This window comes from Pongo pygmaeus, chromosome 16, assembly GCF_028885625.2.
Source record: "Pongo pygmaeus isolate AG05252 chromosome 16, NHGRI_mPonPyg2-v2.0_pri, whole genome shotgun sequence".
NCBI classification, from domain to species: Eukaryota; Metazoa; Chordata; class Mammalia; order Primates; family Hominidae; genus Pongo; species Pongo pygmaeus.
In genome coordinates this window covers 50,573,181-50,644,262 of record NC_072389.2, presented here as the reverse complement: position 1 = coordinate 50,644,262, position 71,082 = coordinate 50,573,181, and the positions used below count along the sequence as shown (strand labels likewise).

Here is a 71,082-nt window from a genome sequence, read left to right as displayed (position 1 = left end):
CCCAGGGAAGCCTATTTATTGTCACTGCAGTGGTAGACTGAATCACTGCCCTGGCCCAACTGACCTTGGTGTATTTCTTTCTTTTTTTTTTTTTTTGAGTTTCACTCTTGTTGCCCAAGCTGGGGTGCAGTGGCATGATCTCAGCTCACTGCAACTTCTGCCTCCCGGGTTCAAACAATTCTCCTGACTCAACCTCTGAGGAGCTGGGATTACAAGTGCATGCCACCACGCCCGGCTAATTTTTTGTATTTTTAATAGAGATGGGGTTTCATCATGTTGGCCAGGCTGATCTCGAACTCCTGACCTCAGGTGATCCACCCGCCTCAGCCTCCCAAAGTGCTGGGATTACAGGTGTGAGCCACCGTGCCCGGCTGGTGTATTTCCTACAATGTTCAGGAACTCCCAATTTTCTGTTTTAGGAAAAAAGTAAATTGAATGTTATATATGGGGTCGCTGTGGAGGAAAAGTTAAATATTAAATTTGAATTCAATTAAACATGGACAAAAACAATGATCACCAATTCCTGGAACAGGTTGTGTGAGCCCCTTGAGACGTTCATCCGGCACTGTTTCAGAGAAATCTCTATTTCAATCTATTCCTGTACGTTAGTTATTGAAAAACAATAGACAATCGCAAAACAAGTTCACCTTTTTGTGTTCCTTGAGCTCAGTCATGAAGGGCCCTCATGACTGGGCCTCATGCCAAAACACTAGTTACAAAAAAGCTAGAGTTTCAGACTGCGCCTAAGCTTCATGAGACCTCTCCTCGTCTGCACAGATGAGTGGCCGACTCTGGAGCCCAGGCTGTTGCTTCCCAGTCTGGTGGTGAATCCTCCATAGTCTGGTAAGTGTAAATATCTTTTCCCTTCTTCCCTTCCCATTGCAATTTGCTTATTATATCAATCTGCTTATTATCTGTTTATTATTATATCATTTGCTTATTATATCTGCATTGCCATTTACATGGGATAAAGGTTGTTTACCCTTAAAGGTATTGTGTGTGTGTCTTTTCTTCTCCCTTCACGCGTTTCCCACACAGAACAGTCAGGTACTCTATATGGTATTAAAAAATTATGCTAACCTCTGTTATTTCTGGAAGTGACACAGCAGGTAAATGTGGGCCAAATTTGTGTGTGTGGGGTGGGGGGAGGAGACATAATTCACATAAAATTCATCCTTTTAAATGGCACCACAAGAGAACTTTCTGGAGTGATAGAAACATTCCACAGCTAGTTTTACATGACTATTCCATCAAAATTCTTCCTTAAACTGAACAGCTGAGGCCTGTTCATTTTATTGTATCTAAACTACATCTCAATTTAAATAGTAATTTTTAATTATCAAATTAAAATGCTATTTTAACTCAAATTTTATTTAATGTAATTAAACATTATTATTTTTTAATTAAATAATTTTTAAATAATAATTTTAAAAGCAAATGGCACTACTTTTTAAAAAATCCGGCACGATTAAAATGTGGGAAACATACAGTGGTTGACTCAATGAAATAGTCTCCAAATTAATATGCAAACAATAAGTCACATTTGCCTTGTGGTATTAGTTCATTTCTCAAATCCATTTCTCATTTTTATTAAGGAGAATTCGGATAACCAAAGACATTATAAGTCAGGTTAACTTGCCTGCAGCAATAGAGCCTTAATATACACCAAGGAATAGTATCAACTTTGTGTTCACACACTTTAGAAAACATCATATATATTACTTGATGTAAATACAAAACAGTTGAGTTTTTTTTGTTTTTGTTTTTGAGACCAAGTCTCGCTCTGTTGCCCAGGCTGGAGTGCAGTGGCGCAATCTTGGCTCACTGCATCCTCCACCTTCTGGACTCAAGCAATTCTCCTGCCTCAGCCTCCTGAGTAGCTGGGATTACAGGCAGGCACCACCATGCCCGGCTAATTTTTGTATTTTCAGCAGGGACGGGGATTCACCATGTTGGCCAGGCTGGTCTGAAACTCCTGACCTCAGGTGATCCACCCGCCTCGGCCTCCCAAAGTGCTGGGATTACAGACGTGAGCCACCAAGACTGGCCTTATTTTTTTATTTTTTTGAGACAGATTCTTGCTGTTGTTGGCCCGGGCTGGAGCACAATGGCACGATCTCGGCTCACTGTAACCTCCGCCTCCCAGGTTCCAGCAATTCTCCTGCCTCAGCCTCCCAAGTAGCTGGGATTACAGGTGCATGCCACCACACTCGGCTAATTTTTGTATTTTTAGTAGAGACGGGATTTCACCATGTTGGCCAGGCTGGTCTCGAACTCCCTCCTGACCTCAGGTGATCTGCCAGCCTCGGCCTCCCAAAGTGCTGGGATTACAGGCATGATCCACCGTGCCCAGCCACTGGCCTTATTTTTAAAAATAGTATGCCCACTCTCCAAATAAGCAATAGCCTATTATACATGTAATATATGTAATATAATGTCTTACTATATATTCACCAAATGAATGAGCAAGTTGGTTTTAACATGTCTGCAAGAATTATAACATTTGGGATTTTCCTTAATTTTATTCTAATTTTCATCTTAAAGCTAAGTAGTGTACAAACAGGCAAATGATATAGTCAAACATGACTAAGACAAAAACAAAAAATAGCCTTAGTTTCTACAGAGAAATGAAGTAATTATCTGAGGCAATTTTCTAAGCATGGGAAAAAGACATTTTAAGGGACAATCATACTAGAAAAACTAATTCCATTCCGAGAAAGAAAACAAACTTTTATCTGAGGAATGCTTTAGTTATCGGGCCCAGAGAGGCATTGAAATGTGACAGAGTGTGACAGCAGTCACGTCCTTGAGCTAAGTGACTACCCCTTGAAGCCATTTGCTATGTGGGCTCTAGACTAACGCCAAGCAGCCATAAAATGCCATACACTGGACACCATTGTGCATACCCTATAGTTCAACAATATACAGTTAATCATTAATCAGTGTTGTTTCTATAAACCAATAAGCACTCCTGTCAAACAACTTTGTCAGACCACCTTTTGTTCCCTTTTGCCCTTAAAAACCTGCTTGCAGCAAACCCTGGCAGGAGCACTCTGCAGGACAACTGGGAAGTGTGTCCCAGGCTGTAGTTCTCAACCTTGGCCCCAATAAACTCTCTCTGTTAATTTTGCCTCAGTGTCCTTCTTTAGGTCGAAAATTCCTACCGCTATCTTAGGTATATGCACTCAACTTCATTTCCTTATTCAAACCACAGACCGTTACTTTTGAATGTGAGAATATATGTAATTACTAAAATATGCACATTTATTTATTTATTTTTTGAGACAATAGTCTCGCTTTCTCACCCAGGCTGGAGTGCAGCAGTGCAATCTTGGCTTACTGCAACCTCCACCTCCTGGGTTCAAGCAATTCTCAGCCTCCCAAGTAGCTGGGATTACAGGTATGCGCCAACACGCCCAGCTAGTTTTTTGTATTTTTAGTAGAGATGGGGTTTCCCTATGTTGGCCAGGCTGGTCTCAAACTCCTGGGCTCCAGTGATCTGCCCACTTTGGCCTCCCACAGTGCTGGGATTACTGATTGTGAGCCACCGTGCTGGGCCTTATTTCTAAGGAGATATGTATGTTTTTGTTATGTCTTTTCTGGTTGTGAGATCATCTATATTTGTTATATGTGCAGGGGTTTTTATTTTAAGCTAGGTATCTATGTAGGTGAGAGTGAATATGGGATGCACTTATCTACAGCTGTGTGTGCACTCTCTCTAAAAGGTTTGTAACTGGGGCGTTGTGAACCAAAGGTGGGCCAGGAGCCACTGGGTATGCATAGATTTCAAACAGAGCTGGGTATGCACGGATGTGAAACAGGCAATGCTCCCACTCATGGAATGTAATCCTAAACACATATGGCAGTTTTAATAGTGGTAATCTCCTTTTTTTCAGACAGGGTCTTGCTTAGTCACCCAAGCTGGAGTGCAGTGGTGCGATCTCAGCTCACTGCAACCTCCACCTATTGGGTTCAAGCAATCCTCTCACTTCGGCATCCCAAATAGCACCACAGGCATACGTCACCACACCCGGCTAATTTTTTTATTTTTTGTAGAGACGGGGTTTCACATGTTGCCCAGGCTGATCTCGAACTCCTAAGCTCAAGCAATCTGCCTGGCTCAGCCTCCCAAGTCGCTGTTATTACAGGGATAATTTTTTTTTTAATTTTTAGGAAGAAGGGAATACTTACTGAACAGCTAGTCCATGTTAAGCACCATTTTAGGTACTTTATAGCTATTATCTCCTGTAAGTAATCATTACTACTAACCTAAACAGGTATGAACTGGCCCAGTTTTTTTTTTTTTTTTTTTTTTGAGACAGATCTCACTTTGTTGCCCAGCCTAGAGTGCAGTGGTGCAATCTCAGCTCACTGCAACCTCTGTCTCCCAGGTTCAAGCAATTTTCCTGCCTCAGCCTCCTGAGTAGCTGGGATTACAGGCGCGCACCACCACACAGGGCTAATTTTTGTATTTTTAGTAGAGATGAGGTTTCACCAAGTTGATCACGCTGGTCTTAAACTCCTGATCTCAAGTGACCCAGCCTCAGCCTTCCAAAGTGCTGGGATTACAGGCGTGAGCCACTGCGCCTGGCCTGAACTGGCCCTTTTTTTTTTTTTTTTTTTGAGATGGAGTCTCGCTCTGTCGTTGGCTGGAGTGCAGTGGCGTGATCTTGGCTAACTACAACCTCCACCTCCCGGTTTCAAGCAATTCCCCTGCCTCAGCCTCCTGAGTAGCTGGGACTACAGGCGTGCACCACCACACCCGGCTAATTCTTTTTTGTAGTTGTTATTTTAGTAGAGACGGGGTTTCACCATGTTGGCCAGGATGGTCTCGATCTCCTGACCTCGTGATCCGCCCCCCTTGGCCTCCCAAAGTGCTGGGATTACAGGCGTGAGACACCGCGCCCGGCCCCACTGGCCCGGTTTTATAGTTGAGGAACCTGAGGCTTTTCCAAAGCAACGTAGTAAGTGGCAGAGCAGCCTGATTTCTGATCCTGTAATTTCATTCTCTACCACAAAGTCTCAACTAAAATGTAAAATAATTTCCTCAAGAAAATGAAAAATGATAAGCTCTCACTCCAGCTTCTAGTGATGCGGAATGTGATATTAACTTTTTTGCTCGGAAAGCATAATATTTGATTTGTATGTAAAAGAGAATTATGGATGTTTGCTTAAAGCTCAACACCATAAAACTGAAAGGACTCTGGGCTTTGGTTTCATTGCAAACAGCCGCAACCTCCTGACTGGGAAGAGCACTTCCTCCTCTCTGGGTTCCTCCACACCACATCTCTCCTCCTTCCCTATCGATCTCTCCTCAGTCCGCATCATAGACAGATCCTCTTTCTCTGCCTGACTCTTATAGTCTTCATTTCAGTCTTCATTTCACTCCAGAAGCCCTCCATAGGCTGCCTCGTCCATGCCCCTGGTTCTACCACTCTTTAACCTGTTTCCAGGCATAGCATCTAGATGGCTCTCTGGGCTCTCCAGCGAACAATTCCAAAGCCTAATTTATTTTCTTCTTTATCCACTCCTCCCCACATTCCACTTTTTTCTCCTGCCTCTTTAAGTTTTTAAATTTTATTTATTTTTATTTTTATTTTTTGAGATGGAGTCTCACTCTGTTTCCCAGGCTGGAGTGCAATGGTGTGATCTCGGCTCCTGCAACCTCCGCCTCCCGGGTTCAAGCGAATCTCCTGTCTCAGCCTCCCGAGTAGCTGGGATTACAGGCACGTACCACCAGGCCTGGTTAATTTTTGTAGTTTTAGTAGAGACGGGATTTCATCATGTTGGTCAGGCTGGTCTCCAACTCCTGACCTCGTGATCCACCCACCTCAGCCTCTCAAAGTGCTGGGATTACAGGCGTGAGCCACTGCGCCCGGCTCTCCTGCATTTCTGTGTTGGCACCACCACCCACCCAACCCTGCAGGTGAGAAATCTGGGAGTCATTGTGAACATCCCCAGCTGCATCCAGTGAGTCTTCATTTAATGAGGTTCTGCCATTTATTTCTCCCCAATTTCTTGCAAACACATCCTTTCTTTTATCCCCTGCACCACGGCTTTGGTTAGTCATGGCCCTCATCGTTGACCCCTGGACCATGGCAGCAACTGGTCTCCGGCCTCCAGCCTAAGTTCCTTTCAGCACGCATTGTCTGCGTCTGCTTCCAGTTGCTGTTGCCAACTCCCCATTGAGTAGACCAAGCTTGTCCAACCTGATTCCCTCAGGCTGCATGTGGCCCAGGGCAGCTTCGAATGTGGCCCAGCACAAATTTGTAAACTTTCTTAAAACATTGAGTTGTGTTTTTTGTGTGATTTTGTTAGTGTATTTTATGTGTGGCCCAAGAAAATTCTTCCAACGTGGCCCAGGGAAGTCAAAAGATTGGATACCCCTGGCAGTAGACTATTACCTCCTCCCTCAACTTAAAATCCTTTTCTGGTTCCTTTGCGCCTGCAAGATAATAGCACAAATGTCCTACACATTCCACCTACTTCTTTTTCTCCAATTATCTCTCTTAATATTAAAAATACTCTGTATTGGTCAAGTAGGATGGCTTATGCCTGTAATCTCAGCAATTTCAGAGGCGAAGGCAGGAGGATTGCTTGATGCGAGGAGTTTGAGGCCAGCCTGGCCAACATGCCGAAACTCAGTCTCTAGCCTGTAGTCCCAGCTACTTAGGAGGAGCTACTGAGGTGGGAGGATCGCTTGAGCTGGGGAGGTCGAGGCTGCAGTGAGCTGTAATTGCACCACTGCACTCCAGCCTGGGCAACGAAAGTGAGACCATGTCTCAAAAAATAAATAAATAAATAAATAAATAAATAATTCCTGTATTAATCTACTCCAAGTTTCCAAGAGACATCATGCTACTTTAGGTGGCTCCGTCTTGGTAAAAACGTGCCTCTTCTTCAATTGCCTTGCTGACTTGAAATGATGATGATTTTTTTTTTTCAAGAAATTAGCCCAAGCAGACTTTCAGGGATCCACCTTCTTTGGGAAGCTTTCCTTCATACCATGTGCCTACTCCTGTCCTTGCTTTATTGTCCTGGCATTGCTCTCATGCTGTTTACATCTGTGTCTCCCTTTCCTAAGCTGTCAGAGCCTCAAGGCCAGCACAGCGTCTAACACATAGTGAGTGCTCATCAATTGTACAACCTCTTATAAACTACATGAAAATACATCATTATTAGATTGGAAATAAAAAATTGTAAAGTCTGCATGTAAGAGAATGTTATCCGGATAATGTTCTCATTATCTGTAGAGATAGCCGTTCTATAAAAGCTGCTTTGGAGTCATTTTCATGACCACAAGTCAGTCAAGTACTCAATACAACTTAGACAAATGCAACAAGTAAACCTTGGATTAGATGATTCTGGATTTTAAAATACAGATATAAAGGATATTTTTGAGACAATTAGAGGAAAAAAAGGTGATATTTATGATATCACTATCATATTTATGATAGGTGATACTACTGAATGAATGTTAACTTTCTTAGGGATGATAATGGTATTCTAGTCACCTAGAATGTCCTTTATCTTAGGCAGTGAGTACATGCTTAAATTTTTAGGGAAAAAGGCCTTATGTCTGTAACTTGTTCTCAACACTTTTTTTTTTTTTTTTTTTTGAGACAGGGTCTCACTTGGTTTGCCCAGGCTGGAGTGCAGTGGTGCGAGATCAAGGCTCTCCGCAGCCTTGACCTCCCAGGGTCAGGTGATCCTCCCACATCAGCCTCCCAAGTAGCTGGGACCACAGATGTGTGCCACCATACCTGACTAATTTTTGCATTTTTAGTGGAGATGTTTCACTATGTTGTCCACACTGGTCTCAAACTCCTGAGCTCAAGCCATCTGCCCGCCTCAGCCTCCCAAAGTGTTGGGATTACAGGCATGAGCCACTGCGCCTGGCCTCAATGAGTTAATTTTTGAAAAGCATACATATACAGAGAGATACAGCAAATGTGGCAAAATGTTAATTGATAAGAATGTGAGTATCTTTCAACTTCTCTGCATATTTGAAAAATTTCAAAATAAAATGTTTGAGGGAAATGCTAAGAACACAACAACAAAACCCAAATCTTTTGAAATTTAAGCATCAACATTGCTTTTGGCCTCTCTCCCTCCTAAACCTGCAGAAGAGTACCTCCCATTGCCACGTTCACACCACATTTCAATCAGGTTTGTGTTTTAAAGTTGAAAGCCACAGTCATCCCTTGAAAAACACTCTATACTTTGCTCTCTTAGTTGACCAACTGTTAATTTTTATTTGTGCAAATGATATTACATTCGACTTTAGAAGCTTAAGCAAATAAAAATGTGCTTCCCAATTGCTACGTGTAATTCCTTGAGATAAACTATAAGAGACTTTCATCTGAGACGACTTGAGGTGATAAGGAAGCAACAGAAGTTGGCAGCAGTCTTGCTTTAATCCTCTCAGAGTTGCCAAGTTCCTGGCAAAACCTAGTTATTTTTTATTGCTGTGACGGTAACGCTGGAGCCCAAAAAATGATACCCCAAATGAAGGCCGCAGAAGCAAAATTTCTCTGCCCTCCTGTCTGTTGACCCTGATTCTTCCCCAGGTGAGCCATAGAAACTAGAATTCCTCTTCTCCAAGACCGCCATAGAAGCCAGAATCCCTTTTCCTGAAAGCCAGCCATAAAACCTAAATATATTGCTCTTAAATTTCCCCCACCTTTCTATGTAACAGCTGGCCATAAAGAAATTAAGACACTCATTCCAGAGGGATCCTACCCCCACACCCGGCAGGAGGAAATGCTGCAGACAGGCCTTGGTGAGCTTCCCCATGCAGTCTATTCTGATAGCATTAGGACCATATCCTTTTTGTCCATATTTCTACATGTCCAATCATATTTCTACACCGACTTTTCATTGAACATAAGCATAAAAATGAACAGCTTTCCCTATATCTTTGGGTCTTCATTCTGAAGGCTACCATGTCAAGTAAAACTACAAGTTTGTTATGCTTTTTCTAGTTAACCTGTCTTTTGTTATAGGGGTGTTAGCCATGATCCAATGGGGAGGAAAGGGATCACTCCTTTCCTCAAGTGATCAGGCAGTTGGATCACTTGAGGTCAGGAGTTCAAGACCAGCCTGGCCAACATGGCAAAACCCTGCCTCTACTAAAAATACAAAAATTAGCCAGGTGTGGTGGTGGTGCATGCCTGTAATCCCAGCTACTCAGGAGGCTGAGGCACGAGAATTGTTTGAGCCCAGGAGGCAGAGGTTGTGAGATGGTGCCACTGCACTCCAGCCTGTCTAGTCTGGGTGACACAGCAAGACCCCGTCTCAAAAAAAAAAAACAAACTTAGCTACCTACTTAGGAGAACTGAAAATATATGGCCACACAAAAATTTGTACACGGCTGTTAATAGCAGCATTATTCATAATAGCCAAAAAGTAGAAACAACCCAAATGTTCATCAACTTACCAATGAACAAAAATGGCATATCCTTACATTGGAAGAGTACTGTCAGAAAAAGTAATGAAATACTGATAATATAAACATGGTACAACATAGATGACTCTTAAAAACACTATACCAAGTTAAAGGAGCCAAACCCAAAGGTCACATATTGCCTGATTCCATTTACATGAGATGTCCAGAATGGGCAAATCCATAGAGACAGTTTATTAGTATTTCCCTGGGGCTGGGAGCAGAGGGGTTGGGACTAGGGAAATGACTGCTAATGGTACAGAGTTCTTTCTGGGGTGAGGAAAATGTTCTGAAATTAGATGGAGATGGTTGCACAACTTTGTGAATATGCTAAAAACCACTGAATTGTGCAATTTAAACGGGTGAATACTATGACATGTGAATTATATCTCCATTTTTTAAAAAAAGTTAATGAAAAGCAACTTTCTTCTTATTTCATTTTTAAGGACAGGCAGGGGAGCCCAGGGGCATGTTGGATATGAATATGTCTTCAGCCTTCAAGTTACCATTGGCCAGAGGGAAGAGTAGCCCCAAACTCTGAAGAGTGCTGGCAAGGCTCCCCATCTTCCCCTCCCTAGCCCCCACAGGAACTTCACCGTATGGCTTGGCATTTTTTTTTTTTTTGAGACGGAGTCTCACTCTGTCACCCAGGCTGGAGTGCAGTGGCGTGATCTCGGCTCACTGCAAGCTCCGCCTCCCGGGTTCACGCCATTCTCCTGCCTCAGCCTCCTGAGTACCTGGGACTACAGGCGCCCGCCACCACGCCCGGCTAATTTTTTGTATTTTTAGTAGAGATGGGGTTTCACCACGTTAGCCAGGATGGTCTCGATCTCCTGACGTGATCCACCCGCCTCAGCCTCCCAAAGTGCTGGGATTACAGGCGTGAGCCACCGTGCCTGGCCTGGCTTGGCATCTTTAGGGCAGATCTCAGCATGCCTTGCATTCCAATTCACCTCCAGAATCCCAGCATTTCCTCCAAGGTCAATCCTCATGCGAGTCTCCAACCTCATCCCCACTTCATTTTCCTCATTGTACTTACCATCTTTTATTCATATCCCACCAAATTTTGGCTTTGTTAGCTATACTGCAAATAGTAGGTGCTCAATAAACTACTAATGAATGAATGAACTTGGAAAAAAAAAAGCTTATGCAGAAATCTGTACTGGATGTTATTTAAAAGATGAAATTTCATGGTTCAAATGTATTTTTCTCCCATAAAAATATTTTCTCTTCCATTTAAATATATATCTAATCCTTGAGAAACCATGCACAAATGGCATTTTATTAAAGACAATCTAATTTACAAAGCTTTGTAAATTTTAAGAAAAACATTCATAAATCATAAACAAAAATTTCAATATGCAATATTCAAATTTACAAGAAAATACGCACAAACTTTTAGACAGTGCAGTTATTGCTGCACTCCTTTAATTCCTTATCCAGAGCCCCAAAAATGTAGACAAACCCTAAAAATGTAGCAGAAGCATTTCCGCACACTGGTGTCCAGAATCTAGTTTGTGCAGAAATGTTTCCACTAGATTTATAGAGTACTCTTCGGAAGAAAGAGGCAAGGGCTGGTCATTTGGTCACCCTTTGGACCTTTTGCAACTCTTCAATGGGTTTCCACTGTTGGTTGATTGTTATAAGCTGAAGGGAAAAAAGGAAAAAAAAAACCTTTTGTTAAAAATTTGACTTTCATTTGCATGTCCCTCTTTTGGATTTGTCCAAACTCCCCTTTAGAAAAAGCATCACCATTGTGTTTGTACCTACCTCTTTCCATATCTAAAACATGCACAAAATAGTAATGTGAGCTGGTTTCTATCAGTCCATCTTTTTAAAAAGCCCTTGGGCTCCTAAGTGTTATGAGATCAGAGGGAAAGATCAAACACATGTGCCCTACTTTCACTTAGCAGTATCCAGATTTTTTTTTTAAGACAGTCTTGCTGTGTTGCCCAGGCTGGAGTGCAGTGGCACAACTGCAATTCACTGCAGGCTCCGCCTCCCAGGTTCAAGCAATTTTCGTGCCTCAGCCTCTCCAGTAGCTGGGTTTACATGTGCGTGCCACTACACCCAGCTAATTTTTGTATTTTTAGTAAAGATGGAATTTCACCATGTTGGCCAAGCTGGTCTCGAACTCCTGACTTCAAGTGATTCACCCGCCTCGGCTTCCCAAAGTGTTGGCATTACAGGTGTGAGACACCATGCCTGGCCAGTATCCAGATTTTTAAGTTTGCCAGGTATTATGTGAGCCATAAGTTCCAAAAGTATATGCTTCTCATGAGTGGATGGACAATGCTCCTGGCATAGAGTAGGCTCTTAAAATTTCCTCATTTTAATTACTCAATGAAAGCACAATTGATCTAAGTTACACAGTAAGGGTAAGGTACTAAATCTATTTTGCTGACAAAGGTGCTAAGGTTTGGGCAAAATGTAAATCATTTGTTTTTAATTTAACAATACCTTTTGAGGTACACTAGGGTCCACAGTTTCCCAAGGTTCTGGATTTTTTTTTCGATCAAGGCTAAAATTAAAGAAAGCCAATTAAACATTAAAATATGCGAATTTAAACCAACACTGATACTGGGTCTATAAACATGCTAGGGACAAAACCAGTCTCATACTAAGGCATTTGTCTGCTAATGATCAGGAACCATCAGTAGTAACTAAAATTGATGGAAAATTCTCTAAGGGAGTTTCCTGGTGTGGCTCAAACATTAAACATCAGTTCCTCTAAAGGGTAGGAGGTCTGTATTCTCTTGATTGGGTTACATTGGGGAAGGATCCCACAAACCAAATAATCATGGGAGCGGAACTACCAAGCTAAGGACATGCAATAATGTTCTTATCTCAGTCTGTGGGAGGGGCAGGTTGAACTCTGCAGGTGGTGAACTCCAGGGCTCTAGGCCCCTCTGCCAGCGGTTAGAGGACTGCCCTCTTCAGCCCTGCACCAGCCTCCATCAGTTTCAAGTTTATCTTTTCCTCATATTCCAGAATACACGTTTTTGTTTTTTACTTTCTTCAACCCAAAGTTGAGATTAGGTTCATCGTAGACAACTGAATCTATCAATTCTACCACATTAGTAAAAATCTAATAAGCTAAAATTTAAAATTTTAATTAAAATGATTGTTTTATGATATATATCTCCCAAAACCACTGAAGAACTTTAAAATTCAAAACTTAAAAAACAAACAAACAAGATTTACTTCACTGCCAGAAAGTGGAGAAGGGCCAATGGGTAAAAGAATAAACACAAGAAATAAACTAATTTGATTAATATCATGGGTTTTTAAATTTTTTGTCTTTTTTTTTTCTAATTTTCATTTTCTGACCCATTGGTAGACAGTATCATAAGAGTTTTCTGATAAAAGATGCTTTTTAACCCTGACTCCCAGTTCACAATTTGGCATTCTTATCCATGGGAAAAAAATAGGAAACTTATACATTTCATAAACTAAAGGTCATCCAAACACTGCCAAAAACGTTTTTATAAATTGAGACCTACTTACATCACATCGGTTTTCCAAAGAGAATACACAGCGAACGATGAGGCTCCACCCGCCGCCACAGTCACGAACACCACCAAGGGAATGAGCTAACAGATAACACGTGGAGGGGACACATTCGAACACTTCAATATGAAACATTTGAAACACAGCAAAACAGCTATATTTATTTTATACTTTTTTCAAAATCTGTGCCATCTTTTCATCTTTAAAAATTAAAACTTTAGTCAAGATTTTCAATTGTTTTTAAAACTTACTTCCTTCCTTTTCATCAGGAGTTGGAAAAAGCTCATGATGACTTCAGCGAAGAATTGCCAAATCTAGAAATTAAAAATCCAACGTATTGATCTCCTGGTGGGCGCCAAATCGTCCACCGCGCTCCGCAGGCCAACTGCGAGCCGGCGCGTCCGCGTCTCTGCAGATGGGAGACTCACCTGGACGCGGGGCGGTGCGCACGGACGGTAACGCCCGGAACCGAACGGGCCGGCGGCCTCCCCACCTTATGTATAGCGACCACAACCGCCCCGGGTGGGCCGGGCCAGCGCGCTCTGGTCACGTGCGTGGGGCGGGGAGCGCGAGGGACCTGACTCGCTTTCCCCGTTGGGCACGCGGCTCCCGGGCGCCCCCTGCAGGACATTGTGCGGCTGACGTGAAGCGCCCGAACGCGGGCGCTGGCGCCCCCTGCCGCTCGCCGCGGTCTTCCATACCTGCCGACCTCAGTCGCTCTTGGCCACCCCTGGTGCTTGTGAGGAGTTTGGAGGTTTGGGGAGTAGGAGGTGGAACTCCCTAAGAGGGGAGCGCTGATAGCCAAGGCCTGAGGGAAAGCCAACCCTTCTAAAAGGGTATCCGGGCCTGGCGCGGTGGCTCAGGACTGTAATCCCAACACTTTGGGAGGCTGAGGCAGGAGGATCACTCGAGTCCAGCCTGACCAACATGACGAAACCAAGTCTCTACTAAAAAAAATTAGCGGGCGTGGTGCTGCATGCCTGCAGTCCCAGCTACCGAGGAGGGTGAGGCAGGAGAATCGCTTGAGTCCAGGCCTTTGAGGTCGCAGTGAGCCAAGATTACACCACTGTATTCCAGCCTGGGCAACAGAGCAAGACCCTGTATTAAATAAAATACAATAAAACAAAATATTTAAATAAGCAAATAAGCAAACAATAAAAGGGGGTCCGGAAAAATGAGCCGCAGACCCGAGGGTCCCAGGAGAGGCTCCCAGGTGCAGGCAGGTAAATTAGAATTAATCCAATCACATTAAAAGCTCCAAAATGTGGTGCTGTGCACTTGTGGAGATCATTAAAATTAAATTGTAAAGTTTATTTCAGAATAACTCCCAGGGCGTCCTGACTTTTTCTGCTAAAAAAAAAAAAACAAAAAACAATAAAACAAAAACCCGAGGTAGAGGGAGAACAAACAAAAGAATCAGCTGGGGAGGTTGTCAGGAGAAGGTCTTTCTGCAAACGACCCTGCCGGCTGGTTTAGCCTTTGGGTTCCCTCCTAACTCTCCTCTAAGCCAGCAACCTCACTTTGCAGTTTGCAGGCGGCTGCAATGGTAACAATTTCACAGAGCCAGGGGCTGTGTGTGTGCCAGACACTGAGCCAGATTCCCCTCGGCAAGGTGGGTGCAAAGTCTTATTAAGACTCAGAGAGGCTCTGGTCACGTCACTGGTAAGTGGCGGCGATGCCATCAGAACGCAGGTCTGTCTGGTGCCCAACACCACGGTTCTGTCTGCATCCCTTTGTTAAATACTGCAATAAGTAAAGGACCAGTTATTTTAAAACAAACAGTTTGAAGTTCAAGCTGTAAATTAAAGTTAAAAGGCAACATCTTAACGTTCCCTGAAATTGGCTAGACCCTGCTCTGTTTCAACCCCATTTTCGTTCTAAACCTGGGTTTTGCAGTCAAATGGACCTGAGTTCAGAGCCTGCCCCTGCTATACTTATTATTAATAGCTGACTTTAAGTAAACTACTTAACCTTCATGAGTTTCAGTTTATATATCTGCAAAATGGGGGCAAACCAGCAGGGGAGAGAGTTGGAAAAAATGTTAGAATATATGTAAAGCATTCTGTCCTGCTTGTAGTAGGCACTCAACAAATAGTTACTATATGCAAAGATTTGGTTTTTTGTTTGTTTGTTTTGTTTTTCTGGGCCAGAGTCTCGCTCTGTCACCCTGGCTGGAGTGCAGTGGTGTGATCTTGGCTCACTGCAACCTCTGCTTCCTGGGCTAAAGCGATTCTCATGCGTCAGTCTCCTGGGCATCTGGGAATACAGGCATGTGCCACCACGCCCGGCTAATTTTTGTATTTTTAGTAGAGACAGGTTTTGCAACGTTGGCCAGGCTAGTTTTGAACTCCTGACCTCAGGTTATCCGCCCCCCCTCAGCCTCCTAAAGTGCTGGGATTATGGGTGTGAACCACCACGCCCGTTCTCAAAGATTGTTTTATGTAAGGCTGATCATAAATGTAGTTTCCCACTCCCTTACTCTGGCAAGCATTCTTACTGTTTAACCCCAGAGCTGTAACTAGAGACATTTGCTGATTGGATGGAGCTACGTTATATACTTCAAAGAAAATTCAACATTAATTCTCCTTGGTTTGTATTACCTGGAATCAGAGAAGCCTTTTAATGAAAGACTTCTAAGGCTACTTCTGTCAGAAGATTCTACAAAAAAGCCTCATGTTTTTAACAAACAGAAGTTTTTCTAGGATGGAAGGAAGGGAGGGAGAGAGAAAGAGAAACAGGACGAAGAGAGAGAAGAAAGAAATCTTACATTAGTATTTCATGAGCCCAAGATTGAAATTAAAATGTGTAACCATTGCCTACTAATGACCTTAAACACAGAGCTGTGCTTTGCCAGTATCATTTCTTTTCAAAATATAATGCAGTTTTTTAGTAGTCTAGGCATTATACTGAGGATGGGGGCATAGCAGAATTAAAAAGAGTAATAAGACACAAATCACTTACTTCAAGGTGCTTGCAATTTAGCACCCATAAATAACGCTAATGCAAGGCATGATCTGTTGCCAAGACAGGTGATTAATTCTAACTAAGGGGGTCTGAGAAAACTTACCAAAGGTGGGGTATTTATTTGAATATACAAAAAGACAAATCAACTGTAAAAAGACATTTTGGGGGCAAGTGGGAAACTTAAATAGGATCCAGACATTAGATGATATTAAAGGGATATTGTTAAGTTTCTTAGGTGTGATAATGGTATTGCAGTTTTCTACATATGTATATATCTCGGCTCACTGCAACCTCTGCCTCCCGGGTTCAAGCGATTCTCCTGCCTCAGCCTCCCGAGTAGCTGAGACTACAGGTGCCCGCCACCATACCCAGCTAATTTTTGTATTTTTAGTAGAGAAGGGGTTTCACCGTGTTGGCCAGGATGGTCTCAATCTCTTGACCTCGTGATCAGCCCGCCTCGGCCTCCCAAAGTGCTGGGATTACAGGCGTGAGCCACCACGCCTGGCCGGCAGTTATATTTTTTAAATGGCCTCTCCCTTTTTTAGAGCTTGTATGTGGAAATATTTAAGGGAGAAATATTATGATGTCTGGGATTTACTTTAAAATACTTCAACTAGGCCAGGTGCGGTGGCTCATGCCTGTAATCCCAGCACTTTGGGAGGCCAAGATGGGTGGATCACCTAAGGTCAGGAGTTCGAGACCAGCCTGGCCAACATCTCTACTAAAAATACAAGAAATTAGCCGGGTGTGGTGGCGGGCGCCTGTAATCCCGTAATCCCAGCTACTTGGGAGGCTGAGGAAGGAGAACCACTTGACTGGAAGGTGGAGGTTGCAGTAAGTCGAGATTGCACCATCTCACTCCAGCCTGGGCAACAAGAGCGAAACTCCATCTCAAAAACAAAAACAAAAACACTTCAACCAAAAAACAAATTATGAATATTTTACAAAATAATAATTATTTAATGTAGGTGATAGGTATGTGTGGGTTTGTTATACTCTTCTTTTTATGTATGTTTAGAAATGTTTAAAATAAACATTTTTAAAATTCACAAATTATAGGTAGTTAGTTACAGATACAATTTGCCCATATAACCTTTAAGATCTGCTTATTCCTATTTGCAGCAATAAAAATTAAACCCAGAAAGCCACACTTTTCTTCCTTTTCATAATGCCTGGGTATATCAAGCTTTTGAGAGATCAAGGTCAATATGTAGTTTGGTCTTTCCCCGATTCAAGAATTATAACACTGTGCTTTGGGTGACTCATTTATATGTTACAACTAATAATATTAAGGCAAATGCAGCAATTTTGAATTATTTACTCAATAAATTCTGTTGGCCAGGTGCCATGGCTCAGGCCTGCAATTCCAGCACTTTGGGAGGCAGAAGTGGGAGGGTCACTCAAGGCCGGGAATTTGAGACCAGCCTGGATAACATACCCAGACTCTACAAATTTTTTTTTTTTTTGAGACAGAGTTTCACTCTTGTTGCCCAGGCTGGAGTGCAATGGTGCAATCTCAGCCCACTGCAACCTCTACCTCCCAGGTTCAAGCAATTCTCCTGCCTCAGCCTCCTGAGTAGCTGGGATCACAGACCCACCACGTCCAACTAATTTTTTGTATTTTTAGTAGAGACAGGGTTTTACCATGTTGGTCAGGCTGGTTTTGAACTCCTGACCTCAAGTGATCCACCTACCTCGGCCTCCCAAAGTGCTGGGATTACAGGCATGAGCCACTGCGCCCAGTCTACAAAAAATTTTAATAATTAGCTGAGTATGGTGATGTGGGCCTGTAGTCCCAGCTACTTGAGAGGCTGAGGCGAGAGGATTGCCTGAGCACAGGAGCTTGAGGTTACAGTGAGTTATGATTGTGCCACTGCACTCCAGCCTGGGCAACAGAGCAAAACCCTGTTTCTTTCTTTCTTTTTTTTTTTTTTTGAGATGGAGTCTTGCTCTGTTATCCAGGCTGGAGTACAGTGGCGTGATCTCAGCTCACGGCAACCTCCACCTCCCAGGTTCAAACCATTCTCCTGCCTCAGCCTCTAGAGTAGCTGGGACTAACAGGCATGTGTCACCACACCCGGCTAATTTTTTTTTTTGTATTTTTAGTAAATATGGGGTTTCACCATGTTGGCCAGGCTGGTCTCAAACTCCTGACCTCAACTGATCCGCCTGCCTCGGCCTCCCAAAGTGCTGGGATTATAGACGTGAGCCACTGCGCCCGGCCCAAAACCCTGTTTCTTAAAAAAACAACAACAAAAAACTGTCACCAAAACAAGTACAGTTGACCCTTGAACAACTTGGGGATTAGGGGGACTTACACACCCCTGCTCTCCACATAGTCAGAAATCTGCATATAACTTTTGACTCCCCCAATATTTAACTACTAATAATCCAATGTTGACCAGAAGCCTTACTGATAAACAGTTGATTAACACATATTTTGCTTTTTATATAGATAAATTTCTTACAATAAAGCAAGCAAGAGAAAATAAAAATGTTATGAAGAAAATCATAAAAAGAAAATATCATTCTTTTTTTTTGAGATGGAGTCTTGCTCTGTCGCCTGGGCTGGAGTGCAGTGGGACAATGTCAGCTCACTACAACCTCCACCTCCTAAGTTCAAGTGATTCTCCTGCCTCAGCTTCCCGAGTAGCTGGGATTACAGGCATGAGCCACCGGGCCTGGCTGAGAAAATATATTTCTATTCATTAAGCAGAAGTGGTTCATCAGAAAGGTCTCCATCTCTTCAAATTGAGTAGGCTGAGAAGGAGGAAGAAGAGGAGGGGTTGGTTTGCTGCTTCAGTGTGGCAGAGGTGGAAGAAAATTCACATATAAGTGGACCCAAGCAAATCCCAGCACTTTGGGAGGCCAAGAGGCTGATCACCTGAGGTCAGGAGTTCGAGACCAGCCTAGACAACATGGTGAAACCCCGTCTCTACTAAAAATACAAAAATTAGCCGGGTGTGGTGGCAGGTGCCTGTAATCCCAGCTACTCAGGAGGCTGAGGCAGGAGAATCGTTTGAACCCGGGAGGCAGAGGTTGCAGTGAGTCGAGATGGTGCCACTGCACTCTAGCCTGGGTGACAGAGTGAGACTCCATCTAAAAAATAATTAATTATAAGTGGACCCAAGGAGTTTAAACTTGTGTTGTTCAAGGGTCAACTGTATGTGACTTAAGAACCTTCAGATTTCTTGCCCTTTTGCCTGAGGTTGTGAAGGCAAGACCCCAGAAAAGAAGTTTGTCATTCAGTTCTTTAGCAATAAGAACACTTCCCACTCCAAAATGTAATGGAATTCATAGCCTCACCACCAGAAACCGGAGGATAGACATGAAATTAGGGTCCTCCCTGCCCCCAAGCCGTGTACTGGCCAGGGCGCCCAGAAGGCACCGCCAGGCCAGTACTGCCTGGGTGCCCAGGATGAGAAACAGGCACAGCTCCCAGCCCTTCAGACCCTGGCAGCCCCCAAAGCAGCCCATTCAGGACACTCACCAGCATCACCCTCTGTGGCTGCCCCGGAGCCCATAATCCCTTGGGGGGTCTTCCCCACCCACCTCTAGCTACTGCCACTCAGGCTTGCAGGGGCATGGAGACATGGCTGCTTGGTTCCTACCCCAGGAATTTAGATTTTTTTTTTTTTTTTAGGATGGAGTCTCGATCTGTCACCCAGGCTGGAGTACAGTGGTGTGATCTTGGCTTACTGAAACCTCTGCCTCCCGGGTTCAAGCAATCCTCTTGCCTCAGCCTCCCGAGTAGCTAGGATTACAGGCATGAGCCATTACGCCCAGCTATTTTTTTTTTAAGTAGAGACGGGGTTTCACCATGTCGGCCAGGGTGGTCTCAAACTCCTGACCAGCCTGAGTCAGGTGAGGTGATCCGCCGGCCTCAGCCTCCCAAAGTGCTGGGATTACAGGCGTGAGCCACCATGCCCAGCCAGGAATTTAGATTTTAATCAGCCCAGCTCAGGCTTTTCTGAGAAAAATAGAGATTTCATTATTAAATATTTTTTGTTGAAATTCTTTCTCCCTGTTCCTGATGATGGATGTGTTAATCCCGACACCTCATCCTTCAGCTCATAAGCCTTATGACCAGGCTTATAACACTGGATTCGCTGAATTTTGGAGGTTTCAGGGATGTTCTATGTTTAAGGTTAGTCAGCCTTAAGCAATAATGTGGCCCAGAAAGCAGTTTGAGTTCAGTTTATAGGGAAAACTGTTCACACTTCCCAGTATACCAGAAAGAAGGTGTTCAGAAGCTGGTGTTTTAATTTTCTCGCAGATCAAGAATACAGCTTTTGGAAGTTGCCCAGAGCCATTCTAAAATCAGATTCGAACAGGATCAAAGAAATTCTTGATCTCATTTTGTCATCTATTGAGCATTTCAGTGAGAAGAGACACATAGTCTTTATGCTCAGGAAGCTTCCAATGTTCTGTTGAGAAGTTACAGAGTCATCCCTCTATATCTGCAGGGAATCGGTTCCAGGACCCCTCTCAGACACCAAAATCCACAAATACTCAAGTCCCTGGTATAAAATGGTATAGTATATGCAGGTTGCCTACACACATCCTCCTGGTTATACTTTAAAAAACATCTCTAAATTACTTATAATACCTAATATAATATAAATGCTATGCAAGTAATTGTTACACTACTGTATTTTATTTGTGATTTTTAAAAATTTGTATTTATTTATTTGATACAGTCTTGCTTGGTCGCCCAGGCTAGAGTGCAGTGGTGTGATTTTGGCTCACTGCAACCTCTGCCTCCTGGGTTCAAGCAATTCTCCCACCTGAGCCCCAGAGTAGCTGGGATTACAGACCCACACCACCATGCCCCAGCTAATTTTTTGTATTTTTAGTAGAGATGGGTTTTCACCATGGTGACCAGGTTGGTCTTGAACTCCTGACCTCAGGTGATCTGCCCGCCTCGGCCTTCCAAAGTGCTGGGATTATAGGTGTGAGCCATCATGCCTGGCCTACTTTTTATTGTTGTATCATTTTTGTTTGTTTTTTCAAGTATTTTCAACCCACACGGTTGGCTGAATCTGCCCATGTGGAACCCACAGATGAGGAGGGCTGTCTTTAATTACAATTTAAAAAGACATCTTCAAATCAGCTCAGCCTTGAACAAGCATGGTTGCTAAATTACCAGACTACTAGAAACTTTCTGGAAAAGAACAGGGGCCCACAGCTAGATGTCTGAGTTAAGGGGTTCAGGCCAGGGTTTGTCAGGTGCAGGATGGCTGCCTTGTTCAATAAGATCAATAACCAACAAAGAAAATGTATAGTAAGAATTCCAGTAAGTTTTCTAGGTATTTTCATATTACTCAAAAGCAAAGGTCAGTGTGTTAGAATAATTTTTTTTTTTTTGCTTTTTTTTTTTTTAATTAAGTATTTATTGATCATTCTTGGGTGTTTCTCGGAGAGGGGAATATGGCAGGGTCATAGGATAATAATGGAGAGAAGGTCAGCAGATAAACACATGAACAAAGGTCTCTGGTTTTCCTAGGCAGAGGTCCTTGTGGCCTTCTGCAGTGTTTGTGTCCCTGGGTACTTGAGATTAGGGAGTGGTGATGACTCTTAAAGAGCATGCTGCCTTCAAGCAGCTGTTTAACAAAGCACATCTTGCACCGCCCTTAATCCATTTAACCCTGAGTTGACACAGCACATGTTTCAGAGAGCGCGGGGCTGGGGGCAAGGCCATGGATCAACAGCATCCCAAGGCAGAAGAATTTATCCTAGTACAGAACAAAATGGAGTCTCCTATGCCTACTTCTTTCTACACAGACATAGTAACAATCTGATCTCTCTTTCTTTTCCCCACATTTCCCCCTTTTCTTTTCAACAAAACTGCCATCGTCATCATGGCCCGTTCTCGATGGTCGCTGTCTCTTCGGAGCTGTTGGGTACACCTCCCAGACGGGGCGGCCGGGCAGAGGCGCTCCTCACCTCCCAGATGGGGCGGCCGGGCAGAGGCACTCCTCACTTCCCAGACGGGGCGGCCGGGCAGAGGCGCTCCTCACTTCCTCCCAGAAAGGGTGGCGGCCGGGCAGAGGCACTCCTCACCTCCCAGACGGGGCGGCCGGGCGAGGCGCTCCTCACTTCCTAGACGGGGCGGCCGGGCAGAGGCGCTCCTCACTTCCCAGACGGGGCGGCTGGGCAGAGGCGCTCCTCACTTCCCAGACGGGGCGGCTGGGCAGAGGCGCTCCTCACTTACTCCCAGAAAGGGTGGCGGCCGGGCAGAGGCGCTCCTCACTTCCTCCCAGACGGGGTGGCGGCTGGGCAGAGGCACTCCTCACCTCCCAGACGGGGCGGCCGGGCAGAGGTGCTCCTTACTTCCTAGACGGGGAGGCCAGGCAGAGGCGCTCCTCACTTCCTCCCAGAAAGGGTGGCGGCCGGGCAGAGGCGCTCCTCACCTCCCAGACAGGGCAGCCAGGTAGAGGCGCTCCTCATTTCCTTCCAGACGGGGTGGCAGCCAGGCAGAGGTGCTCCTCACTTCCCAGACGGGGCGGCCGGGCAGAGGCGCTCCTCACTTCCGCCCAGAGGGGGTGGCGGCCGGGCAGAGGCGCTCCTCACTTCCTCCCAGACAGGGTGGCGGCCGGGCAGAGGCGCTCCTCACCTCCCAGACGGGGTGGCGGCCGGGCGGAGGCGCTCCTCACCTCCCAGACGGGGCGGCTGGGCAGAGGCTCTGCTCACTTCCCAGAAGGGGCGGCCGGGCAGAGGTGCTCCTCACTTCCTATATGGGATGGCGGCCGGGCAGAGGCGCTCCTCACTTCCCAGACGGGGCGGCCGGGCAGAGGGGCTCCCCACATCCCAGACAATGGGCGGCCAGGCAGAGCTCGTCACTTCCTAGACGGGGTGGTGGCCGGACAGAGGCTGTAAACTTAGCACTTTGGGGGGCCAAGGCAGGTGGCTGGGAGGTGGAGGTTGTAGCGAGCCGAGATCATACCACTGCACTCCAGCCTGAGCAACATTGAGCACTGAGTGAGCGAGACTCCATCTGCAATCCCTGCACCTCGGGAGGCCGAGGCGGGCAGATCACTCAGGGCCAGGAGCTGGAGACCAGCCTGGTCAACACAGCGAAACCCCGTCTCCACCAAAAATACAAAAACCAGTCAGGCGTGGCGGCGCGCGCCTGCAATCCCAGGCACTCGGCAGGCCGAGGCAGGAGAATCACAGGAGCCCGAGGCAGGGAGGTTGCAGCGAGCTGAGATCACGGCAGTACAGTCCAGCTTCGGCAACAGAGGGAGACCAAAGAAAGGAGAGGGAGACCGAAGAGAGGGAGGGGGAGGGGGAGGAGGAGGGGGAGAGGGAGGGAGAGGGACTGTTAGAATAATTTTAATTGAATATTTTATACCTACAAATCAGGTTTTTTCTTTAATGATTCCCAATAGTCCTGGCTGCACTCAGAAATAAGAAACTTACCAATAACTGCTTAACATTTTATGAGTTCATACATTTCATGCAGTAGCCTCTCATCGTACCCTCTACTTCTTTTGAAGCACTTCTTAACCATTGTAATTAATTCACTGACAATTTGTCTGATGCCTGCCTTGTTCACTGGATGTTCCAGCACCCAGCTTAGCACCTTGTGGGTGGAGAATGGCCTAGTAAGATGTTTACCAGATATTGTTAGGTGAGAAGAACAAGAGTTATGCAGTACCATTCCTTTCTGGTTTTAAAAATTATCTATTCATGCATGAAAGACTGGAAGGTTAAACACTAAAGGATTTTTTTATGTTTCTGTATTTTCTAGTATTCTAAATTATTTTGTAATAAATGAAAATAAAAATGTACATGCAACCTGTCTCTTTAAAAACTTTTAACTTACAACTACAAAAGGAAAAATAGCAATATAGTGGAGAAACCAGACAATACTGCAAACAAATGATCAAAATTAACATCATCAAGAATGTACAGATGTCATGTGCCTTCAGCTGTGATACTCTGAGAATACAATGCCCCTATGTAGTGCTCCATTGGTAATACATAACCTGAATCTACCATGATAAAACATCAACTACAAGTCCAGGAATGAACTGCTCAATAAAATAATTGGTCTATACTCTTCAAAAATGTCAGGGTCAAGAAAGATTGAGAAACTGTTTCAAGTTAAGAGGCTAAAGAGACATGGTGACTAAATGAAATGTGTGACCATAGACTGGATCCTGTAATGGGGAAAATTACCATATAGGACATTATTGTGACAATACATGAAATTCACTGGATGATAGATTAAAATACTGTGTCAGTATTAAATTTCCTGAATTTGGTCATATAATAACCTTATTTGTAACAAATACACACTCAAGTATTAAGGGGGGAAAGGGACATTATGTATATAATCTATTCTCAACCCACTCAAAAAAAAATGTGTGTATATGTACAAGGGGTGGGGAAGACAGAGAAAGCAAATGTGGCAAAATGTTAAAGATTAGTGAATCTGGGTTTGAGCACATAAAAATTCTTTGTACTATTTTTGCAACTTTTCTGTAAGTATGAAATTATTTCAGGGTTTAATAAAAAAGCAATCACCCAAAAACCAACCACCTCTTCCAACAAAATCAACACACACACACTTTCTTCCTAAATTAAAGTATTTTATTTAATATGCCTTTTAAAAATAAATGAGCCTTAGCTTATCAGGCACAAGGTTTTTTTTTTTTTTTTAATTTACTTACAGGAAATATAAATACAAATTCTAAAAGTGTGAAGTTGCAAACGACAGGCAAGTTCACATTTCAATTAATGTGAACAACTGAACAAGAGTTTAAGGTGATTTTTAAATACCTTCCAAGTTAGAAAATCCTTCTTTCTTAAATAAGTTTTCATATAAAGCCAAGTCCTTGCGACTTAATGACGGTTTTACAGTCTTAAGTGATTTTAGAAAGTGCTTTTGTTTCACTGTAGTTGCGTCTAGTCCATCTTCTTGCAGAGCCAGCAAAGCAGCCTATTAAGAGACAAGCAACAGAAAACAATTTCTTTTTTTTTTTGCTTTTTTTTTTGAGATGGAGTTTCACTCTTATTGCCCAGGCTGGAGTGCAGTGGCACAATCTGGACTCACTGCAACCTCCGCCTTCCGGTTTCAAGCGATTCTCCTGCCTCAGCCTCCCAAGTAGCTGGGATTACAGGCATCTGCCACCACGCCCAAATAATTTTTGTATTTTTAGTAGAGATGGGGTTTCACCATGTTGGCCAGGCTCGTCTTGAACCTGACCTCATGATCCACCTGCTTCAGCCTCCCAAAGTGCTGGGATTACAGGCGTGAGCCACAGCGCCTGGCCTCTTTTCTTTAACAATATATGGTAATACTTTAAACTCTGAATGGAAAATCTCAGCCTCACTTCATAGGATTCTAATTTTCATGTCATTAAAAACATTATGCTAAAAAGTTCAATAAGGTGATTAAAAATCCACTTTGTAGACCATAACCTCTTTTACATTAATGGGAAAAAAGAAAGCCTTAAATGGGAAGAAAGAAAAGGCAAATTGTAGATTAATATATATTTTATGAACCCATATGTATTTTTAAAGATGAGAGAATATCTCCCTGATCGTTAAGTAGGGAAGAGTCTTCAGCCAGCAGTGATTATAAAGGAATAGATCAAACACATACCCTATGACCCAGCAATTCTCCTTGTAGCTAACTATGTTTACAAATAGACATACATAGACACGGGAACTAAGAGACATGTACAAGGCTGTTCACAGCAGCATAACTTATAATAGCAAAAAAGTAGAAACCCAGATATTCCAAAATAAAAGAATGGATAAACAAATGTAGAATATTCACATATTAGAATATTATAAACTATGCTACACACAAAACTATGGATGAATTTCTTTTTGGGTTAAAGAACCAGACAGAAAATAACATATGCCACATGCTTCCATTCATATAAAGTTCAAAAGCAGACAAAACTAATCCCCCGTTGTTAGTCAGGAGAGTGGTTCCCTTTCGTTTTTTTTTTTTTTTTTTTGGGGGGGGACAGAGTCTTGCTCTGTCACCCAGGCAGAAGTACAGTGACACAATCATGGCTCACTACAGCCTTGACCTCCAGGCTCAAGTGATCCTCCCACCTCAGCCTCCTGAGTAGCCGGGACAATTTTTTAAAAGTTTTTGTGGGGACAGGGTCTCCTCATGTTGCCCAGGCTGGTCTCAACTCCTGGGCTCAGATGATCCTCCTGCCTTGGCCCCAACAAAGTGCTGGGATTACAGGCATGAGTCACTAAGCCCAGCCAGTAGTTCTCTTTTGGAAGAAGGCAGGTGACAGAGGTTGGGAAAGGGCCCAAAGGAAGATTCTGGGGTGTTGATAATGTTCTATTTCTTGACATAAGTAGTGATTATAAAAATATGATCACTTTAATTCAATGAACTGTACCCTTATGATCTGTGCATTTTTCTGAATGTTATATTTAGTAAAAGTTTATGAAAAAGGGTATCTTAGAGTGGTTTACAAGGACCCATCTGTCCTGGCCATTGTCTACTCCTTCAGCTTTTTTTTTTTTCCTGAGAGACAGAGTCTCACTCTGTCACCCAGGCTGGAGTGCAGTGGCACGATCTCATCTTACTGCAACCTTTGCTTCCCAGGCTCAAGCAATCCTCCCATCTCCCCCTCCAAAGTAGCTGGGACTACAGGTGTGTAACACCACACTCGACCAATTTTTTAATTTTTTTTTCTAGAGATGGGGTCTCACTGTATTACCCAAGCTGATCTTAAACTCCTGGGCTCAAGCAATCCTCTCGCCTTGGCCTCCCAAAGTCTTGGGATCACAGGCGCGAGCCACCACGCCTAGCCCACTTCTTTCGCTTTATTTCTTGCCATTCTCCGCTCTAAGATTCAATAATGTCACACCATCTCTTATCTTCAGTCCTTTGCACATTTTATTCTCTCCACCTCAAACATTCCCCCTTCCCTTCCCTTCTTAGCTGGCTAACTCCCGATTTGTCCTTCCAATTTCAGTTTATACATCTCCTTTCTCAAAAAGCCTTCTCTGATGTGCCAAATCTGGGCTGGTGTCTTTCCTAGGTGCTCCCACAGTACTCTCTACTTCCCCAACTCACTACATATTTTCAATTGCCAACTCAGTATTAAGATTTGCCTCTCTGCACCACCCTCCTCACCACCCCACATTTACAATAAGCTGTGTGAAGGATGGGGCCACATCTGTCTGTTTCACATCACATGGTACCACACAGGCTTTTAGTAAATACTGCTGAGTGAATGAAGATTTGAAAAGATGAAGAAATGTTTTGAACCACAAATTTCTTCACTAATTAACTTACTTCTGTGCAGAGGTTTCTAAGATCAGCTCCAGAAAAAAAACAGGTTTCTGCTGCTAGGTTTTCTAAGGAGACATCAGGCCCTATTGGCATGGTTTTTGTACAGACTTTTAAAATAGAAAGCCTGCCCTGGAACAAAATAAAAAACAGTATTTTAAATCTTGTAACATTTATGTTTGACACAATGATTTATTAAAATATTTTTAGCTTGAGTTTTCTTTCACATTATCGAGAAAATATATATAGGGGTTAGAAAGACTAAGTCATCAATGGCTCATATGACAATGGTAAAAATAATGACATCATAAAAAACTTATGAATCTCTCTTTTTTTTTTTTTTTTGAGATGGAGTCTTGCTCTGTCACCCAGGCTGGAGTACAGGGGCATGATCTTGGCTCACTACAACCTCCACCTCCTGAGTTGAAGTGATTCTCCTGTCTCAGCCTCCCGAGTAGCTGGGATTACAGGCGCCTGCCACCATGCCTGGCTAATTTTTTGTATTTTTAGTAGAGACGTGGTTTCACCATGTTGGCCAGGCTAGTCTCGAACTCCTGACCTCTGGTAATCTACCCGCCCTGGCCTCCCAAAGTGCTGGGATTACAGATGTGAGCCACCACGCCCGGCTGAATCTCTCTTTTGGGTACAAATAATACTATTAGACATGGCTTAAGAAGCAAATACATGAATTATCAGATACAACTTAAAGGTATAATAGATATTAAATTTTATTTTTCTATCCCTTCAAAACTTGATAAAAGCCCAAGGAACAAAAAAATTCACTCCATGCCTTTCACCCTCCCTGTCAGTGGCTCTGGATGTTAACGACAAAAAATGTACTGGTTGACCATGATACACTGCATAATCTCTGTAATCTCAGATTTCTGCACTGTACTTTAAGGACAACACATTTTCTGGTTGACCACGATACATTGCATAATCTCTGTAATTTCAGATTTCTGCACTGTACGATAAGGATGCTGACTCAATCTTCAAAGCCCTTTTAACACTTTAGGATTCCTCCACTCTAGTTGCAAAATAATGCTGAGTAGACTCAGTATTTAGAGTCTGTCACAACACAAAAAATAACAACCGTATATTTAGGCTTATGTTTCTCTGTGAACAGGATCAGAGTATCCAACAAAGGCAGATCAAAATTATGATGTCATGAAAGGCCACCAGGCAAGGAAGAAGGTGGAACCCAGGGTAAGTAGAACACCATGGACACCTATATCCAAATTGGAATTCGATTCTGCTGAGCTCACACAGAGTAAATGTGTAAATGACTACCTTGTGATCTGGAGGTGGGATATAGATGATCTTATCTAATCTTCCAGGTCGTAACAAAGCAGTATCTAACACATCAGGTCTATTTGTTGCTGCAACAATCATGACACTTCGGTTAAAAACTTCTTGAAACTCTGAGGGCAAACACACAACACAAAGTAATGTCAATCAGTTGTTAATAAGTTTTCTAAAAATTATAAATCAGAAGGTCTATTTAAATTCAAATAAGGATATCCTTTTCTTGGGACCAGAATGTTTACATCTGCTTTCCAGACCAGCTTCTTGATATCAAGATATCCCAGAAACAAATCATTAATCAAAGAGCTACTTTGTGTGCGTGGCTAATGGAGTAGCTAAGAGACATTCTCCATATGAGAACCTATGAAAAGCCTCATCCCAAAGGGGAGAACACTCATCTCGTGACTTGAGTGCACCTGAGCCTCTAATGAAGGCTTACACCTTAAACAGGCTACTTGAAAACACAGATACATATGACCAACAGGTGGAGATATATGGCTACAGAAAGTCTTGACTCTCATATCCCTAAAGAGGAAGATTTACTCGACCTTTTATTTTTCTTTGAAATGACAATCTAAGTTGCAGGTACGCAAATCCTGGATAAAGAAATGTCTAAAAGCAGACAGAGAAAGGCTTTACATATACTAAGCATTCAAAATCATTTGTTGAATAATCAGGCAGCTCTCCAGTGACATAATCCCTCAAAGTACGAAGTTCCCTATATTTGCAAGTATTTTAGCAGATGCTGGGTGAATACCTGTCAGATGCTATAGAAGGAATTCCTGCATTTTGAAATGATTTGATTAGATAACCTCGTGGATACCTCCTAATTCTAGTGTGACATATTCTTAAGGAGTGTATGCTACAATTCCATACGACGATTTTTAAAATAGGAAAAGAATGAGAACAAGAGAGGAATAAAAGAAAAGAAAAAGTATCAGGGACAATTTAAGGATACCAAACACTATCTTGAGAAGAGACTCAGAAAGAGGGAGGGGACTTCCAAAGCCCATTTTAATTCATTAAAACCAAAGAAACTCATTCCTCAAGAAAACTGGAAATGTTCCATTACTAAGACTATTGGAAATAATAATCTCCTTTGTTTTTCATTCATTCATTCATTTATTCATTCAGATATGGGGCCTTGCTATGTTGGCCAGGCTAGTCTCAAACTCCTGGCCTCAAGCAACACTTCTGCTTTGGCCTCCCAAAATGCTGGGATTACAGGCGTGTGCCGCCACTGTGCCCAGCCTACACAAACGTTTTTTCAAGACGGAGTCTTGCTCTGTCGCCCAGGCTGGAGTGCAGTGGCGCAATCTTGGCTCACTGCAAGTTCTGCCTCCCAGGTTCACACCATTCTCCTGCCTCAGCCTCCCGAGTAGCTGGGACTACAGGCGCGCCACCACACCCGGCTAATTTTTTTTGTATTTTTAGTAGAGATGGGGTTTCACCGTGGTCTTACTCTCCTGACCTCGTGATCCACCCACCTCGGCCTCCCAAAGTGCTGGGATTACAGGCGTGAGCCACCGCGCCCGGCCAACATTTTTAGAAAGAAATGAATACTGGTTTTTAGGACATGCAAACAAGAATAAACTGCCTTCTCTATTAGCAATAAGTAAAATTATATTTCTCATTCTTAGGAAAAATAAAATTCACATTCTTATATTTAAGATAATTTATTATAAAATGTACCTCACCTTTCCTAGCCAAATCACAATTTTTATTAGCTCTAAAAGTCCTAACAAAGTCAAACTGAAATTATATAAATCCTTCTATGAGATGAATTCAGCATAGGCAAAGCTACAGCATATATGCATTATATTTAATGTTGGCCTGGATTTTAGGTGCATTCTGGCTAATAAATACCTCTTCATTTTTTCAGCTCCTTGTATTTACCCTGTTGACTTGATTTACTTCCTCTTCTCTCTATTGTCTTAAGTCCAACACCATCTAATTCATTCAGGAGAACAGAAAGAACTCGTTCTTGAACATCACATCCGGTCTTGCTGGCTGAGCGAGCTCCCAAGATTGAATCAATTTCATCCAAAAACACAATTGCTGGAGTGCTTGCTCTTGCTTGTTGAAATATCTTTTGTTAGGGAAAAAATATTTTAAAAAGCTATATGTTATACATTAGTCATGTGACATTACTATTTATAATTCTGGGTTTTTTTGTTTTTTTTTTTTTGAGACAGTCTTGCTCTGTTGCTCAGTTTGGAGTGTAGTGATGCGATTTCAGCTCACTGCAACCTCTGCCTCCCAGGCTCAAGCAATTCTTGTGCCTCAGTCTCCCGAGTAGCTGAGATTATAGGGTGTGCCACCACGTCCACTTAATTTTTTTGTATTTTTAGTAGAGATGGGGTTTTGCCATGTTGGCCAGGCTGGTCTTGAACTCCTGGCCGAAAGTTATTCACCCGCCTTGGCCTCCCAAAGTGCTGGGATTACATGCATAAGCCACCATGCCTGGCCACTATTTATAATTTTTAAAATAGATATAAAAAAGATTTTGAATGTCTAGGAATTGGGGAATGAGTAAATAAAACAAGAAACAATGGAGTATTATGTAAGAGTTAAAAACTGTATTTTCAAAGAATACTATAAATTTCAAAAGTAGTAATATTAAGTTTAAAAAAGCAGGATAAAGCTATAGATATATAAAACCTACCCTTGATTTTATTTAAAACAGAAAAAAAGACAAAGGAAATTCGCCAAAATGTTAACAGTAGGTAGGAGGATTATGAAGGATTTCATATTTACACTTTCTTATATTTTCTAAATTTTTCAATAAACATGTATAAATTTTTTAACTGGAAAAAACACTAGTAATATTTTTAAAAAGGTTTGTCCATAAGAAATGAAATAAAAATTCAAAAGTAAATTTAAACATATGTGGAAATAAACAAACCTGAGACAAGACTTTTTCTGAATCTCCAACAAACGGTGAAAACAGATCAGCTCCACTCACTGAAACGAAAGAGCAGTGACAGCTTGTGGCCAGGGCCCTCACCAGAGTGGTTTTAGCACATCCAGGGGGCCCATAGAGGAGAACTCCCTTTGGTTGTGTCAGGCCCATTCTAACAAATTCCCAAGGGAATTTCAGAGGCCACTCAATGCTCTGAAAGCACACAAAAAGAGAAGAGTTGTTTTAGTATAATAATAAAATGTCAAATCATCCAGTAAATTCATTTCTTCATTTAACAATTCTCAGGCTCCTGTTATGAGCTGGAAACAGTCCATTCTCCACACTGCAGAGAGCTTATAATTTGAGTCAGGTGACATCACTTCCTGTTTAAAATCCTTCAATGATTTACTATCAGAACTAGAATAAAATCCAAATCCAAACCCCTTACTCACCACAGCTGACAAGGCCTTATATAATCTGACTGTCTCCTAAACACTTAGTTTGTTCCCATCTTAGAGCCTTTCCTTGCTTTTCTCTCTGCCTGAATGTTCCCTGAGATCTTTGTGTGGCTATCCCTCATCACTCAGGTCTCAGCGCAGGTGTCAATTCCTTGGAGAGGTCTTTCCTAACCACCTGGTTAAAGCGGAACCCCCTCCTCCTACTCACTCTCTATGCTACTGCCCATCCTTTACTTTTAAAGCACGTATTCATTATTATTATTTTTCCATGTTGGGTTTGTCATTCTGCTCTGCTAGAACATAAGCAAAGATCAAAATCCCCAGCAGCTAGAATGACACCTACCCAAAGGAGGCACTCAGTAACAGTAAACTGAATAATGAATGAGTCCTCATTACCTTTAAGGTAAATGGTTTTTAACCACTTTAATCATTATTTTACAGATGCAAAAACTAGGGCTTAAAAAAAGTTAAGTAATTTGCCTAGGTCTTACTGCTAATGAGGTGGCAGAACCAATACTGACCCCAGGCAATGTAATTCAAGAGCACCAGCAAGGAGCAACGGTGTTGAAGTGGAGGTAGGAGTCAGATCACAACAGGCCTTGAAAGCTTTAGTCTGCACTGAGGAGCAGCATGGAGAATGGACTGGAAGGAAATTAAACTAGAGGCAGGGAGACCAGCTAGAAGTTTCTTGCAATGATTCAGCCTACAAAAATAATAAGGCTGGAGTGTCACAAGCAGTGAAGATGGTGTGGAAGGGTGGATATTTGAAACATAAAACAGAATCGTACTTTACATAGGGACAAAGTTCTGATGCCATGCTTTTAGAAGACAGATTTCTGACTTAGGGGATGGGGTGGCTGGCTGTATTAACTGAGGTAGGGAATCCAAGTGTGGGGGCAGAGCTGACTAGCTGAACTTTGTACATGCTGAGTTTGACATCCCTGGGGTTATTGAGTAGGCAGGCAGTGAAATAGTTCTGATGATCAGAAGAAATGTCTACTCTAGATATACAGATTTCTGAGTCAACAGTTTTCAGGGATGCTGTGGACATCAAGATCATCATAAAATCACCCACAGCTCCAACAAGAGGAGGAGGACTCTGGGAGCCTCTTGAGCACTAACATTTAAGGGAGGGGAGAGGGGTGGCCAGAAAGGCAGAAAAGCTAAATGTCTCAAAGCTAAGGAAACATAGTGCTTCCAACAGGAAGGTGTGGCTAATTTCTCTCATGCATCTTGTGAAGATGAAATGAGACAATGCATAAAAAATATTGGCGCATATTATAAATGCTCTTATCCCTGGACTCAAAAATTCTAGGGTTCACTGGAGATGGACCTCCTGGTTAAGATGAATAAATTATAATTATTACTTATATATCAGTCTGTTATGTGTGTGGTTAGAGAAACCTAGTTCATTAGGGCAGGATCACATGTAGGCGAATTGGCAAAATCAATTTCTGAAACTGTAACACAGGTGAGAGGATCTGAAGAGTTGCGTCCCACAGCTTCCACTGTGAAATCCACTATCAGGTAGCCATGTTGTTCATTTCAATTTTGTGCTTTTACCAGTCCCTGTACTGCGTCCATTTAATGTCTTTTAGATCAGAGATCCAGGCAAACTAAGGCCTTCCACCTTTATTTGGTACAGCCCAAACTAAGAATAGTTTTTACATTTGTAAATGCTTGAAAAAAAATCAAAAGAATATTTTCTGACATGTGAAAATTACATAATTTCAGTGTCCATAATTTTATCAGAATACAATTACTAATTTACATATGGTCTACAGCTGCTTTGGTGCTACAATGGCAGAGGTGAGTGGTTATGACAGAGACTGTGGATCACAAAGCTTAAAACATTTACTATGTGGCGCTCTCTACAGAAAATCTGTTGACCCCCATTTTAGATTATAATTTTCTTTTTTTTTTGAGACGGAGTCTCACTCTGTCCCAGGCTAGAGTGCAGTGGTGCAATCTCAGCTCACTGCAACCTCAGCCTCTTAGGTTGAAGCGATTCTCCTGCCTCAGCCTTCCGAGTAGTTGGGATTACAGGCTTGCGCCACCACACCTGGCTGATTTTTGTATTTTTAGTACAGACAGGGTTTCACCATGTTGGCCAGGCTGGTCTTGAACTCCTGACCTCGTGATCCTCCTGCCTCAGCCTCCCAAAGTGCTGGGATTACCGGTGTGAGCCACCACGCCCGGCCTATAAATTGGTTTTTTTGAGATGGAGTTTCACTTTTGTTGCCCAAGCTGGAGTACAATGGCGTGGTCTTGGCTCACTGCAACCTCCACCTCCCAGGTTCAAGCGATTCTCCTGCCTCAGCCTCCTGAGTAGCTGGGATTACAGGCACGCACCACCACGCCTGGCTAATTTTTTGCATTTTTAGTAGAAATGGGGTTTCTCCATGTCAGCCAGGCTGGTTTCTAATTCCTGACCTCAGGTGATCTGCCTGCCTCGGCCTCCCAAAGTGCTGGGATTACAGGTGTAAGCCACCATGCCCAGTCAAAATTGTTTTTAAATTTTTTTTAAAGACACAGGATCTCGCTCTGTTGCCCAAGCTGCAGTGCAGTGGTGCAATCATAGCTCACTGTGGACTCGATCTCCTGGGGTCAAGCCTCAAGTGATCCTCCTGAGTAGCTAGAACCATAAGCACGTGCTACCACACCTGGCTAATTAAAAAAATTTTTTTGTAGGCCAGGCATGGTGGCTCATGACTATAATCCCACCATTTTAGGAGGCCGAGTTGGAGAACTGTTTAAGCCCAGGAGTTCAAGGCCAGCTTGAGTAGCACAGTGGGATTCTATCTCTACAAAAAATTTAAAAATTAGCCAGGCGTGGTGGTATGCACCTGTAGTCCCAGCTACTTGGCGGGGCACTGAGGCAGAAGGACTGCTTGAGCCCAGGAGTTCAAGGGTGCAGTGAGCTGTGTTTGTGACACAATACTCCAGCCTGGGTGACAGAGCAACCATGTCTCAAAAAAAATTTTTTTTATAGAGATGGAGAGTCTTACTTTGTTGCCCAGTCTGGTCTTGAACTCTTGGCCTCAAGAGATCCTCCTGTCTCTGCCTTCTAAAGTGCTAAGACTATAGGTTATACACTTTTTTCCCCCCAGACATGGTCTTTCTCTGTCGCCCAGGCTGAAGTGCAGTGGTGGGATCTTGGCTCACTGCAACCTCTGCCTCCCGGGTTCAAGTGATTCTCCTGCCTCAGCCTTCCGAGTAGCTGGGATTATGGGCACCTGCCAGCATGCCCAACTAATTTTTGTATTTTTAGTAGAGATGGGGTTTCACCATGTTGGCCAGGCTGGTCTTGAACTCCTGACCTCAGGTGATCCACCCACCTCAACCTCCTAAAATGCTGAGATTATAGGTATGAGCCACTGCGCCCAGCCTTAGGTTATAAACTTATTTTTTTTTTTAAATAGAGACAAGGGCTTGCTATGTTGCCCAGGCTGGTTTTGAACTCCTGAACTCAAGCAATCCTCCTCCCTTGGCCTCCCAAAGTGCTGGGATTACAGACATAAGCCACCACACCCAGCCTTAGGTTATAAACTCTTTAAAGCAAAAACAAAGAGAGGGTCGAGGTGGGAAATTATAAAAACCAGTTTAGACATCCATAGAAGTCCAATTAAATAAGGACTGAAAAGCAATCATTGGATTTAGATGTTAGGATCACATCAGTGATAGGAGCAAGAGCAGTTTCAGCGCAGTATGTTGTCATCATAAATGCATGCAATGTTAATCTGTAATATCCTACTGGATTAAGTAGATTATCTGTCTTACCTGTTTTAACTTCAGTTTTACATCTTCAAGGCCACCAATCTGCTCCCAGTCAACAGGCTTGATATCCATCAATCCAATGACGCTTCGAAATGATGAGGGCTGAATATTTTTAAAAGCTTCAAGGAAGTCTGTTTCATCAATCACAGGATTGTCCTGGTTCTGAAGAAATACACCCAAAAAAGCAAAATCAAACCAAAAATTAGGTTGGTCTTTTTTTATAGCACAATTCGTTTTTTTAAAATCTTCTTTTGGATTTGCAAAGTTATTTTGTTATCATTATAAAAACAATTTATATACATAGTAAAAAGAATTAAATGTCTCCCTGCCAATTCCCGCCAGTAATTCTTCCCCGAAAGATGTCAAGAGTTTGTGTATTTTTCCAGTATGTTATGACAGTAAGCATACATATATCCTTTTAAACAGACACACAAATGGAACCATACTATATCAGCCTGTACTTTTCTTCTTTCACCTATCTTAGAGATCTTTTCATGTCAACTAATACAGTTCTATGTCATTCTTTTTGACAATTCCATAATACACAACTGAATTTACCCCAACTACACCTTTCTGACAAACATTAGGTCATCCCCAGTCTTTAGATATTAAAAACAAAGCTGCAACTGAAAAAGTCTTTGTGCTCATGTTCAAGTATTTGTTTATTTTGAGACAGGGTCTCACTCTGTTACCCCGGCTGGAATGCAGTGATGTTATCATAGCTCACTGCAGTCTCCCAGGCTCAAGTAATCCTTGCACCTCACCCTCCGGAGTAGCTAGAACTACAAGTGTGTGCCACCAGCCTGGCTAATTAAAAATAATTTTTTTTTTTTTTGCAGAGATGGGGTCTCCCTATGTTGCCCAGGCTGGTCTGGAACTCATGGGCTCGAGCGATCCTCCCACCTCGGCCTCCCAAAGTGCTGGGATTACAGGCATGAGCCACCATGTTCAAACTCATGTTCAAGTATTTATGTAATAATTTCCTCAAAGTAGAATTACTGGGTTTACAAGTACACACATACACAATTTTGACAGCTATTACCAAATTGTCCTCTAAGGAAGCTGCATCAATTTATTCTCCTCCGAAAATATGAAGCTGTGTTCTCTCCACACCTCTCCAATACTGGACATTACCAAACTCTTTTTTTTTTTTTTGGTGGAGTCTCGCTCTGTCACCCAGGTTGGAGTGCAGCGCTGTGATCTTGGCTCCTTGCAGCCTCCGCCTCCTGGGTTCAAGTGATTCTCGTGCCTCAGCCTACCGAGTAGCTGGGATTTACAGGCATGCGCCACCACACCTGGCTAATTTTTGTATTTTTAGCAGAGACGGGGTTTCTCCATGTTGGCCAGGCTGGTCTTGAACTCCTGACCTCAACTGACCCACCCATCTCGGCCTCCCAAAGTGCTGGGATTATAGGTGTGAGCCACCGTGCCTGGCCCATTACCAAACTCTTAAATGTCTGCCAATATGACAGGAAGAACCGGTACTCATTCATTACTGTGTTAACTAAATTTCTTCAATTCAAAATGAGGTGGAGGGAATATTGGAATTAAAAAAATCGCCTGTCTTGCAATCATGATAGTAAAGGCTGTTATGAGCAAGAATTGGATGCTATGATGAGGGGAGTAAAAGTTTATTCACTTATGAGACAGGGTCTTGCTCTGCTGCCTAGGCTGGAGTGCAGTGGCATTGAGGCAACAGCTCATTGAGCCTCGAACACCTGGGCTCAAGTGATCATCCTATCTCAGCCTCCTGAGCAGCTGGGACTACAGGTGTAAGCCACTGTGCCCAGCCTGAAAGTTTGATGAGGAGCAGGATATCTCAAAGTGTCTCCCCACAGATTTCTCATTAGTGGCAAAGGGAAAAATAGCAGTTCTACAGTGGAGAAATTGCGCACTGCCTGAACTAGTTGATAAAAGTTAGCATCACCAATGAGGAACCAACGTACACTCTATGCCTCTACATGTGAGTGTAGAGTGGAGAAATTGCACACTGCCTGAACTAGTTGATAAAAGTTAGCGTCACCAATGAGGAACCAAGGTACACTCTGTGCCTCTACATGTGAGGCTCTAAGGACACAAACACTATACATGACCATACTGTGGTGACATATGGGAACATTGCTGTTCTTAGGAAACAGACATTAAAATGTTAAGGGATAAAGTGCCATGATACATGCAACCCATTCTCTCAAATAGTCCAAAATAAATAAATACTATGTGCATATAGATACATATATATGGAGATGAGAGAGAGAGAGAGAGAAAGAGAAGAGGAGAGGGAGCAACAAGGAGAGCAAAAGAGAATGATAAAGTTTATTTGGCAAAAAGTTAAAAATTGGTGAATTTGGATAAAGGGTTTAGTGGAAGTTCTTTGTAACTATCTTGCAACTTTCCTATAAGTTTTAAATTATTTCAAAATAAAGACAATAATTTTAGAAGAAATCAAGGTTGAAGATCTTTCATGTTTATTGTCATTCCTTTTATTGTCAACTACCTGTTCATACCCCATTACCCATTTTCTCTTGGACTGTTGGTCTTTTCTTATTGATTTGTAAAAGTTCTTTCCCTATCAAGGAAATTGGACTAAAAGTATTTTTCCTAGTCTGGCTACTTTATAGTATTGTTTTGCCACCCCCAAATGGTCAACTCAGCAAATAATCTCTTTTTTGGCTATTGAGGTTTATGTTATGCCTAGAAAAGTCGTCTTCACTCTCAGGTTATATTTTGGAGACTCTTTACATTCTCCTTGATCATTCTAGTGAAACACATTTTTTTTTGTTAGTTAAAAAGTCCTGAAAATTTTATTAAAAATATCTGTACTGTATTTATTAAAGTATTTGCCCTCTTATATCCAATTCTAAACATCTAGTTGTCCACAAATTCCCGTTTTCAAAAACAAACTGTCTTTTCTTATTTGTAAACTGATGTTAAGTGAATCTGTATGTATACAGCTATTCTGTAAAGTATTCTCCCAAAAGTGTTAACAATTGTCATCTCTGGAAAGTGAGATTTCAGGTAGGCAGTTCTTTATAATTTTCTATCTTCATTTCTCATGAATAACCCTATTATATACTTAAAAAAAATAGCCTTTTTAACTGGCTGATAGTATGTTAGGTGTCTGATGTCCAAATATTAACTAATCTTTAGGTAACACCAACTAATATTTGAAAATCTCATTTATAGTTCAAGATCATGTGTGTACACATTATTTTACTTGATTCTTTGGGCTTATACATTCTTTCCCCTCTGTGTATGTCTGAGTGTTAAACTACAGTTCTAATCCTTTAATAGGAACACTTCACAAAAAGTTTAACACAGTGTAAGGTATCCCTTATCTGCCCTGGCACAGGTAGAGGTAGCAGCAGCCCCTCAGCTAGTGGGGGAAAGAATAAAAGATGGAGCCCGTACCTTCCCAGTTGTCTCTGTCCCTTCACGCTTTTTGCCTTTCTTCCTTCCACTTCCCCTGGGTTGTTTCTGAACTCAGCCATCACCTGTGGTAACTACACCTGAGCAGGCCCCTCCTGAAGTAGCAGTGGGCTCCACCCTGGGACGACAGCAGCTGACTGGTCCACCTAAGTCAGAGGTGCTTATGGTCAAACCTGGAACTTCAAAGCAGAGGAAATCCTAAATGTAAATCTCCCTCCCCATCTCCTGCTTACTTATTGTCTCCCTCAAAAGACATGTATTCTCACACCTTTACACACAGAACTTTAAAACTTCAAGTAGTTTTGGTCTAAACCTACAAGATGAAGACTTAAAAGATCACTAGAAGATCACATAACTCCTCCCCACCTTCGGTGTAACTGTTGAAATAAAGGAAAGGAAGTGAGGCAAGGTATAAATTATTTAGGTAAAAAGGTTTTTCAAAATTTAGGATAATAAATCATTCTTTTGCAGTTTAAGATGAAAAGACAATTTTGATGTTACAAATGAGATTGAAAACTCTGTTTCACATGTGCTTGTCAACTCAGGGTTAAATGGATCAAGGGCGGTGCAAGATGTGCTTTGTTGAACAGATGCTTGAAGGCAGCATGCTCTTTAAGAGTCATCACCACTCCCTAATCTCAAGTACCCAGGGACACAAACACTGCAGAAGGCCACAAGGACCTCTGCCTAGGAAAACCAGAGACATTTGTTCATGTGTTTATCTGCTGACCTTCTCTCCACTATTATCCTATGACCCTGCCATATCCCCCTCTCCGAGAAACACCCAAGAATGATCAATAAATACTCAAAAAAAAAAAAAAAAGAAAAGAAAACTCTGTTTCAGAATCCTTAGCCTGCTGAAATCAGTTTTTTCCTGAATGAGTTTAAGGATTCAGGACTATTTATTATATACAAAATACTGGATTTTCCAACCAACAATGTTGAAAAGGTATTATATTTAATCTAACATCTTAAATATTGTTAGGAAATAGTCATGAATTACAGAGCTGCAGGTCAAGGACAAACTTAAATACAATTCCAAGTGCCCAATCTTCTCCTAAGTTAGAAAAGCTTATTTCTCCCACTAGATACTTATTAATAACAAAGGGAAAAACGGTATCTTGACAATGGAGAAATCTCACAGACACCACCTTAACCAAGAAATCAAAGTTAACTTCACCAGTGATAGAACAGAAACATATCATGTGCTCCCTAACAGAGGCAATGAGAAAGACACAAGATCATTTCTATCATATTCCTGCCCAAAATGCAAAACCTGAATCGAATCATGAAGAAACATTAGTCAAACCCAAACTGACGAATATTCTACAGAATAACTGACTCTTAAAAAGTTATGGTTTCACAGAAGAAAGCCTGAAGTATGATTCTAGATTGAGGCCTATTTAGGTTAAGTACAAGTATTGCGTCTGTGTTAATTTTCTCAGCTTGATCATCGTACTGTGGTTAAAGTCCTTGTTTTTCAGAAATATACACTCACGTTTTCAAGGGTAAAGGGGCATCATGGATGTAGTATATGCTCAAATATTTCGTTATATATATGTATATATAAAAGGAAATACACATGAAGAGAGAATGATAAAGCAAATGTGGCAAATGTTACATTTGGAGAATCTGGGAGAAGGGTATATGGAAACTCTTTGTACTATTTTTGTAACTTCTAAGTCTGAAATTGCCTTAAAATAAAAAAATTCAAATTAAAAAAACTCTTTGATTCTTCTGGGGCCACACTATTTCTTGGCTGTTCTGGGCTTCAGCACTAGGGAGTTACTATAACAATAGGGAACAAATTCACTCAGTAGACCCAGAGGACTCAGCCCTTTATCCCCACCCTCAATCATATACTATTTATATAGAGTTCAGATGTAAAATGTAAAAGCAACAGCTGTGGAAGCTATCAAATGTTCTAAGGAAATGTACTCACCACTTTTTTTAACCCCCAAATTAATCTGTTACAATAATAGATTAACATAGATGTTCATAAATTAACACTTCTTACCTTCTCACTGTGAAGGAGGGCATGCATGGCAGCCTCCCTACAGAGTGCTGTCAGGTCGGCACCAACATAGCCAACTGTCATTTCTGCAAGAAGGCCCAAATCAACATGACTGGAGACGGGCATCTTTGAGGTAATTGCTTGCAGAATTTCCTTTCTTTGTTTAAGTGTGGGAGTCCCAATGAGCACCTATATGCAAAGCAAAAAAAAAAAAAAAAAAGTTTATAGTTTAAAATATATTATTTTTAAAGTTGATCTCATGGATGGAGGTAGACAGCAGAATGATAGCAACCAGACACTGGGAAGGGTTGGGGGTGAGGGGATGAAGAGAGGTTGGCTCATGGGTACAAACATACAGTTAGGTAGAAGGAATATGTGTAATGTTTGATAGCGTAGTAGGGTGACTACAGTTAACAATAATTTCTTGTATATTTCAAAATAGCTACTAGAGAGAATCTGAAATATTCCCAACACTCAGATAAGAAATGATAAATGTTTGAGGTGATGGATATCCTAAACACCCTGATTTGATAATTACAAATTGTATGCATGTACCAAAATATCACATGTACCTCAAAACATGCACAATTGTGTATCAATAAAAATAGATCAATTGAAAAAGAATTATTTCCAAAAAAAATTTTATATATGTGTGTGTGTATACATATATATACACACATATATATACACACACATATATATACACACACACACATATATATATATACACACACATATACATATATATATATATATATATTTTTTTGAGACACAGTTTCACTCTGCTGCCCAGTCTGGAGTGCAGCGGGCACCATCTCAGCTCACTGCAACCTCCACCTCCTGGTTCAAGTGATTCTGGTGCCTCAGCCTCCAGAGTAGCTGGAACTACAGGCATGTGCCACCATGCCCGGCTTATTTTTGTATTTTTAGTAGAGACGGGGTTTCACCATCTTGGCCAGGCTGGTCTCAAACTCCTGACCTCAGATGATCCACCCACCTCAGCCTCCCGAAGTACTGAGATTGCAGGCGTGAGCCACCGCGCCCGGCCAAAATAATAATATGTTTTTTATCCTGACAAACATGTACGACAATTTAGTGAACCGTTTTGGAACTAGTACCGTGCACTTTACGTATACTTTAGATTCTGAATATATGAAAATCCTAATATTCCAGAGGAGTAACACTGGCTAGAAAGTTGCACAATGAAAATTCTATGTCATTTAACAAGTTTTTGTTATTTTTAAGAACACATAAAGTTCTAGAAGCCAGGTATAGATAGCTAGGTCCCTGCCCTTAAGGACACAGGTACTAGATAGTGCAAGGAAAAAATCCACTCAAGTCCTGAACTAACTAAGCTAAAAGTGTGTAATTATCATTTCTCTTTTGAATCCTATCACAAAATAGAAATATCAGTCACTAAATTTCAAACTATTCTTTAGAATTCAAGTCAATTTAGGACCAAAGCTTATAAAATAGGACAGCTCCGAATATTCAACCTCCCTGACAACTCAGGGAGCAGCTGTGGGTACCTCCTCAATTGTGGAATAGGATGCTGGTGTTAGGACAAGGAATGAATAAATCCAGAAGAGTTAATGCCTGCTTCCATTTAGTTCTTCCCCGCCTTCTCCCTCTTTATTTCAACACACTTACTTCTTGAGGCTATCCTTCTTCTTTAAATTCTCATTCCAAAAAATGAGTTTAACACGCTCGTAGGTGACCAAAATTCTCTTAAGAATTAACATTACTGATTATAGGACCTGCACAACAAAATTAATCTGTAATGGACACCTCGCTTCCCAAAACAATTAGACTCTGGGGAAACACAGGTCCTGACTCTCAGATCCTGACTCACAGGTCCTGACAATTTGACTCTGGGGAAATACAGGTCCTGACTCACAGATGATATATGGGCAGAGAACGTGTTCTCTGCATTGCAAAGAGCCCCACTCCAGCCTCACCGATGCTCAAACCTAAGAGGCAAACGCCTCCGGGGCAGCCAACTGGTGCCAGAAGCGACCGAGGTTCCACCGACAGTGGGCAAACCCGCCAAGCCCATTCACCTCTCGGTCAAATCTCCCGGGTCTACGCAGCGCTGGGTCTAGAGCGTCCGGCCGGTTAGTGGCTCCCACAACCACGACCTCGCGGTCCCCACTGGCGCCGTCCAGCAGCGTCAACACCTGGGCCACTACGCGGCTCTCGGGTGCTCGACCGCCCCGCCGGGGACACAAGGAGTCCACCTCGTCCAGGAAGAGGAGGCTGGGTCCGCGGCTGGCCAGCTCCTGGGCGCGCTGGAAGACCTGCCGCACGTTCTCCTCGGTCTCCCCAGGCCGGGAACCTTGCAGCGCCGGGGCGCTGACTGCCAGCAGCTCCGCGCCCGCCTCGCGCGCCACGGCCCGCACCAGCTGGGTCTTGCCCACTCCGGGGGGCCCCGCCAGGAGCACCCCGCGAGGCACCGCTAAGCCCAGCGCGGCCAGGGCGCGGGGGTAGCGGAGCGGGAGGCGGAGGAGCTCCCGCAGCGAGTCGGCCGCCTCCGAAAGACCTCCCAGGGGAACCTCGGGCTGCGGCTGGGCTTCCGACGGAGGCTCCCCGCCAAGGCTGACGCGAGTACGAGGGGTGACCAGCCCAGCGGGATCGGGACTGGGCGTCCCGCCGACGATATGCAAGGCAGCCACTGGGCCAGGAGCGCCCGGCGGAGCGACCACCACGTGGCCCAGGGAGATCGGTCGGTTTCTCAGCAGCTCCTGCGCCGCCTCCAGCACCGGGGCTGTATTCCGAGCACCGGGCGCGCCTGCCTGCTCTCGCAACACCGGCCACACGGCGACGCGCCGCAGGGGCTGACAGGGCACTAGGAGGAGGCGATTCAGGCTGAGACTCCTCTGGGATCTCGACGCCCCGACCGCCGCCCCGGGGCTCGCGCACAGCGGGTCCAGCTGCACAAAGCCGTCAGCTCCGTCCCGCCGAGGCCAGGCAGTGCAGAGGCAGGAGCCCCCGTCGGGTAGCGAGATCTTCACTGCCGAGCCCAAGCGCGCGCCCAGGGCGTGGAGGGCGGCCGGGCCCAGGCGGCAGCGCTGGGTGCCCCGGTCTCTAGCGTCTAAGGGTAGCAGCTTTAAGAGCGGCCCTTCAGGGAAAGGATCCGAGTCCGGAGCCATTGCACACAGATGAACCAGGCAGACGAAACCAGTGTAGGAAACCCACCCGGCCCACAAAGAGCGGAACACTGAGCTCGCAGGCCGGAAGCAGATTGCGCGCATGCGCTAGGGAAGACTGCGGTGCTAGCCGCTGAGTGAAGACCGAAAGGGCCAATGGAAACGTTAGACGACGCTCGGGCTTCTGGGTAGAGCGTTGGTGTCCGCTTTCGTGAAATCGGGTTGCCTACCCCAGAGCTTTGCCGAGATGGTCTTCGTTACAGGTGTCTGGGAGGCGGCTTAAGCTCACTTCACTAGGTCATTAAGCATGTACTTTGGTGGTTGCATATATCTTGGAAGTCACCGGCGTTACATTCTGTTTTCCTGGCCTTCGAACTGGAGCATCAGTACTGCCGCCGTTGGAATAGCAACGTAGAGACTTCGCTATTTTGTGAAGAAACTCCAACTATCCCCATGGACACAGAATTTTGGGTGCTCTGGTGCAAATGTCTGAGGTGACTTGGCGTAGCTGAGAATACAGCCTTGGGACCTTCGATAATCGGGGTTCCAATCTGGGAGGTCCAGGCACAACCCTTCCTATGGGAAAGCACCAGCATAGTGGGAGGGAAGCACACTGTGGCACTTAAAATCCCTTGTAGAGAGGAAAGAAGGAAAACTAGGCTACCTGATGGATTTGTAGTACACCAACAGTACATTTGTTCTGATTTCTGATATTCTTTTGAAGATTCTTTGGCAACAAATTAATCACTAAAGTTCATGCGATCAATGCTTACTAATTGGGGCACAACAGTACTAAGTCCTGTATTAGAGGCGATACCTATCTACATTATTAAGACAACTGCCTGCTATTTTTTTTCCAGCTGCTTTCTGCCTTTCCCTTTCGCACAGGGAATTCCTTTTTATCAGCTGGAATACATTTTCTATCTCTCTTAATTGCCGTTAAAAAAGAACTACAGATATTCAAAGACAAGTAGATATACCTTGTTTTTATTTGACTTACATCTTCCTACCTCTATTTTCCCCACTTTCACTGCAACCCAAATTTGTGAGTTGACAAAACTGATATTTTAGAGTGCTTAAGTTGCTGGGAAGTTTTTTTTTTTTCTATCTATGCAAATAATCAATTACAGACTGTGTAGTAATATCTTATCAACGGGAAGTACTGTCAGATCTGGGATCTTAAGACCCATGCCAGTTCCTGATCTCATTCTATCCAAACTTCATGGCAGACATGACAGACTTCTTGACTTGACAGTAACTTATCTGGTCTCAGCTGTACTTTTCTGCTTAAATCGATTCTGGAACAATTTAGGGATCAGAAAATAGCAGGAGGAGGTCTTGAAATGGGTAAGTCACCCATTACTTCCTGTTTTCTTTTTTCCTCTTAATTCCATTGGCTTCAGTTCTTTTTGGTTTTGGGACTTTTAAATAACAGCTTTGCATTTTCTGAAATTTAAAAAAAAGCCATCGTTTTTACCGACCCCTAAAGGTGTGAATTACATGCCTATCAAGTTATTTTATCAGAAGCCTCTACCTCATCGAGTTCCTTCTATTCAGTTCCAAGAAGCTTTAAGGATCTTGGAGAGGGAAAGAAGACTTACTGAGGACATGATAACTGTCTTAAATATGTAAAGGGATCTCATGTAAAAGAGTTAGTAGATTTACTTATATTTACAGTGCAGAAATGGCCAAGAAGTAAAGGTTTAATGGAGTGGAATAACCAAAGCCAAAATAGGGAGCCAATAAAGTTAAATCAGCCTCAAAGTTTTCTGAATTGGTTTAAAACAGAGGCACAAACTATGCTATTAGGAATATGATGAGAAGGAAACTACATGTTGCTTTTGGTTGGTCTAAGAGGTTGATTTTATACAAGGTCAAACAAGAACCCTCTGATCTTATAGAATCCATATGCACAGGAAATATTATTTCACTTCACTCTTTCCCTAAAAGATCCAGTCTTTACCATAGGCTGCAAACAAAAGCAACAAGGAATTCTGTTACTGGGCCTTCAGCTCTTATCCACTCACTCTGAGCAAAACTATAAATGTCTTTCCCAATCATCCAGTAAAATCCATTCTGTCCCTTTAGGTCTAACCATTTGCAACACTATGATTTCAGCCATCTGAACATCCATATTTATCATGCCATTCAATGACTTAATTTTCTTGTGATAAACCATTCTTTTTATTTTTAAAATTTTATTTATTTTTTAGACAGTCTTGCTCTGTCACCCAGTCTTGAGTGCAATGGCAGGATCTCAGCTCACTGCAACATCTGTTTCCCAGGTTCAAGCAATTCTCCTGCCTCAGGCTCCCAAGTAGCTGGGATTACAGGTGCCTACCACCACGCCCGGCTAACTTTTGGATTTTTAGTAGAGATAGGGTTTTACCCTGTTGGCCAGGCTGGTCTCAAACTCCAGGCCTCAAGTGATCCACCTGCCTCAGCTTCCCAAAGTGCTGAGATTACAGGCATGAGCCACTGCACCTGGCCTCCTTGTGGTAAACCATTCTAATGGGAGTTGTGTGGCTCTTTTGCTTAGTTGTTTTTAATCTGACCAGAAATTTGTTAATTCTATGAATTGAAGAACATCAATTAAAGCACTAGAATTGAACCACTAGAGGGAGTCCAGAACCAACTAAGCCTGAAGGCTACAGGATTGTTAGGACATTGGTGTTCTCAACTGTGGTTTCCGCTCAATTTTCCCAGGATTCACACCTAGGTGTATGAAGCCATCTGTTGTCTCTATATATTAACTGGCTTAGTCTGTTCAGGCTGCTGTAACAAAATACTACGAACCAGGTAGCTTATAAATGACAGCAATTTATTTTTTACAGTTCTGGAGGCTGGGAAGTCAAAGACAAGGCACTGGCAGATTCCATGACTGGTAAGGGCTCCCTGTCTAGAGACAGCTCATTGTACCCGCACATGGTGGAAGGGACTAGCTAGCTCCCTCATGTTTCTTTTATAAGCACACTGATCCCATTCATGAGGGCTCCACTCTCATGACCTAATCACCTCCCAAAAGGCCCTGACTCCTACTACCATCATCTCAAGGGTTAAAATTTCAACAAATGAATTTTGTGGAGGACACAAACACTGAGATCATAGCAGTAACTGACTTATTTTCACATAATTTTTCACAAGCCTCAAGCCATGTAAAACTCAATTTCTAAGTTAAAATTTAATTTTTGTGTTAAGTATAAAAACGAGACCGTTCCTAAATCCAAAATTTAGTGGTAGGTCAAAATCCAAACCGATGGAATTCATCTTGCTATAGCCTAGAAACATTTCTAGCTTTAAATTGTTTCAAATAGCTTTGCCAAACAAAATCTTTTGTGAGATTTTCCGGAAGAGGTACATGTAACAAATAGTTTCTCTTTATGTCCTTTCTTACATTCAAGGTTACAATCTGTCTAATTTTTAATTAACTATAAAAATTCTTAATTAACTGTAAGTCTATAATTCAAAAGAGATAATTGGAATCTGTTTCTTCTTTAGGATAACGATCATGCAATATTTTTGTCCCTTCAGCATATTTTTTATATATATATATATATAAAAATATATTCCTGTATATGAAAAAAATCTAAAGAAAATGGTTAAACCAGTAGCATGAGTCATCTGTAAATTAAATAATGTTAACCTTTCCTGCATTTCCATTTCTGTGTTATGTTCAACCCTAATATATTTGAACATTAGCAATGACTATGAGTTGTAATAGATGAATAGAGATTTGCTTAGCCACCCTTGAAAAAGCATGATTTGCAAACACTTTCATCTCAACATGCTCATGTAGATGTAGTAAGTGACTTATTTCCACGGATACCTAATATGCCAAACCTGTGTTCTTAAAGTATGTAATGAAAATCCCCCTAAATGGGACATTGTTAAAATTGTTCTTTAGAATCTTCCATCTGTACTTTTTATCTTGTATCCAGGTTAGAATTAGTCTTTAGAGTAATTCTAAATATAGAATAAGTTATAGAATCAGAAGAAGGAGGATGAAAATATTTGCTGGATTTCAAATGACCTGCAGAATATAGTTCATAGAACATCATTCTGAAAGTCCGTTCTTGCACATTTTCAGGAAATTGCTTGATTCATCATTTTTTAGAAGTTAATGTTAAGGTAATTTTTCCCTATGATGTTGGTTCACACTTTTCAACTTACAAACATAATAATTATATATTTATTAAAACAAATATTTGTTGAACATCTACTTCTTGCTAGTTACTATACCAGAGGCTGAGTATTTGGTGGCAAACAACAACAATAAAAACACTGTAATCCTTGCCTTCATGAAGCTTATAGTCTACTGGGAAGTCAAACATTGAAGAAGTAAACAAGTGAATAAATCTGATAATTAAAGGTGATGAAAATTGCTTTGAAAGAAGTAAACAGAAAAGGGCTACTTTAAACAGGTATTAAGGATAGGAAAAACAAAACAAATTGTTTTTCCTACTCTCATACACCACTCAGCCACTGAACACAGCACTTCTGACACCAGGTGTTGGTTGGGGGGGTTCCCCACATATCAAGCAAATTCTCCCACAGATACCACCTGGATGTCCTCTAATTCAATTCAATGCTGAGACTATCTACCTGGAGATAGCATCAGACTCCACAGGTTCAGGGCCCAGTCCCTCAAGACTGCCCCCGCCTTCAGATGCCAATCACAAGTTCCAGATTGTGACTTGTGCTTCTGACCAGGGATGGGCTGTAAATTGGGCTTCCCATGACCCGCTTCTTAGGTTCTATTAATTTACTAGGATGGCTCTTGGAACTCAGGAAAACACATTACTTACATTTACTGGCTTATTAATAAAGGATGTAATAAGGATACAGATGAACAGCCAGGGGATACAAAGGGTGAGATCTGGAAGGGTCCTGAGTACAGGAGCTTCTGTCCCCATGGAGTTGGTGTGTACCACATTCCAGGCACATGGATGTGTGTTTGCCAGCCTGGAAGCTCTCTGAACCCCATAGTTAAGGGATTTTTATGGGGCCTTCATCACGTAGGCATGATCAATTATTAACTCAATTTCCAGCCTCTGTCCCTCTCTGGAGAATGGAGGTAGGGGCTGAAAGCTCCAAGTTTATGATCATGGTTGGGCTTTCCAGTGACCAGCCCTCATCTAGGAGCCGGGCAAGAATTGCCTTGGTAGAACAAAGGCCTGCTCCTATCACTCAGGAAAGTCCACGGGATTTAAGAGCTCCATGTCAGGAACGAGAGCAAAGACCAAACATTAGAACCAAAGATTCTCCTAGCACCCCTGTAACTCAGGAAATTACAAGGGTGTTGGGAGCTCTAGGCCAGAGACTAGAGGCAGAGACCATATATATATTTCTTATTTCACAACAGGAAAGGAGAGAAGGTCTCTGAGGAAGTGACATTCCAGTTGAGACGTGAAGGATAAGTAAAAACCAAGCAGAAGAATTGGAAGAGGAAAGGGAAGAGGGAAAAGCCTGTGCCAATGCCCTGAGATTGGAATATGCTTTTTGTGTTTAAGAAACTAACAGAAGGTCAGTATTATCTTTACCATACTTTTGGCTTTTTTTTTTTTTTTTTTTTTTTTGAGATGGAGTCTCACCCTGTTGCCCAGGCTGGAGTGCAGTGGCGTGATCTCGGCTCACTACAACCTCTGCCTCCTGGGTTCAAGTGATTCTCCTGCTTCAGCCTCCTGAGTGGCTGGGATTACAGGCACAATGCTGCCATGCCCGGCTAATTTTTGTGTTTTTAGTAGAGACGGGGTTTCTCCATGTTGGCCAGGATGTTCTCGATCTCCTGACCTCATGATCCACCCACCTCAGCCTCCCAAAGTATTGGGATTACAGGCGTGAGCCACTGTGCCCAGCCCAAATACTGTATCTTAAGATTGACTATACCATACCTTTGGAAACTGTGTGCTGCCAGCTTATCTAAACATTCATCTACTCTTTTCTATTTCTACCATCAAAAGGAATTTTTATTACTTTTATTGGATCATTGCGAAAATGTCCTAATTAAACTCCATCCCTCCAGTCTCTCCCTAAATTGTAACTATATTAAACCAGCCAAGAAAAATCTCTTATACTTTGACTGGTTTGAGGACTATATCTGAGTTATATTAAATCTGAGAATTTAGTTTATCTAAATGAATTATAGAGCTTTCAAACTTGTCTAAGCATTGACTCAGTATTGTGTAAGATCAGATCTTGGGGACTGAGCCAGAGAGAAGACCAGGCTCCAGGAACAAGATACTGTCCAGAAATGGTTTATTCATAGCAACTTCAAGGCAAGTTTATCAACTTTCCTCGACTGCTTTCCCTCCTCCAAGATAAGTATTCCTGCTCTGAGTTTCCTTGATACCCTGTGCGTACCTCTTAGAGCAGTTATCATATTGTGTTTTAGCTGTGGTATCCTTGTCTTTCTAAACCCTTTAAGGACAGAAAATGAGTCTTGCTCTTCTCCAGGTGCTCTGTACTTACCACAGTACCTAAAGGATTTAAGTGTAAAATCAAGATATGTTGAATGAATGAATGAGTAGCAGCAAGGCTGGATTGGTAAAATGGGACTTAGTCATGGAAAGCCTTGAATGCCATTTTTTTAATTCATTCTATACCAGGAAATGTGCGGTAAATGGGAGGGAATGACATCCAGAGCACTATAGTACAATGGTGGACAGGGCAGAGTTAATGGTATTCTCTCCTACAAGTAAACGCTTTACTCCAGGTCATTCATTTATAAAGCCTTAATGCAAATTTAACTTCCCTCCAGGATGATTTATTTCACATCTTTGGTTCAAATTGCTCTTGTCTTAATCTGAGGTCCTGTAGCACTGTCCATACATTTATGCATCTAGTTGCATTCTGTTTGTATTGCTAGACAATTGTTTAAAGTGACTTTCTATTATTTTTCCAGTGAGATCTTTAAGTGATTTGGGAATTTGTACCTCTTTTTTCTAATCTTTTATAATTTTTGCTCCCCATCCCAGCATTGAGCAAAATGCTAGGTGTTTAATAGTTAAATCGGTCTGTTTCCTCAAATACTAGAAATCCACGTAGTTTTTATTTGAATCTAGGAGAATGAGCTTGAAAAATCTAAAAAAAAATTGGTTTGGGTTTTATACCTAAGGTATATTAGAGTTGAGAATTTTAGTCTGCTATAATAACTCTTAGATCTTTAGAACACTCAGACTTGTCTAGTAGTTGACCTAATATTAAATATGACCTGGTCTTGGGGACTGAGCCAGAAACAAGGCCAGCCTAAAGATAGGATAGAGATTGTCTGCACATGGCTTATTCATATTAATTCACAGGTATCCATTTCATCAAAGTTTCCTCTAGTGCTTTGCTACACCCCATCCAAAAAATGGGATGAAGTCTTGATTTCTTCTTTCTAAGGCACTAAAATCAGACAGAGGAGACAGAAATATCTGTTTGCTGCACCATTATTTCTCACTGATGGACAAGATCTTGCCAAAACAATGCAAGCCCTGAGAGACAGGGGAGAGAGAGATCTCATGACCTTTTAGCCTTGGAATGGGAGGGCGGACTCCAAAAGAAATGATCCGCTGGGTTCCAAAATAGCAAAACTGAAGACAAAAGGATGAAGATACGTGTTCTGAATCCTCTCAAACTGAGCAGATAGGGAACTTTGTTTAGAATAATTACATTATTCACCCCATCTTTGGTACTGAATGTTTCATTTGTCCATTGAAATGAAGGTCACTGTTTCCCTCCCACACCCTAAAATGTGTGGGAGTAGCCATGAATGCCTAGGCATTTTTCAGAATTTTCTTTGTCCCACTTCTTTATAGACCTGCAAACTTTTCTGACTTTGAGTGAACTCAGTATGTTTCAGAACCATGAAATAGTGCCTGACCTGCCAGTGCCTTTGGAATGAAGTTTTGGCAAACACACGACGCCCAGATAGAATTCAACAATTCTTCCTCTGGTTTTCCTCAACATGTAACCTTCCCACCTTTTTAGCACTTGGCCTAATTCTGCCTTGAGTTAGTTGTTTTCCTATCTGTCTTTCCTCTACTTCAGCAGTCCCCAACCTTTTTGGCACCAGAGACCGATTTCGTGGAAGACAATTTTTGCACAGATGGGGTGTGGCAGCGGGATGATTTCGAGATGAAACTGTTCCACCTCAGATCACAAGGAACGCACAACCTAGATCCTCTGCATGCCAGTTCACAGTATACAGTAAGGTTCGCACTCCTGTGATGATCTAATGCTGCTGATCTGACAGGAGGTGGAGCTCAGGTGGTAATGCTCGCTCAGTCCCACTCGCCTCCTGCTGTGTGGCTTGGTTCCTAACAGGCTGTGGACTGGCAGCGGTCTGTGGCCCAAGGGTTGGGGACCTCTGCTGTACTCCCTCCTGATTGTAAGAGTTGACGCTATGTGTTAGTCATCTTTGATCTTTCATTCTACCTTCTTCCAGCAGGGGCTAGCATTGCTACTGGCTTGCTGTATGGTCTTGAGCAATTTATTTAACCTTTCTGAGCCTGATTCTTAAAATCTTTGAAATAGATTATTGTGAGATTAAGTGACATACTACAGGTTGAGCATTCCTAATCCAGAAATCCAAAATTCAGAATGCTCAGCATCAAAAACTTTTTGAGTGCTGACATGATGCTCAAAGGAAATGCTCATTACAGCGTTTCAGATTTTGGATTTCTGAATTCAGATGTTGAATCAGTAAGTATAATGCAAATATTCCAAAATTCAAAAAAATCTAAAGTCCAAAACACTTCTGGTCCCAAGCACTTCAGATAAGGGATACTCAACCTGTATGATGTTCATTGTAATTATTATCACCTATCAGGATGTTATGAGATAATTTATAGAAATTTCTTTTGAAGGATAAAAGCTCTATTGGCATGTAATGTAAGGCTCCACTAAACAGTAATAGCTACACAGATAGACTACCAGGTACAGTTGTAAGTGTTTACAGTATGATCTCATTTAATCCTCCCAATAGCCTTGGGAGGTTGGAACTATTTTTTTTTAAATGTATAGTTGAGAGAACTGAGGCACAAAATGTTAAGTAGCTTTCCCACTTACTCACACAGCTAGTAAGTGGCAGAGCTAGGATTCAAAACTAAGTGGCCTGGCTGGCTCCAAAGTTTCCACTCTGAACCACTACACTATGCTACGCTATAACCAAATCTGGCTTTGCAAACCACACCTACCAATTAATAGTTATGTGACCTTAGACAAGGCTTTAAAATTTTACACCTGATTTTAATCATTTGTAAAATGGAGATAAAACTAATACCTACCTCATAGGTTCATTTATCCAACAAATATTTCTTGAGCTCCTACCATTTGCTGTACTCTGGGTATACCACAATATCATGATAACTAAATTCATGTCATGCACTTGGCTACTGCCAGGCACATATTAAGTGGTCAATGTTAATTATTATTTTAATTAATAGTAATAAGCCAGTGACCTCTCTGAGACATATTTCCCATTACTTGGCTAGAGATTGTTCTGTGTCATCACCATATAGCCGTTCTCTACTGATCCCCTAATTGTATTTGAAATTTTCAAATTGTATTTGAAAAACAAGAAAACAGCAATACAAGTATCTTCCAGGGCTCAACAGAGTGGCTACTTTGAAGTGGATCTGATACATAGTAAAGGCTAGGCAGGCATACAAAATATGCTTACTGCAAAGGAACATGAAGTACATTTGGTGAATGTGAAGATATGAAGATGATCAAATATAATGCTTTTGGGAAATGTATGGTGAGATCATCTTGGGAAACAAAGATGTGGCCCCACATTACATCCCTGGTGATACATAAAAAACCCAGCATCCTATTTCTCAGAATCCATCTAGGAATGAATGGCTTGTGGTGGGTGCTCTTCTGTGCTGTGCTTTGGTGCTCTCAGGATTCATCCTGTGTTTACCTACCCCACGTTCTGTGAGAGCCAGAAGTAATTTTCTAGGTTACATAGAGACTTTATCTCTGTAGACTGCTGGTAATCAAATGAGATGATATGTATGAAATCATTTTGAAACACTACACACACGCACACACGTGCGCGTGCATACACATGCAGAAAGTTTTCTACAAGAGTGTTGTAGTCATGTACAGAGAATGCTCACTGTAGGAACCAGATATGGAAAGTACTTTCTTCCTCATTTCTAAGCTTGCTCTCAGCATCTTTTTCTTCCTTTCTGTCACCAAGTTTGCCTTCCTGTCCTGACTAGTTCCCCTTCTGCCCATTTCAGTTCCTAATAACAACAGTAGCTAACATGTAAGTGGTTATTTTAAGTGCTTTACATGTATTAATTCATTTAATCATAACTATGAGTTACATGCTATTATTATCCTTATTATATTTGAGAGAGCTGAGGTACAGAAGGGTTAAGTCACTTACACAAGGTCATACAGCTTAAATTGTAGGGTCAGGCTTTAAAGCTGGGTAGTTTGGTTCCAGAGCCCACACTCTTTATTATGATGCTATACTGTGTTTTACTCTGCCATAGGGCCTGCCACTGTCTGAGGTACACATTTGCCAACCTAAAATCTTTTGTATCCTTTTATTTTTTGTGCTTTTTTTTTCTTTAGCAGAAGAACTTGAAAATTTTTTAGGCAGCAATTGGCAGTTTTTCTCTTTACCTTCTACAATTCAATCAATGAAGCCAGAATCACTTTTTACTAACACCAACTCTAATATAAATTTGTTACTCAGTTATGAGAAATGCAGAATCTTACCAAGTGGTATAATTCATGCTACAAACTTTGATCTTTAGTAATTGTCTGGGGCAATAATTCTGCACAGTGTTAACTAAACCACTGGCTAGCTTATAAACACAAATCTATTCAAGAAATGAAGTCAAAATCTCAGCTATTTTTCCTCTGCTGATTACTTGGTGTAAGATAACATTCAAGCTGCTACTTGCTCAACCGTTAGGCACAAAGTTGGCAAAATCAGCTCTCTTCATGGCATTATAAAAAGAGATGAGCATTGTTTTTGTTGTTGTTGTTTTTTGAGATAGAGTCTCGCTTCGTCACCCAGGTTGGAGTGCAATGGCACGATCTTGGCTCAATGCAACCTCCGCCTCCCGGGTTCAGGTAATTCTCCTGCCTTAGCCTCTAGAGTAGCTGGGATTACAGGCATGTGCCACCATGCCCAGCTTTTTTTTTTTTTTTTTTTTTTTTTGTATTTTTAGTAGAGATGGGGTTTCACCGTGTTGGCCAGGCTGGTCTCAAACTTCTGACCTCAGATGATCCACCTGCCTTGGCCTCCCAAAGTGCTGGGATTACAGGCGTGAGCCACTGCTCCCAGCCAAGCGTTGTTTTGAAATGTATACAAAATACCTTTCTAAGGTATTAGAATAGAATGGTAAGAAACTAGGACTTCAACAAAACCTTGAGGTTAACTAGTTTGTACAAGTAGGCGTGGAGAGATTAAGTGACTTGCTCAAGGTTATCCAAGTAGTTAATGGTCAAGCAGTGATTTCCAGGTCAATTCCGATCTCCACATCTGCATGCATGGTGCACTTCCCTGAGCACTGCACTTCTGACTGGAACTGTCTCAGACAGGCTGTGTGGTCATCCATACAGTGATGTGAAAGACTTCTCATAGTTGAAAGACCTTTATTAGTTGCCCTAATAAAGGCACTATATTTCACTCAGGAATCATATACTTCATTTTATATTTAAATAATTAGATTCTGTGTGTCATATCAGCTTAATTTGAAAGAGCTAAGGGGTTGGCTACTATGGCTTAAATCCTAAAGGACAGACTTCTGCTTGTGAGAAAATAGTAGCAGAAACAATGTTATAAAATGTGCATTGATGCTGTCCTAAAATCCTCAAGTGCAATTTTGGGGTAAGAAGCCTCAAGTTCTAGAAGTAGACCTTCTCTCCACACAACTGATGATAATACTAGCTTATTGTCATTTTGATGTGATCTGGATACCTCCTTGAATCAAAGGAACCATAGCATCAAAGGTCATTTAAGGAAAATAATTTTCATTCCTTTCTTTGGTTTCTATTAGAGGAATGTGTTTTTAATTTTTGTCACCTAGCTCCTTCTTTTTGTAATATTCGGCTGTACTTAAAAAACAATCCATGTCTAAAATATTTTGCAGCATGAGAGAAAAGCTCCAACTGCCTTAGGAACTCACCTACCCTGTCAACAGCCAGACCACAATATTTGGTGCGTGGGATTCCCTGAGTCCTTGCTCAGCGTGTGACCTATGGACTGGCAGCATGGGTATCACATGGGAGGTTGTTAGAAATGCAGAATCTTGGCTGGGCACAGTGGCTCATGCCTGTAATCCCAGCACTTTGGGAGGCTGTGGCAGGCAGATTGCTTGAGCCCAGGAGTTTGAGACCAGCCTGGCCAACATGGCAAAACCCTGTCTCCACTAAAAACACAAAAATTAGATGGGTGTGTGCCTGTAGTCCCAGCTATTCGGGAGGCAGGGGCACAAGAATTGCTTGAACCCGGGAGGTGGAGGTTGCAGTGAGCTGAGATCACACCACTGCCCTCCATCCTGGGCAACAGTGTGAGACTCTGTCTCAAAAAAAAAAAAAAAAAAAAGAAAAGAAAGAAAAAGAAAAAAAGGAATGCAAAATCTTAGGCCTGAATCAGAATTTGCCTTTTAACAAGCTCCCCAAGTGATTCCTATGTGCATCCCTGGATGCCTTTGTAAGAATACCTATTGCTTCTTTCTAGTCTAGAAGTGAGGCTGAGACTTTCTGTACCCCTACCCCAAGATACAAACTTTAAGTTAAAAACAAGAAGTCAGCCTGAGCAACATGGCAAAAACCCATCTCTGCAAAAAATACACAAATTACCCGGGCATGGTGGCATGCACCTGTTGTCCCAGCTATTCAGGTGGCTGAGGTGGGAGGATCACTTCAACCTGGGAGGTGGAGCTTGCAGTGAGCCCAGATTGTGCCACTGCACTCCAGCCTGGGCGACGAGCAAGACCTTGTCTAAAAAACAAAACAAAACAAAAAACCCCACAAAAACAAGAAGTCTTTGATTATTTGGGCGCATAGCTTCATTAATTTTGTTGGATAGTTATCAAACCATAGAAACTTGGATTGGAAGAAACCTTAGAGGTCATCAAGTTCAACCATCATCACTGCTGTGAATTTCAGTATAATGAACAATTTTTGTAGAAAGGTTAAATTGTGTTCAGGATATTCTGTTCAAGAAGATAAAAAGTATTTATTTCATCTTAGGCAGCCATACAAATGGGAGAGGTTTATATATTTAAAAACTTTTAGTGTTAAAGGAAAAAGCTTCAGTTATCTGGAAAGTTTATTGATATGAAATGTCTTGGCCATGATGATATCCCGTAAGGAGGGCTTTATCTTTTAAACTCATATTCCAACTATTTTATATCTGCCAAACATACTGTCTTACACAATTATAACTTTAACTTCCCCCAACTAAGAAAATTATTACTTATCAAACTAAATTTTCCATAAGGAGAGGAAAAGAGATAAATCTTCCTTGCAGAAGAATTCCAAGCAATATATGTATGTAAACCCGTCTTCCTTTCCAGGGGAGTTGGTCTTGGAGACTCAATTCCAAAGAATAAAGTATGAAAAGGAAAAAACACCAACCAACTTTACAGAGGAAAAACCCAGCAGACACTACCTTAAGCAAATGACAGGGTTAATACCATCAGTGATATGAGAACATTACATACTACCTGATATGATATGATGAAAAGGGCACTTCATCTCAGTAGTATTCTTTCCAGAACTCCATAATGCCAGTCCAATCATGAGAAATACATAAACCCAGTTCAAAGCATAGACTACAAAATACCTGATTAGTTTTCCTCAAAACTGACAAAGTCCTGAAAAACCAAAGAAAGACTAAGATACTGTCACAGAGCAGAGGCAATCACAGAAGACATTACAAGGAAATATAGTGTGGTATCCTAGATTGGATATTGGAACAGAAAAAGAATGTTAGTGGAAAAACTGGTAAGATCCAAGTAAAGTCTGGAGTTTAGTTAATAATGATTTACAGTGTTGGTAGCTTAGTTTTAGCAAATGTATCATAGCTGTGGAAGACAATAACAGGGTAAACCAAAACAGGGCGATGGGTATACAGGAACTCTGTACTATCTTTGTAACTTTTCTGTAAATCCAAAAACAGATAGAAAACAAAATTTCCCACAAACTCATGAAAATTATTTTAACATATTAAAGTACAGATAGACTTCCACAAGTTTAGAAGGCCGACTTGTGCAGAATACCTACTTACGATATCCACACTGCATCAGTCTGGTATAGTACCTCACGCCTGTAATCTCAGCACTCTGGGGGGCTGACTGAGGCAGGAGGAGCACTTGAGCCCAGGAGTTCAAGACCAGCCTGGGCAACATAGCAAGATTCTGTCTTTAATTTTTAAAAAATTAATATAATCACACTTAAAGCCCTTCTTGAGACCTGTAGCACCATTTTGCTAGACTTGGAAGTTTAAGGTTTTCAGATTTGAATTCCCAGAGTATAAAATCAAAGTCTGTTTTCCAAAAGTTCACTGAACTCTTGAAAAAAGAATTGCACTGAGAATTTATCTCAGCAGAGTGTGGTGAATTTGGATGAATCATTTAGCCTTGGGCCATGGTTATCCCACCTACAAAATAAGGTCCCTCTTAGTTTTAAAATTCTGTAAATATGCTTCTCTCAAAATTGTAAATATTGTTTTAAAGTGAGGTACAAATTCCAAGGGAAAAAATAAAACTTTGACTAGGCAATTGATTCCACAAACATTTATTAAGTGATAATCACTGTGCTAAGTACAGGAGCTGTAGCCCTTGCTCTCCAGAGGTCTGGCGAAAGAGATACGTAAACAAGCTGTTACAGCCATGTATAAGTGCTCTTAAAAAAGTATTAACAAGGTGTGCTGTGGTACACTGGAAGAAGTTGCTTCATTCTTCCTGGAGATGTTACAGAAGCTTTGGACATAAAAAAAAAACAGGAATACCATGAAATAGTACTGTTTGATCTAATCAGAGTCAGTGAGGGATTAGTCCTATGCTAGTAAACATTTATCTTCATTGGCTGCTTGTAAATATCTGGGAATTACTGGATTTTCCCAGTGCTAAACTGGCTGCAGAGTCAGAAATTTGGTTGCTACAGAATTGTGCCAGAAAAGCACAAGTATCTCAAATTGCAGATGCATTCTCTTGGGAATGTCTGAAATCTGTCCCCTGAAATGATTTAATTGCTGTCACATGAACAACATAACTTTCCAGAAAAGGCAGTGTGTTGGCTGACATAGTCTGTCATTACTAAATCAAGCCTTCATAAAAACCTCACGCCTCACAGGTCATTCCATTTCCATCTTATAGCCGAATATTTCTAGTTTAGCCTTTGCAATATATAGTCTTATATGGTCTTGGTATTCGGTTTTGCTTTTAAATTCTGAATAGCATGGTAAACAGTAATTTAGAGTTCCTAAGCAAAAGTTCAGTATTGGACCCTACTTCGATTCTAAGCTTGCAAATTCTGAATAATTCTATTTGAACAGACCTTTCTTTAGCAGGGAGAACGTGACTATGGAGGACGTTTTGTCACTTAAATGACCATAAGTGGAGGAGATGAGTGCTTCCTCCTGGGATGTTGCCCAAGACAAGTAAGAATATTCGAGAGGGATGCAGAAAACTGGCGAATGTTACTTCTCCAATTCCCAGGGCCCAGCTAGAGAAGTGCCTTTTGCTGGGAATGATAATTCTGGAAAATTCCCTACCAGCAACAAGCGAGACAGACAGGAGTGAAATAGCAAGCAGAGACTGAGAACTGGGCAAAGTGCACAACAGAGAGATAGGCAGAAGTGTCTTCCCACGCTAATCTCCCTGTCCTGCCAGATCACAGCGTGTATGGACATGAGAGGAGCCAGGTGGCTGTGGGAGGTTTTCTCCCAGAGCAGTATCTACAGTTTTCTTAGGGCAGAGCTGCAAGGGAAAATATCTGTGACAACAAGAGTTGTTTCTAAGCAGACACAGGGCCTTTTGCTTCTTAAAAAAAATAGCGATTAGAGTTTTTTTCTGATTATAAATGTAGCAAAGTCTCGTATAGAAAGGTATACAAATTGCAGAAAAGCAGAAAGAAGAATATAAAGGTTACCCATTACATCTCCATGCAAAGATTGTCACTATTTAAATTTTGGTAAATTTCTTTCCAGAATTTTATGTGCATACATATGTTCAACATGGTTGAGAGAATACTGTATGTACAATTTCATATTCGGTTATTTTTCAGTTAATATTGTGAGGAAGCCAGAGATCACCTCCAACCCCACTTTTAGCTCTTAGTGGGCGTTTTAGCTGGATGTAGAGGCCAAATTGAGACCAGGCAGATTAACAAGAGAAAAGCGTACAAATTTTATTAGTTTTACATGTACATAAGGATCTCCACAGGAGAGTGAAGTGTGAAGAAGTAGTCAAAGCAAGATGCTTTTATACTTTTTTAGATAAGGAGCAATAAATTTGAGTAGAAATGACAGGACAAAGACAATCTGGCTAGGGACAGTGAATTTTCTAGAGGAGTCACTAGGAGATATATGGTGAGGTATAAAACTGGTGAAAGATAAGAGTTACTTCATTAAGTGTGTTTGTTTAGGTCCATTGTCAACTGCAATTCCAAGTCTCTGGTGATAAGAGCTGTTTTCTCTCCCTAGTATGGAGAGGGTACTCCTCCCAGAGAAATCTTTATTGCTTACTATATACAGAGAGACAGGTCAGCTTTCTTTTTCTAAGACTAAATTTTCTCTGTTTTCAACTCAAAATAATATGTCAACCTGACATATTTTAAAATGACACATCCTCCACGTCCTAGCTTATTAAAAGAAAAACTCTCTTTAAACATTATTTAGTGGTGCATGTTCATCTTATGATGAAATTTATTATAAATCCTAAATTTATTCATTCACTTAAGAAATATTAAGAAAAATATATTTATTCATTTAAGACCCAAGCATTTTGCCAAATGCTGAATGTGTAATAATTTCCTTAACCATTCTTTAATTATTGTTGGTCATTCAATCTGTTTCTTATAGCATTTTTTTGAGGCTTTAGACAAAAAGTGTAAATAGAGAATCAGCTTGGAGAAGATGTTTGAAAAAGTACTGGGAAAGGAATTTAGGCTACAAGAATGAGAAGAGGGAGAAGGTCCAGTGACAGCTGCCTTCTTACCACTAAGGTGCCCCAAAAATATTTCCCGCAATACCAGGGATTGTTTATGGACAGTGGCATCTTCGTGGCACCAATATCATGTAACATAATGATAGAGATTCACTAACTTCTGCATCATTTCTGGAATTAGCCAATATGACTTCCTCACTTTTGGGCACTGTCTAGATATGCACTATCTGACTAGCACAACCAGTGCTAGAGGCTGTTGGGTTAAGAAAGGGAAAGGTCGGCTCACACCTGTAATCTCATTTCTTTGGGAGGCTGAGGCAGGAGGATCATGTGAACCCAGGAGTTTGAGACCAGCCTAGGCAACATAGTATGACCCCATCTCTACAAAAAAATGTAAACATTAGCCAGGCAGTGATGCATATCTGTAGTCCCTGGTACTTGGGAGCTTGAGGTGGGAGGATTGCTTGAGCCTGGGAGGTCGAGGCTGCAGTGAGCTACCATCGCACCACTGCACTCCAACCAGGATGACTGAGGAAGACTCTGTCTCAAAAAACAAAGGAGGGGTGGAGAAGTGTCAATTTAGGGGGAAATGTAAGGCACAACTTTCTCAGTGGCGTGAGTGGAGCTATTTTAGCTACCGCTAAAAGTCCGAGGGTTGTAATTAAGTCAGGATGAACATACATTGTATTTCCAGAACCATCCCAATGGGACAGACCCTTCTAAAGCACTTTCCCCTTCCTGCTGTCCCTTCTTTGACTACAGTGCAGGGAGCAACAGCTACCCCTATGCTAAAATACCTTCTCTTGCCTCTGTAGAGTTCCCAACAGAGATCTAAGCTATACCTGAGCTTGTTTAGAGGACTTATACTAGTTCAGGACTTTCTGTCTCTTTAGCATTCAGCTCTAGCTGACCCACATAAGTTCAGTTTGTCAAAGACTCATTACCATGCAGTCTTTATGGGTATAGCATTATCCTAAGAAGGACAGTTATCTGATAAATAACTCCCAGAAAAAACACTCAGAGATATCTTGAAATATCAAGATGGCAGCATGCGACACAATATGCAGCTTACAGGAGTGTTGAACACTGAAAGTAGTTGGACTACATGTATGTACCCTGTATCATGCAGTAGCTATTCTCCTGAGAATCTGTGAGAAAATCAAGTGTCCTAGAAGTTAAGGGCTCAGGCTTTTGAGTGTTAGAGGCCTGGATTTGAATTTTGGCTCTATTAGCCACTTGGCCACTGTTTCACTTAGGACAATTTGTTTAATCCTGTAGGGCTCAGTTTCTTCATCTTTGAAACAAAAATATTATAAGAATACCTCATAGATGACTAAATGAAATAACGTGAAGCTCTTATCTGGCACATAGTAAGTGCTGAGTAAATAGTAGTTATTATTATTAGAGTAGAAACGATTTTAAAATTAATTGAAGCTGGCCGGGCGTGGTGGCTCATGCCTGTAATCCCAGCACTTTGGGAGGCTGAGGCGGGCAGATCATGAGGTCAGGAGTTCGAGACCAGCCTGGCCAATATGGTGAAACCCCATCTCTACTAAAAATACAAAAATTAGCCGGAAATCGCTTTAACCCGGGAGGCGGAGGTTGCAGTGAGCTGAGATCATGCCACTGCACTCCAGCCTGGGCAACAGAGTGAGACTACATTAAATTAAAAAAAAAAATGAAGCAATTTGGCAAATGGGTTGGCCTTTGCCTTTAAGTTTAGTCAGAACCTTAAGAAAGAGAATGGTGTTTACTGTTTTTAAATTCCAGAAGGGTATTTGAAGACTAAAGTTAAAAAAAAAAGAAGATCCCTTGAAGCAGACTTCAAATGTTTCTTCTTCAGTTTTCTTAAAGCTGTATCAGTTTCAGTGCTAACCTAAGCTGAGATTATTTTAAATACTTGGAGAAAGCTGGCGTTTAATTTAGCTGAAGCTAGTGTTTTGCAGTTGTCTTCCAATGAAAGAATCTACCTCATTGGGAGATGTTGAGCAGTAATAACACAGCTGTTCAAAACTAGTAAAAATCCTAAAATGATTCGTAAGGGACAGTGCAGAGGCTGCCTTCACAAGATTTTGTAACTCATTTGAAATCAAAGACTGCAAAGTACCAAAGAGGGAGCTCTGGTTATTCTAGCCTGGGCCATCAGAGTGGCATTGAACAATTGATTAAGGACTCTGGCTGTGTCAGGCACTGTGCTAGGGATATATTGGTGGGTAAAACAGACTCCCTGTCCTTAAGGAGCCAACAGCCCAGTGAGAGACAGATATATAAGCAGGCAATTCCAGGGAACACAGGCTATTGTGGGATCAGGCCAGTCCCACAGCATTTCAGATTTAGAAAGTAAATTCCATCAGTTTACCTGGAATCGACTAGGTAGGCAAGAAAAAGAGAACATTAAGAAGGGAAACATAATTAGGAAGCAAGAACTGAGCTAGAACTCACCACACTCTGAGGGATAAGCTAGAATGTTTATTATTATTATTACTACTAATACTTTTGAGACAGAGTTTCTCTCCTGTTGCCCAGGCTGGAGTGCAGTGGTATGATCTCGGCTCAGGGCAACCTCCACCTCCTGGGTTCAAGCAATTCTCCTGTCTCAGCCTCCAGAGTAGCTGGGATTACAGGTGTGCACCAACACGCCTGGCTAATTTTTGTATTTTTAGTAGAGACGGGGTTTTGCCATATTTGCCAGGCTGGTCTCAGATGGGTTCAAGCAATTCTCCTGCCTCAACCTCCTGAGTAGCTGGGATTACAGGTGTGCACCAACACACCTGGCTAATTTTTGTATTTTTAGTAGGATGGGGTTTTGCCATGTTTGCCAGGCTGGTCTCAAACTTCTGACCTCACGTGATCCACCCACCTCAGCCTCCCAGAGTGCTGAGATTACAGGTGTGAACCACCACACCCAGCAGAATACTGATTTAATACTTTACAATGAGATCTTCATCTTTCTAGCTATCAGATCACTTGTGCTCAGCCGGCAGGGTAACTCCCCCATGCCAAGGTTCCCAGGGATGAGCTTGGTGAGCTCACAAGTTAGAGGAGGTGAATAGTTCTGAGGGATATTTCATAAAAACCCACAGAATTATTCTTGTCCTCAATAGGTTTAACCTTTCCAGAGGCCAGAATATTCTGATTCCATCCTTAGGTAGATCTGGATGAACAGACTCTGATAGGTTGGCCACTCAGGCTTCCTTTTTAAAAACTCCATGTTGATAATCACACCTCTGCAAATGCAGTCTTTTAAATATGTTTTTTGTTTATTAGGTAATTCACTCACATGTTCAAAGTTCAAAGGTACAATAAGGCTTACAGTGGAAAATCTCTCTCATTTCTGTTTCCTAGCCATCCAGGTCCCCTCCCCAGGGACAACTTAGGTTATCAGTATCTGTGTATCCTTCCAAATATATTTTATTGATGCAGCCCAAATAGTATTTTCTAAAAAAATTGCAGCTTTATTTACATTCCAGTCATGAGAATATACTTTAGTCACCTTGTTTGAACTTGAGTAATACATTATTGTTTCTAATTTACTTTGAGAGATATCCTTCCCCTAAACTGTAGGTACAAATGTCTCTTAGAATAGGTGACTTCTGTAGATAGTTAATCTCATCCAGTGTATCTGTGTGTATATGTGTGTGCTTAACCAATTTCACAGAGTATCTGTATTCTTAAGTTCTAGGAACACCTTCCTCTGTACTTGTTTACTTCCTATGTACAGATTCTGAAGTCAACCATGATATAGAAATAATGAATTCTTACAACGGGCTCTTTTGTTGTTTATTTTCTTAATCCAATGACTTTACTCACTTTTTTGTTTTATTTTAATCTCAAGACACATTTCAAAAACTCTGTGCTTTGTTGGTTGGAACTAGGGAGAGTTGGGCATATCCCCAAAGCAACAGTGATGAGGGAGAATTGAAAAGCTGAATTTTTGCCATGCTTCTGGTATGTTTTCTATTCCCTGTCCTTTTAGACCCCTTTATACACACACTATCCTAAATCATGCCTTTAAGTTAAGCTACAAAGATGAACTACTATTAGACTTGAATATGCATAACGACTAGGTATGAGACCACCAAGATCCTAAAATTATTGGTTCAAAGTTATCAATGGTATCTACTGCCAATAGGGGAAGGCAAGACAAGACTTCACAGTCTATTCCATTTCTTCTGAATAAGGCAGCAACTAAAGACCACGGAGTTGCCAACTATCACTATATAGATACTTTGCAGAGTTGGCCCAGTATTAGACAAACAATCTAGTATGTAAAGCTTGTACTTTAAATTGATGAGGTCACTCTAGAAATTGTTACAGAATTTTTTCAAAAACAGAACATAAAAGAGAATGAAAAAATATAATTGTAGTAAATGAATAAAAGTGTGGTATAAAAGGGGAGAGGGGAAAAAGGACAAAGAATGAAAGTAAATCAGAGGCATGGCAAAAAGGAGGAGTGAGTGCTTTGATTTGCTTTTATAACAGTAGGACTGGTTTGGGTGGTGCTATCCACACACTTTCTGCTGGATCCCAGGAGATAAGGGTATGCTCTTTGACTATGAGTTTTTCATTATGTAAAACTTAACAACATCGTAAACTTCATTATTACCAGACACTCCCAATTCTTACATCTGCAAAATTAAAATAGTGCTTTTAATGGGTGGCAAGAGGATGTCCTCCAATCTCAAACAGAAATGGTATAGTAATCTCAAGGCCTTGTTATGTGTACTTACTGTATTCTTCAATTCTTTTCAGGAGAAGCACATCTCTGGCTGCCCTCAGTACACTAAGAGAATCAGACCTCAGAGGTGGCTGCATTTTATTGTTGGGAGAAAGTACTTTTTAAATTTTGAGAAATGTTAGAGATTTCCCAAAACCTCACTAGAAGTATGAAGTCTTGATTAGAAAGATAAAGGGATTTGGTTCCAGGTCACACAGCAAATTAAGTGGCAGAATTAAGTTATGAACCTAGACTTACTCCTTTCACCATATTATGGCATTTGGCGGCCTCCTTATTGCTAGAGTAGTAACACATTACCTCATATAGCTTCCCCCCCCTCCCCAGATGGAGTCTTGCTCTGTCGCCCAGGCTGGAGTGTAGTGGCTCGATCTCAGCTCAGTAGCCGGGATTACAGGCACCCACCACCATGCCCGGCTTTTTTTTTTTTTTTTTTTTTTTGAGACGGAGTCTAGCTCTGTCGCCCAGGCTGGAGTGCAGTGGCGCCATCTCGGCTCACTGCAAGCTCCGCCTCCCGGGTTCACGCCATTCTCCTGCCTCAGCCTCCCGAGTAGCTGGGACTACAGGCGCCCGCCACCACGCCCGGCTAATTTTTTTTTTTGTATTTTTAGTAGAGACGGGGTTTCACCGTGTTAGCCAGGATGGTCTTGATTTCCTGACCTCGTGATCCGCCCGCCTCGGCCTCCCAAAGTGCTGGGATTACAAGCATGAGCCACCGCGCCTGACCTAGTTTTTGTATTTTTAGTAGACAGGGTTTCATCATGTTGACCAGGATAGTCTCAAACTCCTGACCTCAGGCAATCCGCCAGCCTCGGCCTTCCCAATTGCTGGGATTACAAGCGTGAGCCACTGCACCCGGCCTCATACAGCTCTAATGCCACGCATCGAGTTCTGCATGTACAATCTCTCATTTTGGCCTCTCAGCAACCCCCCCATGTGCTAGGGACAGTAAATTCTATTGTTCTCACTTTGCAGATAAGAAGACTGCAATTCAGGAAGACATATAGTAGTCTATAAGTGATTCAAGACTGGAACTCAGTTATCCCAATTCCCTCTCGGAGGCTCTTTCCACCATGCCATCTGCTCGTCTGGTGCTTTCCATCCATGAACTCTGGAAAACAAGCTTGAGATACCAAAATTAAAAAGACAGCTCATCACAAATGAATAGTTATAATTCTATAAGTACAAAAATGAAATACTCAAATCTCTTGCCGCCTCTCCTGCTAGGAGCATAAATGTTAACCTGAGTTCTCTAGCTTTGCACAAATCCACAGCAATTAAGACTGCACTGTGAGGGAAAATACTTTTCTAAATAAGAATCCTGATCAAGTTGAAACAAAAATTTTAAAACATGAAATGGAAGGAACGAAACTGTCGTCCTCCCTTATTTCTGACCCACACTTGTCGATTTTCATGACGGAATTTCTCAAGCCAGGGGCACATGGCCAAAGACCATGTGAAATGCCAGGTGTTCCAAATAACGACCGACGGGGTAGTGGAAGGAAAGCACTGCCTCCCCGGGGAACAAATGGCCCAATTTCCAGACTTAGTTTTCTGCAGTCTCAAACCCGATGTTGCACTAAGAAACCACCTAATTTTAGGTGGTTTCGTTTACCGAAAAATGAGGTGACTGGTTCAGTGCGCATATGTGAATTTAAGGGTAACACTGTACTCACGCTTTGCATATTTAAATTCTCAAATATTCACTTAATATATGCATAGACCATTGTCACTTCGTCAGAAGTCGCGTCCTGCCCAGTTACGCGAGACTCCAGCGGACTTTCTTGCGGCGCTCGGGTCGGGGTCCGGGTCCGGGCGTGCAACAGAAGCCGTCAGTAACCCCGCTGGCTAAAAAAGGGCAAGCGTCGGATGCCCGAGCCAGCTGCCGCGGCGCTTCCCAACAGTTCCTAATTTGGGGCGCTACGCCGGCCCCACCACCTGTTCCCGGCAGCCAATGGGGCCGCGGGGGGCGGCCGGGGCGGAGCGCGGCTACAAAAGGCCTCGGGCCCTACGCGCCCGCCCACTCCGCTCCGGACGCGCTCTCGGGGAGGCTTGGACCGACGCGGCCCAGGGCCAGGAAGATTCCGCGCGTGGACCAGCCGGGCCAGGGCGATGCTGCGGGTGCGGTGTCTGCGCGGCGGGAGCCGCGGCGCCGAGGCGGTGCACTACATCGGGTCTCGGGTGCGTGCGCCACCGGCCTCGTCTGGCGGCCGCGTGACTCACTCCGTCCTGCGGGCGGCGTGGAGCACTCGCTCGCTCCCTGCCCGGAGCCGCCGCCTTCCCTCGCTTTTCCCCAGCCGGAATTGCACGAGAGTGTCCCTTCTGGTATCCCGGGGAAGCTCAGCTTCAAGAGCCTTTGCAGGCTCCAGGATCTGGGCGGCGTGCCCCAGTCAGGGGGAACTTGCGTTTCGGCCCCACCCCTTGGGGATCCACTTGCTGCTGCGCGTCTGCGGCCTGCTGGCCCACGGCGCAGAGGGCGCCGCCCCCCTCTACCGGAGCTTGGTGCGCTGCACCAAGCTTCCCGCTCGGAGCAAGGGGTTGGGACGACGGAGGCTCCTCTTAGTAAAAGGGTGGCGTTATTGGGGTTCAGTAGCCTGAGTGGGCGTCGAGTTGGGGAGATTTCTGGAAAATGCCTGTGGGGTAGATGGATGGGGAGAAGAGACAAGCAAAGTGGGAATCGGGAACGGGGAGCGAGCGACCAGATTCGCTCCAAGTATAACATGGGATCCCACGTCTGGAGAGGAGTCGGGGCGAGTGCAGCCTGTAAGCAGAGTTTCTAAGCTCCCCGTCCTCGGCTGCCCTGGCAGGAGACCCTCCCATGCTCCTAGTACTGGAATCGCTCCGACATTCTGGCTTCCTCCCAGCAACTGGTTCCTGAACAGCTGTCACTCTCCGTCTTTCTTCTGCCTCCACCCGAGTTCCCCTCCTGCCCACTTCCTAAGGCTTTTAACAGAGCAGGATAGAGATTTGGGGGATTGAGGTTTGCTCAGGGGTTGAGGGACCCTCCCTGCTCTAGATTTTATAGGCCATGCATTTTTAAAAGGCTTTTGAAGTTTTTAGATCTCCTTCTTAGTTTGAATTTACGCCTGAGCTAATCCTGATCTTGGCTAGGGTACTGTGGACCATCTGTAAAATGGAGCAGATGGCAGTTGCTCACTCTCAGAATTGAAGTGCCAAAGAATGCGAAGTGTATGTCAAAGATGAAAAAAATTTGATTTGAAGCTGGTTATTCTTAAAGATAAGGTCCTTTACAAATGTTCCCAACTTTTCGTTTGTAAAAAAATAAATAAAAAGCCTAATATTGGTAACCTATGATACTTAAGGGAAAAGGAGGTTCCGTCCCCAGCTGAGACTGGCGGGAAGTTTTAGAGCAGCTGTCTATGGTTTTCTGAGAGGAGGATTGACCCATCTGCGAAAGAGTTGCGTAAAGCTTGAGTGCAGGAATTGCATTCTGAGATAAAGATGGGGGTGTATGGTCGCTGGGGACATGGTCTTCTGAGGAGTTTTAAAGAGTTACAACAATTAATAGATAAGAAGACAATTTGTAGATAAACAAGAGGGTTAAAAAAATTATCTGTAATCCCACTACCCACCTACACACTATTAACATCTTGGTTTACGCTCTTCTAAAGGGGTTTAAGTGGCAATGTTATGCTGGATTTTTACCCCATCTCCACTTCCTCCTCTCTGCAAGTACTGATAGAACAATGCAATACAATAATCTTTTCTTTGTTCTTGGAAGCTTGGACGAACCTTGACAGGATGGGTGCAGCGAACTTTCCAGAGCACCCAGGCAGCTACGGCTTCCTCCCGGAACTCCTCTGCAGCTGACGACAAGGCCACTGAGCCTCTGCCCAAGGACTGCCCTGTCTCTTCTTACAACGAATGGGACCCCTTAGAGGAAGTGATAGTGGGCAGAGCAGAAAACGCCTGTGTTCCACCGTTCACCATCGAGGTGAAGGTAAAGGAAAGCTATTCACATGTCTGAAAGTGCGTTCCCTCCTCACCTGCTGCTGCTACCCTCTGACTGCTTTCCCTTCAGCTTACTCCCAGACCTCTCAATCCAGTGATTATCTTACTTGACACCTCTGTGGTATTTGACACTATTTACACCAATGATAATTGCTTCCTTCCTGAAGCTCTTCCCTTGGATTCTGAGAGAGCTTTTCTGGGAATAATAGTTCTTTCACTGTCCTCAGATCATCTTCCGTCACAGCCTGTAATGCCAAGGTTGAACAGAAATATTACTTTCAGCCCCCTTCTGTTAGCCATTCTCACAGCTACCGCTCCCACCTCCTCTCTGGTCCGGATCTCTGTATTGAACTCCTTCCAGATCAACGAGTTAAACTCCTTACGGGATATTGCCACAGGACTTCAAACTTGGTACATGTGGAGTTCAGTTGCCAGCCACCTGCTAAAGTGGATCCCTCCTCATTCCTGCCTTTTAATTATTGGCATTCCTATTTAATCAAGCTTACACAAAAGAATCATCTTTGATTTCTCCTTATGTCACGTCCTTTGCATCCATTCTCCAAGGTGTAACAAGGCTTTTGTCAAAATGAATCTTGCCTCATCCCTCTGCTTTGCCTCTCCCTAAAGGTAGGGAGCTCATCTGCTGCCTGGACTATTGCAGTTAACTCCTAACTGGTCACTCCTACTCACTCTTCTCACCAAACCACCTGGCAGCTGCAATCCAAGTGATTTTTTAAAACTCAGATGTGATCATGTTACTCATCCTGCTTCTTTTCCTCCTCTACTTTGCTAGGCGACCCCCCCTACCCCACCACCCCCCGCATTGTTTAGGATAAAGTCCTCATGGTATTCAAGATCCTTCACAATCTGGCTCTTGTCTGCATTTCCAGGATTCCCCATTCCAGTTATCGACTCATCTGTTAGTACAGCAGATTAGCAGGTGTCCATTTCTGGTCAAGTCCTTCTCTCCTCTAATAGTCCACCCTGGTTTTCAGCAGACTTTATAAGACAACCATATAAGGCA

At 42.5% G+C, this 71,082-nt stretch overlaps 3 protein-coding genes and 1 long non-coding RNA gene across 6 annotated transcripts in view; 2 read left to right on the top strand and 2 right to left on the bottom strand.

The window, feature by feature from the left end:
• Positions 1 to 10,706: 10,706 nt before the first annotated feature.
• C16H15orf48 (chromosome 16 C15orf48 homolog) lies at positions 10,707 to 13,557 on the bottom strand. Its single transcript, XM_054451883.1, has 5 exons — positions 13,384 to 13,557; positions 13,207 to 13,269; positions 12,953 to 13,038; positions 11,906 to 11,966; positions 10,707 to 11,092 (listed from the first exon to the last, which is right to left on the bottom strand). The coding sequence occupies exons 2-5, from the start codon at positions 13,240 to 13,242 to the stop codon at positions 11,024 to 11,026; spliced, it is 252 nt and encodes an 83-aa protein (XP_054307858.1). The 5' UTR covers positions 13,243 to 13,269; positions 13,384 to 13,557; the 3' UTR covers positions 10,707 to 11,023.
• Positions 13,558 to 20,408: 6,851 nt separating this feature from the next.
• AFG2B (AFG2 AAA ATPase homolog B) lies at positions 20,409 to 44,324 on the bottom strand. Of its 3 annotated transcripts, XM_054450708.2 has the most exons (9): positions 43,140 to 44,322; positions 41,083 to 41,268; positions 35,643 to 35,801; positions 31,408 to 31,617; positions 30,399 to 30,591; positions 28,488 to 28,618; positions 27,204 to 27,329; positions 24,707 to 24,866; positions 20,409 to 23,148 (listed from the first exon to the last, which is right to left on the bottom strand). In XM_054450708.2, exons 1-9 carry the CDS (start codon positions 44,226 to 44,228, stop codon positions 23,090 to 23,092), a joined length of 2,313 nt encoding a protein of 770 aa, XP_054306683.1. In that variant the 5' UTR covers positions 44,229 to 44,322; the 3' UTR covers positions 20,409 to 23,089. The 3 variants fall into 3 exon arrangements, with proteins under 3 accessions (XP_054306683.1, XP_054306684.1, XP_054306685.1); XM_054450709.2 differs by lacking the exon at positions 20,409 to 23,148 and having other exon boundaries at positions 24,496 to 24,866; positions 43,140 to 44,324; XM_054450710.2 differs by lacking the exons at positions 20,409 to 23,148; positions 24,707 to 24,866; positions 27,204 to 27,329 and having other exon boundaries at positions 28,487 to 28,618; positions 30,369 to 30,591; positions 43,140 to 44,301.
• On the top strand, positions 44,279 to 50,383 carry LOC134738199 (uncharacterized). Its single transcript, XR_010123813.1, has 3 exons — positions 44,279 to 44,719; positions 47,060 to 47,109; positions 49,588 to 50,383. It is a non-coding gene; the product is annotated as an uncharacterized LOC134738199 (long non-coding RNA).
• Positions 50,384 to 66,700: 16,317 nt separating this feature from the next.
• The window catches only part of GATM (glycine amidinotransferase), an 18,845-nt gene continuing 14,463 nt past the window's right edge, over positions 66,701 to 71,082 (top strand). Inside the window, exons 1-2 of the mRNA XM_054450707.2 lie at positions 66,701 to 68,267; positions 69,829 to 70,047. Coding sequence (XP_054306682.1) covers positions 68,199 to 68,267; positions 69,829 to 70,047 — 288 coding nt within the window. The 5' untranslated portion in view covers positions 66,701 to 68,198. The remainder of the gene's footprint in view (positions 68,268 to 69,828; positions 70,048 to 71,082) is intronic.

Bases quoted from the DNA above. Each gene is read 5' to 3' on its own strand.
- C16H15orf48 (XM_054451883.1), bottom strand. From the start codon at position 13,242: ATGAGCTTTTTCCAACTCCTGATGAAAAGGAAGGAA. The intron at 11,967-12,952 runs GTAAGTAGGTCT...CTTTAATTTTAG, and splicing joins CTTTGGAAAACCGATGTGAT to CCTTGATCGAAAAAAAAATC. The intron at 11,093-11,905 runs GTATTGTTAAAT...TTTTCCCTTCAG, and splicing joins ACCCTAGTGTACCTCAAAAG to CTTATAACAATCAACCAACA.
- AFG2B (XM_054450708.2), bottom strand. From the start codon at position 44,228: ATGGCTCCGGACTCGGATCCTTTCCCTGAAGGGCCGCTCTTAAAGCTG. The intron at 41,269-43,139 runs GTGAATGGGCTT...CTTTGCATATAG, and splicing joins CCGGGAGATTTGACCGAGAG to GTGCTCATTGGGACTCCCAC. The intron at 35,802-41,082 runs GTAAGAAGTGTT...GTATTTCTTCAG, and splicing joins CCCTCCTTCACAGTGAGAAG to AACCAGGACAATCCTGTGAT.